General features: G+C 36.1%; 1 protein-coding gene across 2 annotated transcripts; it reads left to right on the plus strand.

The window, feature by feature from the left end:
• Positions 1 to 268: 268 nt before the first annotated feature.
• On the plus strand, positions 269 to 37,911 carry FAM174A (family with sequence similarity 174 member A). 2 transcript variants are annotated; one of them, XM_047089616.1, is made up of 3 exons: positions 272 to 906; positions 23,402 to 23,536; positions 37,341 to 37,911. In XM_047089616.1, the coding sequence occupies exons 1-3, from the start codon at positions 467 to 469 to the stop codon at positions 37,342 to 37,344; spliced, it is 579 nt and encodes a 192-aa protein (XP_046945572.1). In that variant the 5' UTR covers positions 272 to 466; the 3' UTR covers positions 37,345 to 37,911. The 2 variants fall into 2 exon arrangements, with proteins under 2 accessions (XP_046945576.1, XP_046945572.1); XM_047089620.1 differs by lacking the exon at positions 37,341 to 37,911 and having other exon boundaries at positions 269 to 906; positions 23,402 to 23,540.
• The last annotated feature ends 34,178 nt before the right edge of the window (positions 37,912 to 72,089 follow it).

Here is a 72,089-nt window from a genome sequence, read left to right on the forward strand (position 1 = left end):
CGCTTGATCAATGATTAGCTGTGTTTCTGCAGTTTTGCACCAAGGACCTCAATTATGAGCTTCCAATTTCTCATGGTTTTCCCAAGCAGAGTTGCTGCACACTTTACACCATCCTTTCGTGTTTACTTTCTTACCTGTGACGAAACCGAAAGATTTGCCCTTGTCCTGGCAAAGCGCGTGCGCAGACTACCAGGCGCGCCTGACGTCATTGGACGCGCCTGCCCCTACTTGTTAGCAACCTAAAGCGTCCGTAGTATCACTGGCTGCTGAGATGTACGAACTTCCGGTTTTCCTGGCCGCGGCCGCTGCCGCTGCCGCTGTTGCTGCCACTACCACCTGCCACGGCTGGGCCTCAGTTCCCGATTTGGTCACCTCTTCTTCGTTCTCCACTGCGCCCATGGTTCCTCTTGGAGCCAGGGCGGCGAGCCTGGCGGCTCCCGCGTGGTGAGAGGACGGTCCGGGGACGATGAAGGCCCCGCACTGCAACTGCTGCCTCAGTCCCCTCTTGATCTCCGCTTTCCTGCTTCTGCTACTGCTGCCAGGTTTGGGAGGGCCTTTGGCTGTGCTGCTGCAGGCGGCCGAGGCCGCGCCGGACCCCGGGCCTCCGGACCGCGGGCCGCGGACCCTGTCGTCCGTGCCTCCGGGTCCCGCCGTTGCCCAGTCCACGGGCCGCGCTCCCGCAGAAGCTAAAGGGCCGCGGGGCTCTGAGGGCGGCAATGGCAGCAGCCCCCGGGCAGGACTTGCGTCAGAAGACTCAGGAGGGAAGGCCGGGGAAGAAGACTCATTGGGTGGCAGCCTTGCTGTGAGCCCCAACCCCGGCGACAAGCCAATGACCCAGCGGGCCCTGACCGTGTTGATGGTGGTGAGCGGCGCGGTGCTGGTGTACTTCGTCGTCAGGACGGTCAGGTGAGGCAAAGCCTCAGTGAGCTTTCCCTGCAGGCCTAAGATGGGCTGCCTGGTGACCTAGCAAGGCAGATTTCTTTGACCTGGTGTTACTCCTCCCTGCCCCCATTATCAAGGGTGCCTGCCTGAGATCATGACGGTTGTCTTTAAAAGCCTATTTACTATAAGAAGTTAAACAACCAAATAGTTACTCGCTTTCATTTATAAATTATAAATTAATACCTCACCTCCAAATCTCTTTACCTTGTTCAAAGGGCATGCTTTCCTCTTAGGAACTAATCTTGTATTTGACCACACTATCTTGTAATACTTCTGTCTTTCTGCTTTATATATTGTTGCGTACTTTCATTTTGCCTATCAGAATGCAGACCTCTTAAGGGCAGGATTCCTATTTAGTAGCGTCTGTGAGTCCTAGAGTTCTTTGTACGGTACTGTTACTTACTAGAAAATCATTATTATTTGGAATAATAGTAGTAGTGCAGAAAAACCTTATGAATATTTTATCTCATAGAATTTAAGAGAAGAAAAGTTATTCCTTACCAGCATTTTCTTGTTATTGGTCTTTAATCTTCCCTTAAGTAATTTGCTTATACTATATGAAGTTTCCTGCATTCCACTGTTTTCGACCTGGAAAAGTAACAATTTTGTATGCTTCAATCTATGTCATATACCCCATTAGTCAGAAACAGCATTCATTTTGCATGGCACAAAGTATTTAAATGCACAATGTTATCAGTTGCATGGTAACATTTCCTTTCCTATGTGGCAAAGGAAAAAAAAAGGCAAATATAGTCACTTTTAATATTGGAGCAATTATTTAATACCTAACAAAACTAAACATATCTGAATTTAAATATACCAAATTTTGAATTAGTAAGTGGATAAATTTGATATTTCACCCTCTGAAAAATCCTTTCTAAAATGAATTCATCTATAAATAATAGTTCTAAGTCATTCAAAAGTTTAAATTTACAAAATAAATTTTTTGAGCCTATTCTTACTATAGAATGCTAGATTGTGGAGTTCTTTAAATATTAGATTTGGAACAGAAATGATGACTTAAATAACACCTTAAATATGACAAAGATGACTCAGGAGAGTAAAGTGATTTATCTAGTGTCCCACGGGGTCTAAGGATAATCCAGGATTGTAAATTCCACTCTTTGTTTGAATTTTTTTCCCTCTTTTTTTTCCCCTTTAACAAGATGTCTAGGTCTGGCATATGATCAGACTTTTGATTAAGTAGACCAGGTCATTATGTTGTAAATACCAGGTTATGAATAAAAGTAGATGATTGATTGCCACTTATTATTCTACTTAATGCCTTATAAAGTTGAAAAGGAATGATATCCAATTGGTGACATTTATTATGATAATAACCTTCATTTGATACATTCTTTTATTACTGATGTAAATTGTTTTATGGCATCAATCATAATATTTAAATATTCCATGTAATAAGATTGAGTTAGAACAAATCTGTAATAAGACTTACAACGCTGAAAATCTATAAGATGATTAAAGTGGCTTCATTGGTTACTCCCTCTCTGAAGAGTTGACTTACAGAGCCAAGGCTTCACTATTTGAAGGATCCATCCAAGAAAAGTGCTGAGGAAGCACTAAGTAGTTTTTACCTCTTGTGGAGTTTTGGTGTAGTATTAAAAAACAAACTACGCACTAGTATCTAAGAAGGCTATTAAAATGCTCTTCCTTTTTCCAAGTTCATATCTATGTGAACAGCAATTTTCTTCATATATTTCAACCAAACGCTTTGGAAATGATTGCAGGAGAAAATATGAAAACCTGGCAGTTTATCTTTTTCTATGTAGTTCTGTTTGTTTAAGCCAGACATTGAAGGGATTTGGAAAAGTCTGTCAGTGTGACTTTTTCACTTTTTTGGTTTTCTTTTTGACAATATACTTTTCATAAAAAAGTTAACATGTAATGGATTTATTTTAAATGATATTTTAAAAGTTTCTTACATTTAATTAACATTAAATATTGATATGCATAGTTCACATAAATATAAATTCTTTGGAATCCTGAATAATTTTTAACAATGTAAAAGACCAAAACATTTGAGAACCACTGGTGTAAATCGCATTATCTGAGGTGGGTACTATTGGTTCACAAACCAGTGAATCCAGGTCCACTTTCTGTTAAAGTGGAAGTAAGTAAATATTCGTGAGGTGTTAAAGACATTACCACCAAACTGAGACTTTGTTTTTGATATAAAGATTAGAAGACTTTGATATAAAGATTGAAGCAGAAATTATTTTTCTCACTATCTGTTATTTAGTGCTATCTGTATAGTCCTATGAAAGTCCAGAGTACCCTGAGTATTATATTTCTTATACTTGTAAATTATGGGCCTGATGATAACTTTGGGATGATCCTTATGTTTTTATTTTGCTTCTATAATTTGCTTTTATAAATCTTATATATAATGTTTATTGCCATTGATTTTCTGTCTTCATTTCTATAATGCTCAGAAGAGTACAGACTTTTCGGTATGATTCTATCGGATAACTCACTAACATAGTGTATGTTAAAAGCCAAATTCTGAACTATAGCTTACGAAAACTGTGCTCTTTAACCAGCATCTAATATATTCATTCAGTTCAAGTCCTAAAATTAGCTGGCTACCTGATGTCCAAAGCTTGATTGTTGCTGACAGTGTTTGGGCAATGTTCAGAACTCATATATTTGCTTCCAGATTATGGGATGAAATTATTTATTTTGGTGAATTATTTATTTTGGTGAATGCTCATTTTGCCTCCCCACTTTAAAAGTATTTGTCACAGCACACCAGTGCTAGTTTATTTGTGTCACGGGAAAGAATGGGTGAAAATCATTTCCCTAACTCTTATGTGGTAACATTTATGAGGAGAATATTTTATTTGTAAAATACTTGAACTCCATGAAATTTCCAAATTTTTTTGTTTTAATCTAACTCAGTTACAATGAATATGTAACTAGAAATAACATTAACTTGGAACCTGAAAATATTCCAAAGAACAATTAGATTATCTCAGTAGAAATTGGAAAATGTATACAAAGGAAAGAGTAGGCTTCCTAATATTAAAAATACCCAGTTTCTATGATAAGAGGCTCCTTATCTGTCTTATCTTCTGCTATATCCTAAGTGCTAAATATTATGTACAACATATGATAGGCTTTGTATAAGTAGTTGTCTAATGGTTGAGCATTCTTATTTTTTTTATATTGTTATAGATGGTGAAGATTTAGCAATTTAATGGTATTTGCTTCTTATTGATAGAATAAGGAGGAATGAACATCTCCATTAATACTTAGATTTCCTTTCTCTCTGTAGGACATTCTTGTCACAGTAAAATCTATAAAGCAAGAAAAAAAATTGTAGGGTCATTATTTTTTAGCATGTAGGTTGATTATTATAAACAATTATTATAAGCAATTTTGGTATAACTTTGTGAAGAATAGTCCTTGCCTTAAAAGCAGGAAATTATTTCTTTTTTCATGCCATGGCACTGATGCTTTTTCATTTTGTATTCAATATGGTATATTAGGAGACCAAGGCTTAGATTCCAATCCTGACCCTTTTTTCCTTTCTGATCTTTAGCAAGTCACTTAACCTTTCCAGTGTAACATCTCCTCATTAAAAATGGGGAAAGAAAGGTACTTTATATAGTGGAGATGAGCATGAAATTTAGTATGCTGGCCTTTATTTAGGCAGTCAGTATTTATTCAGCTGCTCATAACTAGGCACTGGGGATCTGTTGTGAGCGAAATAGACATTTCTTCCTCCATGGCACTTATAGACTAGAGGAGCAGAGAGACACTCATCAAACAATTGTTATAATGAAGAACACACAGGATGCTATGAAAAAGTAATAAAAGGCAAGTACTATTAATACCTAGTGTCTAGTAATTACACAATATTAATTTAATTTTAATTGTTCCTATACCAATAAGCTAAGACACAAAATTAGTTTTCTTTAACCTTACTTTCTAACTGAAACATTATTTTTTTAATTTTATTTTATTTTAATTTAATAATTATTTTATTTTATTTTATTTTTTAACATTATTTTAAATAATTTGTCCAAGGACACATGGTTGGGCCATGGCAAAACTGCATTGAAACCTAGCTCTGTCTGAACTTTTCCAACATGCCTAGTTACCATCCTGCTTCCTGTGATTACTTAAAGTAACCAATTTAAAGTGATACTGTACATAAGGATGGCTAGCTTATTTTCGAACAAAAAACAAGTGAATGTTATATGCACAGTATCTTTCTGTTAAAACATAGTGAGTTTTGTGAATATTAAAAGTCTAATTTTATTTTTAAAAAGTGAGTTAACCTTGGCATTTATTGATTATTAATAAATAATTTAATATCCTATATTAAATAATTTAATATCCTACCTCAAATAATTTAATATCCTACCTCAATTCCCTGCTTCCCGTCCCTCCTCCAAAGGTTTTCTTGATTTGCTAGACACAGTCTGGGAGTAGTGTTATTTTACAGCAACTTCTATTAATCTAATCATACATACTTCTACCTCAATTCCTCCTGGAGCAATTCATTATTGAATTATGGATGTGGGATTGGTAATATCTTTTCCATCTGGTTACTTACAAGAAGCTTGTAAACTCATAAGACATCAATAGGAATCACTCATTTTAGGCAAAAATAGGGAATACTTTCACTAGTTAACATTTATATATTTTCTCACTGCCATTTATTTGGTAAATACTCTTGAGCACTTAAATTGTGTCCGTGGTGGGCCCTGTGGTGAGAATTAGCAGGGCTCAAGATGCAAGAAGTCTCTGCCTTTTTGGGACTCCATTCTATGTGTTTATGCATCCTTGGAAAGTGGAATTTTCTCAACATGTACAAATTGTCCTGGTTTGGCATCATTTGTTCAGCTAGGTAGTATATATTGAATGTTTTATACAAAGACTCAGAGCTTCGGAATATATTTAACAAGTATACATTCTTAAAGAATTGATATTCTTTGCACAGATGAAACTTAACCTTCCCAAAATGTTTAGCCGTACACTTAAAATACTGTAAAATGTTAATTTGGCTTTGAGGTCAAATGCCAAAATGTCAAGGTGATTATGTATCAGTGATATACCAATCTCCTATGTCCAGGATCATTGAGAAATGAAATTGATGGAGAACTTAGAGAAACTCTATGAGAGCAGAGGCAATTTACTTATTTTTCATCCAGGACTAAGCATAGTATTTGCACCCAGATATTTAATAAATGGAATAGGTTTGACTAGACTAAGAAAATAAATATTTAGTTAGGGAAAATAGTCATTAGGTTTCTCAAAAGAAATAACATCCCTCCCTCCCTCGAAGAAATAAAGAAATGACATCTCTCATCTATCTCCTTATATATACTTTTCCTTTCCTGCTTCCTTCTAATATTAAAGAATTAGGTTACTGCTTGTATCACTTACTATTTTGGTTGAAATAGTAACCATAAAACATGGTTTCATGAAACAGCCCTGGCTAACTTAAACTAGAAGGGATTTATTTATTTATTTATTTATTTATTTATATCTCAAAAAGTCAAAGAGTAACTAAAGAATCAGGTTTTGGTAATAGGTAGGAACTAAAAGCAGCTTAGGAGATAAGAACCCAAAACAGAAGTTTATTTCCACCCTACTGTATAGATATGCAGTGGTTTTCACTTTTTTTGTCCCTCAGCTCAGGGATTGAATTCCTCGGATGGAGAAAAAAATTTGGCCTATCTTTTAGCAGAGATGGTAGCAATCCTATTATCTCACCAGACTATTATGGTAGAGATACTACCAATAAAGGAATATGAGTGCAAACAGGAAAAGGATGCAGTCACCAAAAACAACAGATGTTTACCTCCCTGATCCATCTTTGCTCTAGGTTTCAAGGAGGAATATAAATTATTCATACCCATCTTGCTAGATGTTTTTTAATCCAGCGGTTTAAATTTTTTTTTAACAGTTATTTATTTTTGAGAGAGAGACAGAGTGTGAGTGGGGGTGGGGCAGAGAGAGGGAGATACAGAATCTGAAGCAGGCTCCAGGCTCTGAGCTGTCAGCACAGAGCCCAATGCAGGGCTCAAATTCACGAGCTGCAAGATCATGACCCGAGCAGAAGTCAGATGCTTAACCAACTGAACCACCCAGGCGCCCCTAATCCGTCAGTTTAAAGTGCCAGTTCTAATGCCTGGCTCAAAAAGTAAACTGCAATTTTACCACCAGTCTGTAAAGTCACTACCTTCAAATTACTAAGTATTCTTTTTTTTCTTTTTTTTTTTAATGTTTATTAACTTTTTGAGAGAGAGATACACAGAGCATGAGCAGGGGAGGAGCAGACAGAGAGACAGAGACAGAGACAGAGACAGAGACAGAGACAGAGACAGAATATGAAACAGGCTCCAGGCTCTGAGCTGTCAGCACAGAACCCGACAAGGGGTTTGAACTCACGAACTGAACGGTGAGATCATGACCTAAGCCGAAGTCGGACCCCCAACTGACTGAACCACCCAGTGCTCCCCAAGTGTTCTTTATTCTACAAGGAGAGTCTTTATTCTGAACAGTTTGGCTGTATTTGTTATCATTTAGTTCTTGAGTAATTTTTCCTCTCCTGACTTCTGTTCCATTATGCTATCATGATCCCATTTCAGTGTAGCCTGATGGGAAGTCAGATTCCCTGAATTCTTATAGTAGCTTTTTATGAGAATACACTTGGTGTATATCCTTGGGTGAGTTAAATGGCAACCCTAAGGTTTAGCTTAGGTGTTGCAAAATAGAGAAAATGATAGTATTTACCAGAAAGGATTGTGTGAAGAATCTCTACAAAACACTTAGCACAGTTCCTGGGGCATAATAACTGCTTAATGAATTTTAATAGCAATAACTATTATTTTTCTTCTTTCATTACTCTTTTCTGATCTCTTCCACTTGTCTTTTCTGTTTTCACCTGTAATAATCTTGGCTTTAGGGAATGATTTTAAAACTATTTCTTTCCTCTGTTTTTGTTTTTTACATGTGATAACAGGATTTTCTGTATTTAAGCAGTGTTCATCAGGTATGCAGTTCTGGGAGGCAAAAGCAATGAGGTTAATTTGTTGGGGGTATCTGGGCCAGGGCAATGCTTCCCAACCTTTTCCATGTCATGCCATACTTAGAAATTAATATCCATGTGGGGTAAATGCTTGAGACTATTTACTCTGATCTCTGTCCACCTTGAACCCTGATAGCAACCCAAGGGCTGAGGGTATTTTTGTTTTGGCACATCAGTAAACCATTTTCATATGTGGCACAGTGGTTGGGGAGTGTTTGTAAAACAGTGATGTATGTGACTATGCGAAGACGTGGTTGGACGAGTTATTGTATGGGCCACGTTTAATTCCAGTCAAATCATTTCATGATTAAGTTTGAGTGACTATTATGTCACTTCATAAACTGTTCTGGGCATTGGATCTTAAAGGATAAGTAAGATGATATTGTTTCTCAAGGAGCTTAACATCTAGGGTAAAGTAGATGCTTTTTGTGATAACACATTGAACTTTTAGGAATATGTTGCAAGAGATCAAGCTAATTGGTGGGGGCTGCTTGGAAATCTCATTCCCATAGACAAAACTATTTGGACAGTCACTTAATACAGCAAAAAATATTAAATTTGAATAGAAGGCTTGTTATTCCTAATCAACATGAATGATCTAAAAACTTTCCCTATAACTGAATCTACTTTTCAGTCGGCCTTTTCTCCTGGGATATGTTTTGGTCACTCTTAACAATCTCAGCTATGCTGTCAGGGAGAAGTATTGAATAGAAGAGAGAGAGGAGTATTCATTTAAGAATGTAGTGTTGAAATATATTTAGATATTAGTAATACGAAAAGAGCTAGTAGAAAAAGAATTATTGAAGTTAAAGGTAAGGAAGGTCCTTCAGAAATCATGGAGAGAAAGAATCTGAATAAAACCAATGTGTAGGAATAGCGTGGGTGAGAAGGGAGACATAACCTCCATTGAAATGTCCCTATTTTCACACCTTTCATTTCCTCCTCTGGTTGTTGAAGTCTGGTTTTACTTCTACCATTCTAAAAGTGCCCTTGCAGGGGATAATTAATAACCTTTTCACATCAGTTCATGGACACTTTTCCTGTCTTTCCTGTAGCACTCAATATTTTATCTCTTACTTCATCTTCTGATTTTCTTAACTCTTTCAATATTTGTTGTCCATGTTATCCATGAACTTATTTCTCCAAGGACTCTTCTTCCTGCTCTTAGAATTCTTTTACACCTCTAATCTGAAGAACAGTCCATATCTTATTCATATTTATTCCCTGAAGACCCCACCCAGTTCCTGGAAGACAAAGACTTTATTAAATGTTTGTGGAAGAGAATGACTTTCACCTCTTTTATATTTGGGAATTTTCTAGGTCCTTTCCGTAACTCTGCAGTTTGACTGCCCATGTGTTCTGAGTGATCCATCAAAAATTCACTTCTTTAAATACCACCTCTAAGTTATTAACTGCCTCTGAGTTTTCATCATGTATAACCACCTAACTTTTACTGGATGTATGATTCAAACTCATAAAGTTGAAACTTGTAACCATCATTTTTGTCCCCAAACTTTTCCCTCACTGTTCTCTAAAGGTAAATGGTATCACCATATACATAGTTTCTTGAACTAGAAACCTGAGCCATGCCAAGTCTCCCTTTTGTTTACCTTCTACATCCACTCATAGAGTTTCATTTTCTAAATAGCTCTTGACTACATTACCACTTGGCCAGCTTCACTAATATCACGTTCCTTTAGGCTCATATCATTTGACTACTGGTGGTACTATTCTAACTTGTCTCTTCACTCCCAAGTATATCTGTCTTTCAACCTACATTCTAAACAGCTAGCATTCCTTTTGAAGTGTAGATCCTTATAATTAATATATAATATAATATATTACATTATATAATATATAATAAACTTATATAATATAAAAGTGTAGTGCTTATAATTTGTGCTTTATGGCTGTGCAATATGGTAGCCAACTACATGTGGCTTTAAAAACTTGAGTATATTAGAATTAAATTCTATTTGTTAGATGCAGTAGCCACATTTCACAGATCAATAATCACATGAGTGTATTGGCTACCATATTGGACTGCACAGTATAGGATATTTCCATCATTGCAGAAAGTTCTGTTGGGCATTGTTATTCTATGGCATCTGATGGGATAAGGTTCATATTCCTTAGCTTAGCATGTAAGGTCCTCCCCAATCTTTTTTTCATCATTTTCCATGTATATCTTGTGTTCTAGTCTCAAATGGGCCATATTTTTATGGAAATGTATTTTTCAAACAAAGAGATTGCATGCATTCTTTGTTTTATCTAACATTTCTTTTAAGATGGAAATAAAACATCAGCTGTATCAAAAACCCTTTGTGGTGCCAGACCCCTTTGTTGTCTTAGCTCATTCAGGGTGCTATCACAAAGGTACTACAGACCATGTGGCTTATAAACAACAGACATTTATTTCTCACAATTCTTGGTGCTGGGAGTCCAGCATCATGGTACTGACATTTTTGGTATCTGGCTAAAGCTTAGTTTTTGATTCATAAACAGTGTCTCCTAGCTGATTTTATTCTTTTAATTTTTTTAAATGTTTATTTGTTTTTGAGAGACAAAGAGAGACAGAGCATGAGTGGGGGAGTGGCAGAGAGAGAAGGAGACACGGAATCCGAAGCAGGCTCCAGACTCTGAGCTGTCAACACAGAACCCAACACAGGGCTCGAACTCACAAACTGTAAGATCATGACCTGAGCCAAAGTCAGATGCTTAACTGACTCAGCCACCCAGGTGCCCCACTTCACATATTTTCTGTACTTGAAGAGCTGTGGACTCAGCATCTGTGGCTGTGCAGAAAAGTCAATTGGGGCCCTTTAAAATACATAAATATTTATATATATTTATTCAAGATAATATTCATTACATATATCTAAGATAAATGCAGTAATCAGGATGAGTTGTATAAGTGTAACTGGGAGATGCATTTTCTGGTAACTAAGAAAGTTTGGATTTGGGACAAACAGGAGAAACTGAATTGAGAAGCATCTTGTTAGTTACAATGGAATTTTTCTGAAAATAAAATAATCAACAAATAGAATTATGAAACTTTAGTGCTAATATTCAGATGGTATATTCCAGTATACTCCTCCAGTATATTTGGACCAATTGTTACAGCCATTGTCTGTCTTGATTAGTTGATTCTACGTCTTGCAGTTGTTAAATAGCTGAATATCTAGAATACAACCTCTGCTTTTCCTTCTCTTCAGAGTTTGAGTTGTTTTGTCCATTGCCCTTGTTGGTATTTATCTTCTATATTACAGCATTTGCCTTTAACTTTATTTTTGATACTGTCAAATGTATGTTTTTAATTTACTTTAATTTGTCTTTTCTCAAATATGAGAAAGACAATAAAAAGTTAAAGTTGGGTTGCAAGGTATGTCTTGATAAGTTGCATTGCTCAGTATGATGTAAAACATAGCATGAAAAATACCTCAATCATAAATTTGGAATCTTATAGTAATTAAAATCATTTTCCTAAGAAATCATTTAGGTTTTTCCAGGGCGCCTGGGTGGCTCAGTCAGTTAAATGACTGACTCTTGATTTTGGCTCAGGTCACGATCTCATGGTTCGTGAATTTGAGTCCCATGTTCGGCTCTGTACTGGCAGCGTGGAGCCTGCTTGGGATTCTCTCTCTCTCTGTCTCTCTCTCTCTCTCTCTCCTACTCTACCCCTCCCCTGCTTGTGTTCCTCTCTCTCTCAAAATAAATAAAATATTTTAAAATAAATCATTTAGGTTTTTCCTAGTTATTTTCCAGAGATATTTACTGTTAATTTCTTTCATATTATTTTTTTTTCTATACCAATAAATAGGCATAGACTTGGCAATTCTCAGAATAACATGAAGATACTGAGTCTACTTAAGAGATAATGTTATTCCTTTGAGGTGACCAAACCGTGTTATGTTTTTCTAAAGTAAAAATGCACTGTGGCTTGTCTCTAGTTTATATTATAATTTTATTTATTCACTGATTTTCTCCATAATAAGACAAAAGGTGAAAAATAAACTTTTGTACTGGCTAACGTACATACATACAAATGTGTACATGTGTACTATTCCATGTAGGCTCCTACTCCTCTTTTATACTCAAGCCTGTAAATATCAATTCATGTTAGCAATACTATATTTTGAATAATTATAATCCTATGTTATCAATTATATCCTTTTTCTTTTCATTAGGCATATTAGACATATAGTTCATATTAGTTCATGTATGTTTATGCAGAACTTTCATAGAAATTTTTTTAACTTTTTTTTTTTTTTTAATTTGAGAGAGTGCACGAGCACATATGAGCTGTGGGAAGGGGCAGAAAGGGGGGAGAGAGAGAATCCCAAGCAGGCTTCATGCTGTCAATGCAAAGCCCCACATGGGGCTCCATCTCATGAACCATGGGATCATGACTTGAGCTGAAATCAAGAGCTGGATTCTTAACCGACTGAGCCACCCAGACACCACTATAAAGTTTTTTTTTTAAATCAACATTATGTTACTTTATCCTCACCTCTTATGTAGATGATTTTACAGATACTGGAATGCATTTGAGAGTCTGAATATTTTAATCAGGGTACCATAGCTTATGCTGAGATAATAAACAGTCTCAGTTCCAATGACTTAATGCAATAAAAGTTTATTTCTCACTTATGAAAATGCAGCTGCAGGCCTGGGCTCTCCTCCAGGACAGTTGTCCTCTGCATAGCAACTCAGCAGTTTGGCTGACTTTGATCTTAGGGTTTTGCCCTTTCAACCTAAGCCCGCTACAGTGTCAGACCTTGGTAAAAGAGACTAAAGAATGCCCAGGGGCTTTGATTGCCTCTGCCTGGAAAGTAGCCTAACTGAATGATGAGCTGGGAAGTGACAAAGTGAGAGAGACTGTGTGTGTGTGTTCCAGATTTGGTGAGCCCTAGTATTGTCTGCCATATAAAGTGATATATCAAAGGTCATTGAGCTGCAAAGTATCCAAGTTCCTGCAGAATCCAGAGTTTGAATTCTGTTTTTGGTGTTCCTTCTATATTGCACAGCAGTTTTTGAAGTGATTGATTGATCACTTTTTCATTGGGATGAATTTGTATTTTACAGAACAGGAAAACAAATTCTTAATGATACTGAAAATAATAAACAATTAAATAACGCTTTTGCAGTTAGCTTAGTGTGTACTATTTCCCGATGTTTTCTTACCCATAGGATACATTATAATGGATGCACATTGATCCCCACTGGAAAATTATCCTTTTTTTTTTTTTTAACTATACTAACTCTTGAGAAAGAGTTAATCTCCATCGCAGCTTCAAATTGCCTCATGTTCATTTTTGCCCGTAGTTGCATGTGTTTTCTTCTACATTGACTCCCTAAAGAGTATTCTGATTGGCTTATCTTTATGGGCTAGGCCACATCATGGGCCACAATCCCTTCTAGAGATTGACTGATAGCCCTTGAAAAAAAGTATCTATCCCAGGATGGTTTTAGTTATGGCTGAGAGTAGGGGACTTTTGCACAGTAGAATATACCATTAACTGTTGTTACTCATTCAAAAAAGCTTGTAGGCAAAGTAATTTTTCTTAGGATAGGGACAGCAGACATGACAGGTCTCATGATAGCAGGCCTTGTTCTAATATTAGAGCTCCATCTTTTTTAGTGGTAGAGACTGGCTATACTTCCACTGAAACCTAGCACTCTGAGGAGTCCAATTTAAGAACTGTTGTGTTCATGAATTTGGGCTGCTCAGTCTCTGAGGAGAGAAAAAACTGAAAAGGTTTGGATGATCTAGATGGAGCTGAGACTACTGAATTACTGGAAAAACAAGGGTAGAATGAAAGTGAAAAGTTTTAGTGGGCTTATTATGTGGCACTGATTTTTTATCGAACTCTGCTAAGAAAAAAAGGTGAGTAATATATTCAGAAGGTAGGGATTGGTAATAGAACCTGCCTAAAAGATTCTTAAAAAAGAATAACATCAGAAGGAAATACACATCTGAGTTATGGAAGATTGTCAGCCCATCTCAGAGAAGCTAAGATGCTAGGTGCCCTGATCAGTTAGGAGGTTTTTACCTGTAGGTAATAAAATGCCAGTTAAAAGTGACTTTAAAATAAGGACATATTTTGGTGGTGGCGTTATTTGCTTGTCATGAATATGAACAAGGCTCAGACATGGTTCTGTGATTTTGTGATAGCATCAAGAATTCTGGGTTTTTCCATCCTTGTCTCTTCATAAGATGGCTACCTCAGCTTTAAGCATTCTGTTCTCACACAGTAGTGTTTCAAACACAAAAAACAAGGGGGCCTTTCCCAGAAACCACACTGCTAGAGTCATCCCCTTCTATCTCATTTGTCTGAACTGCTTTATCTGCTCAGCCCTAAACAATGACTGGCAAAAGGAAAATTATATTTCCATGATAGGTTTACACCAATTATTATGATCATTATGTATCTCTTAGGGCTGGGCCCAATTGCTCTGTAAACAAAATCATGATTCTGTTAAAGCAAAGTAGGGTTTCCTTTTGGATAAACAAAAAGCAGATTCTGTTTCTGTGATCAGAACTAAGAGATGGCCTTACCAAAACATAAATGTACTTGTTAATGCAAGTAGCTACTGGGTTATTAGTTTTACTGCAAAAGGATGAACCAGAAAATGCAGTTCACTAAAATAATATGTTCATTTTGGTATAGTGTGAGATAATTATATTAGGGATCAGAAGACTGTTTTGGTAACTGATTTTGTGACCTTGTTTAAAATTACTTTGATTCATTAGGAAGACAGTCTTGCTTAATGTTTTAAGATCCCAGACTCAGGAGCCAAATTGCCTGTGTTTGAATCCTAGCTCTACCATTTACTATCTCAAGTTTAATTTTTTCCAAGCCCTGCTTTTCTATGTATAAAATGAAGGTACTTATAGGATTGTTGTGAGGATTATATCAGGTAATTCTTGTAAGCTGCGTAGCTCACTGCCTGTCATATGTGCAGACCGGGTAAATGTTAACCTTATTAGTGATTTTGTATGTCTAGAGTTGTAATTGTAATATATTTTGGGGTTTTTACTCTGTTTTTTGATACCTCTTCACACCATTCTTTATACATGTAGTATTTGACCTCCTAAAATACCTATGATCAGCAAGACGTTAGGACTGGCAAGATTATTAGAGACAGGGGGGAGCTGAGGAGATTGTAAGAGAAACCCACTAGAGGGGTTGGTCTTAGAGTGGGAGGTGAAATAGGATGAACTTTGGAAATGCTGAGTTGTAAATAGTACTTTAAAGTTAGTTGGGGAATAATTCCATGCTGAATTCTTAGAAGTGGAGGTCAGAAGAATTTATCAAGCCTCACATCCCAAGTTTTAGTGCCAGGAAAAGAACACTAGGATATCCATGTAAAGACCAAGGCAAGAAATGAACAAGGGAGCTATGTGCTATGCACTTACTACATGACATGTCCTAGCTAAGCTATATGATACTTATTTAGGATTTACTTCACCTGGGGCTATCTACCATTATAACAAAAATAGGAGACAAGTCTAAACACAGGAACTGATTGTATGTGCTAAATTACAGGGAGCTGGGTGAGAAGAGATCTATCAGAGAAAATAGTGCAGTATCCTCAACATAGATGAACATGCATTTGATCTTTTTTAACTTTTAGGTGTTAGCAGTGAACATTTTACTGGAGATAAAGAATGGCAGGATACTTTGTTGAGGGAATCTTCTATTTAGTGCTGCACTTGGTCAAGGTCATGATAGTGACAGAGCTTGGTAGCTGATAGGCCAGTAGAGAGGACCCAATTATAATTATGAAAGGAAGCCAAAAGAATTTTTAAAAAGCACCATAGTCTGAGAACTTCAACATGGGGTCAATTGCTCCTGAGAGCATTATTGTTTTACAGAAAAATGGAATAATCATAATAATATTGAGACATCTAAAATAGTAGAATTAGCTCATTTTATCCTGTATAATAGGGTAGAGATATTGTTAGCATTGGATATATCTCCATGTAGAATGCTGAGAATTTAAAAGAAAATAAGGAAAAAGTCAGTTTGGCTTTGAATGGATAAACTTCAATTATTTAGAATCTAAATGAAGTATAACTACACATTACAACATGGTAATTTTACATACCCAAAAGATGAAAATGAAACTACTCAGTACAGGTTGCAAGCTGAATACTAGTGGTTCTTGTTTGGATAGCGTATGAGAATCACCCGGGCTCAACTTAAAACATCCTAAATGAGTATCTAAGAAGTCCTAGAGTGAGTGCATGTTTGATATGTTTAATTATTCTAGTCCTTTCCCCCCCCCCCGCCCCCCCCCGCCGAGCCAGAAGGCTGTTATGTGTGTTCTGATTTAACAATTGGCTAACTCCTATAGGTTTTGGTATAATTTTGGAGATGATGTTCTTTTCAGGCTTCTCTTACCCCAGAGGTGATGATTAACATATAAAATTATAGGTTTTGTTGGTACACATAGAAAATGCAATATATATGTGAATCCATATATTTTAGTTTGATGGATAGTAGGCATCTGCTTTATGCCATTCCCTGTGTGCTGTGGTTATCACGGTGAGCAAAAACAAATTTACTTCCTGCTCCCCTGAAATTAAATCTAGTAGGGAACACAAATAGTTTACACAAAAGAGTATACAAGTATATCATGAATAAATACTTCAAAGGACATGTACCAGGGGTGCTATGGAAGCCAGTACTAGGTGTTTATGTATGACCTAGTTAGGTAGATTAAGGAAGACTTCTCTAAGGAAGTGATAACTGAGCTGGAGCTGAAACATGAATAGGCATTAACTCAGCAACAGTGTGGTGTGTGGGGAAGAGTATGAGGCCAATGACAGAGCACGTATGGCCATTATATGGGAATGAGTTAGAAGGCTTTGTGGATGGGGTGCAGAAGGTGAAGCAGAATGTAGAGTAAACAGCAAGGTGAGGCTAGCAAGGTAAGTTAGGAGCCATGCTGTGTTGGACTTTATAGGCCGTATTACACAATCATCACTGCTAAGCTAAAGGAAATTGTTGGAGATTTTAGAAAATGGAGGGAAGGTTAGTGGGTGGCCAGGTAGATAGTGCTATGGTTATTAAACTATATTAATAGTCAAGGCAATTGGTGATAGCAGTGGTGAAGACCGTAAGTGGATTTCAGTAATTCTCAGGAAGTACAATCAATAGGACTTTGTGATTGTGACAGCCATGAAGCCACACTGAATAGACTTCCCTTTAAGAGACCCTGCTGTAGGAAGCATAGTTGACCAACAACTTCCAGCTGCCACAGCTTTGGATCCATCATTGCATCCATGCCAGAACCATAATTCTTAGGCCTTTTCCAGCCAGTGACTGACTCTGGCTAAATCTGGCCATCCTGATTAACAGAGGACTCCCTCCTCTAATGGGCAGCCTTTGTGTGAGGACATCCCATTGCCCTGGTCAAAGCTTTCTCATAATTGCATTATTGTCTACTGCTCTTCCTAACCAATTATGCTTCTTTTCCACTCTCTTGCACAGGTCTAAGGCCTGCATTAGCCTTTGTAGGATCTCCTATTCTCTCCATCTGTCCTTCAGAGGCCTTCCCCCTAATAAATCTCCTCTAGTCTATTAATTAACAGACTTGGATCCTTCTGAAGGCTATGAGGGAATATTCTGAACTGAATGTTTATTTACCCCCCAAATTCATATGTGACTGTATTTGAAGATGGGATAAAAGTAAAATGAGGTCGTAAGGACAGTGCCCTCATCCAATAGGGCAGGTGCATCTTATAAGAAAAGGAAGAGATACAAGAGCTCTCTCCCTGTACACACAAAGAAGAGATCATGTGGGCACACAGTGAAATAGAAGCTGCCCACAAGCCAAGAGAAGAAGCCTCAGAATGAAACCTACCTTGCTCATACCTTGATGACTCTAAAATAGTAACAAATAAATTTCCATTGTTTAAGCAATTAATTTTATGGTATTTCATTATGGCAGCCTGAGCAGATTAATATATGGAAGGTTGTTCCAGATTTCTCTCCTTGACTCTTCATCTTCACTTGGAAGTCTATCTCCAAATTTCATCTTCTTTGTTCTCTTTTCTCTTTCTTTCTTTCTTTCTTTCTTTTCTTTTTCTTTTTCTTTTTTTTTTTTTTTTTGACAATAGTCACACTGGATTAGGGCCCATTCTAAATGACTTTAACTTAATTGACTAGTTAAGACTCTATCTTCAAATAAAGTCACATTCTCAGGATCTAGGAGTTAGGATTTCAACATATGAATTTGGAGACACAGTTCAAGCCGTAACATAGTCTTATCTCTTGTTGGTGTCTACTTCTTGAAGAACTTGAAGTGATAACTGATGGATTCGGTTTTGGCAATGGGATATGGAAATGAGAGACAGGTCAGATAAAAGTATTTTTATAATATGTTATATATCCAATTGAGTTGGATTTCTTGATAAATCATAGGTGGCTAAAATTGTGGCTCACTAATTTTTATTTGCATTATGTTACAATGGCAAAGTAATCAGTTTCAAAATCATTCTTGGTCACTGATTTACTTTTTTGCCAAAAATAGTCAAGTCAAAAATTTTGTAGTAGTTGTACATTTACTTATTAGGAATTACTCTGCTTGCTGGTGTGCCTAAGTGGCTCACTCGGTTAAGTATCTGACTTTGGCTCAGGTCATGATCTCATGGTCCATGAGTTAGAGCCCGGCGTCGGGCTCTGTGCTGACAGCTCACAGCCTGGAGCCTGCTTCGGATTCTGTGTTTCCCTTTCTCTCTGCCCCTCCCCGGCTCATGCTCTGTCTCCCTCTGTCTCTCAAAAATAAATAAACGTATAAAAAAACTAAAAAAAAAAAAAAAAAATTACTCTGCTTGGGCACCTGGGTGGCTCATTTGGTTAAGCATCTGACTTGGGCTCAGGTCATCATCTTGCGGTTTGTGAGTTTGAGCCCTGCATTGGCTCTGGTTGACAACTCAGAACTTGGGGTCTGCTTCAGATCCTGTGTCTCCCTCTGTCTTTGCCCCTCCCTCCCTCCCTCTCTCTCTCAAAAATAAACATTAAATTAAAAAAAATTTTTTTTTAATGTTTATTTCTGAGACAGAGAGCATGAGTGGGGGAGGGGCAGAGAGAGAGAGGGAGACACAGAATCTGAAGCAGGCTCCAGGCTCCGAGCTGTCAGCACAGACCCCAACATGGGGCTCAAACCCACAAACCATAAGATCATGACCTGAGCTGAACTCGGTTGCATAACCGAGTGAGTCACCCAGGCGCCCCAGAAAAAATTTTTAAAAATTACTCAGCTTAATCATTATGTCTCTCATATAGAGAAGTTTCTGTGTATAAAATATCCAGTAGATGATATATTCCTCAGTTTAGTTTTGAATATGCTTTGGAAGAAATTAAGTAATATTACTTACATTATTCCATACTTAATACCTACAGGCTTTCATTTAAAAGAACACAAAAAGAATAAGACCAGATGGGTACTGCAAGTTACATTGATCAGTTTTCTCTCTTTCATAGAGTAGTAAAATGAAATGGAGTTTTATTCTGTTGTGTTTATTTTATGTAGCCTCATACATTTTTACATAAAATTTTATCAAGCTTACTTTAGTAGTTTAGTTTTATTTTTGTACTGTAGCTTTTACATGTTATTTAAATGAAAATAATTCCTACCAACCTTAGTAAAATAAAATTTTGAAGAATTTGCAAACTATATTGGTTAGCTATTAACTTGACTACCTAGAAGGGATCTCAAGATCATTTACTTGTGCATTCCATGTGATGAGTGAATATCATTCAGTATAATCAACCATATAGCTATTTTCTTTGGCCCTTTTAATCTTCTATATTTTCCTCTACACATTTATAAAATCCTCATTTTTTTGTTAATTGAGAGCCAACAATTTTTTTTTCAGGTTGCAATATGCATTTACTATGTTTAATAGAAAAGTGTAACTATAGATTTATGTAATTATCAATACATGTAGACAAGATGGGATGTCATGAGCTTAAAGAAAACATTCAATTGTGACAAAAGAACCATAGCTGTTAAAATTACATGAATTTTAAAGCCGCCTTATACTTTTGTTTAAGACTAAGGTACACTGCATATTAAGATAAAAGTAGCCTTTTTACTTAAAATGTGTGCTTTTATTTTGTGTTTTGTATTTTATGTTCAATATTTATTATTATTTTAAGTAGATGGCTTATTAAATCGGCCCAATAACTTAAAGGTTTACAAGTGTTTTTGACCTTCCCTGAGAAAAATCACTGCATGTGGATGTATTTGGTGTTTTTATACCCATGTTACTATCACAGCCATGTAGCCATCAGTGCCTAGATCTTTAGACTTAGGAAAGACTTTTTTTTTTCCTTTTTGAGAAATTGCATTTCAACTTTGAATTCTATTAAATTAAGTTTCATTGTTTAAATTCTCTCCTGCTGTCAGCACAGAGCCTGACACAGGGCTCGATCTCCTAAACCATAAGATGATGCTCTGAGCCTAAGTCAAGAGCCAGATGCTTTAACTGAATGAGCCACCCAGGCGCCCCAACATGCTAACTTCACTTAAATTGAACAGCATTCCCCTGTTTATTGGGTGCCTAACAATGTAGTTTCTCTGTAGGTTCTTGTTTTTAAAGAGCTTAGATTCATGTTTGGAAGACAGCATTTATATAAATGATAAAAAACAGTGCAAGCTAAAATAAGTAACAGAGTGCTCACTCATACCAATATAGTCAAACATTTACACTATACAAAGTATAGAAAATAGCATGATTAGCCAGATTAGTTCAGCCACTCACTGAAAGATTCATTCAAGAAACAATGAAGACCTTGGGAGTGGAGAGGAGTGTCAGCTGGGATAAAATTTCAAGTCCTTAAGGTCTACGTTTGTATCATTCCCTTTTTTAATACTTGCCAAGGTATCCTGTGACCGACTATGACTAGGTTACTGACGTATTGACTCTTTGATAAATAATATATGACCTGGAAGGATCAAAAATAATTCACATGACATTAATTTCTTCTTTGTTTAGTGAAAATGCCAGAATGTTTGAAAAGCCACATGATTTAGAAAATTGAGTAAAAGACTGGCAAAAGGGAAGAGGAGAAATTCTAACTCTGAATATCCTTAACTTACACTGCCACATCCCTTCACTTACTCTTGTGTATTCACTTTTTGAAACCAAAGGAATGCATGACAAAGGTTATTGAATTATGTAGTTCAAAAGAACCATTAGTTAGGTATATCTCCCTTGTGCTTTTCCTATTTCCGGGATCAGTACTTTTATTTTCTTAGTTTTTCTGTGAATGCCTTTATTAGTCTAAATCACAGGCTGGTAAACTATGGCCCATCAGTCACATGTGGTTTCTTGATCTATTTTTTTAAGACCTATCAGTCAAGATTTTTTTCTTTTTTTACATTTTTAAAGGGTTGTAAAAAACCAAAGTAACAACAGCAAAAAATTAAGGTGAATATGTGACAAGTGACTGTATGTGATTGCTACAGAGTCTGTAATATTTACTATATGATCCTTTGCAGAAAAAGTTTAGATTTCTGATCTCTACATGGGTGTGAGTGTGTATGAATGTGCTTGCACACATATACATACATACAGACATGCACACATGGATGTGCTTACTAATTTAACAACCTAACCATTTAGTTTCTTGCCATATAAAAGACTAGCTTATACTACTTATTTGCTATTTTTACTTTTTGCTATTTTTATTTTATTTTATTTTATTTTATTTTATTTTATTAGTTTTAACATTAGTATTAACTCTTACATTGGTTGCATTTGTAGTTTTAAATACTATACTGAAACTTCTTGTTTCCTGTTCCAACATGTTTGGGTAGGCATATAAATAGATCTATAGGCAGTGACTGGTGGATCTTTTCTTGTTTTTTGTCCAGACTTAGTAGTATTTTCTAAATTTTCATCACTGAGACCGGGTATTTTACCCTCAGAAGCTAGCACAATGCTTGATGCTTCATAAGAGTCAAATATTTCTTGAGTATGTATATGTGTGAGACAGTTTGTCTCTCAGGGGATCCACTGTCATCTTTACAGAGGCTTGTATAGCTTTTCCCAGTTGGCACTGTAGTCATAGTATATCTTTTTACACTTACTACATCATATAAAGTGACCCAGAAGGATAAACATATATGTTGTTACTGAAATATCTTCTGTTTTGTTTTTAACCTCCCATAGAAACTTGTGTAAAACATATTTTCTTGTGTATGGATTTGAGGTTATTGCATTGGAGGTGACTTAGGCATTGATTGTAGGATCAGATTTGGATCACTGAGCTAGAATGTATCATTGAGACCCTCAAGTATTTAAGGAGCGTCCTAATCAATCAGAAACTGTTGTACAAAGCAGTAATATAATGGCAAACAAGGCATCTATAGCTGCCCTCCTGGAACTTAGTGGAAGAGAGAGGCAAATAAACACTCAAATAACCATATCTACGAGTAAATATAAATGCAAACTGAGATAAATAATTTGAAGGAAAAGAACAAGTTATGTGAGAGAAAACCTTAGAGTGCAATCCTAAGTCAGAGACTTCCATATGAATTCAAATAATGATTAATGTTTAGCACCCTAAAATATTTTCTGTCCTCTAAGGCAGTGGTTCTGAAACTTTAGCATGTATCATACTGACAAGAAGTGTTAAAATGTAGGGATCTTGGCCCCAAGTTCAAAGTTTCATATTCAGTAGGTCTGAATGGGCATGAGGATTTACACTTCTAATAAATTCCTAGATGATTATGATTCTGCTAGTCCAGGAAATGACACTTCAGGAACCACTGACTTGAGACAGTGGTTTTCAGCACATTGGAATAACTTGGAGAACTTTAACAAAATACTGATGCTTAGTTCCTCTCCTTGGAAAATCTTGATTTAATTATATGGAGATATGGACTAAGTGTGGACCTTTTTAAAATACCCTAGGTGATTCTAATATGCAGCCAGGTTTGTAAGCTACTTAGTGTAGAATTTGAACATGTATCACATAGAGTTTCTTAGTGGGGCAGAAAATACCTAATCCTGCCCAATGGGAAGAAGGCATAGAGGAAGTAGGGAAAAGGCTGGAATAGAAAGCTTCGGTGAAAACATGGTACCCAAACTAAGGCTTAAAAGTTTATCTGTCTATACCATAAGCTTATTGAGAAGAGAATGTGTCAGACAGAAGAAATGGTACACAACATGTAGGATTAGGATAGATTTTGTTTCATAAATAATCCTAGGTAGTAGATCATTTCCATTTCTGAAACGTAGCCATTCTGATATTGAGTGCCTCGTATGTCAGCAACAGAGGGATAATTTATTTTTCATTTATAATTACATATAAAATAAGGATCATTATGCCATATCCAAATAATTTTTATTTATTAATATGCTCTATTTAATAGGATGAGAAGAAGAAACCGAAAGACTAGGAGATACGGAGTTTTGGATACTAACATAGAAAACATGGAGTTGACACCTTTAGAACAAGATGATGAGGATGATGATAACACTTTGTTTGATGCCAATCATCCTCGAAGGTAAGTAAGTGTTGGACAGTTTCATTCCATGAATTAGGAGGCAAGTTCTTGATAAGTAAAGTGAAAAAATAAAGTAGAAAAAATACAGTATTTCATTTAGCAGTTTTTATCCTAACAGATTTTATTTAGTTCTATTTAATGAAGTTCTTTGTTTTACCCAACCAATAGATCACATGCACATTGCTTTGCTAAAATAGGTATAAATAGAATATCATCCCCACAAGAAATCTTTATCGTAGGTCTCCTTGTAGAGCTTTGTTCTTTCAGCTGCTACATGTAACATAGTAAGTCTGTGTGCGTATGTGCGTGAGAAAGAGAGAGAAAGAAAGAGAAATATTAACAAACTTGATTTTCTTTTTGCATTCTGAAAATAGTTTGATTTTAGTCTGTTATTCTATTTGTAAATCATGTTTTTGTGCAAATTGTGGTATTAGTGGTCTGATTGGTCTGATATCTATTCTCAGATCTATTCTTGCTGACTGTTAAGATGCTTCCTAAGAAGTTTGGATAAGCAGAGTTAAACGGCTATGGACTTAGTTTCAAAGCAGATGGAATGAAGAAAGGAGGTAGTAAAAAAAATCCCTTCACTAGGGAAAGACATGTTGGAATAGAGAGGAGATTTTTTGGGCAAAAGAAAACTAGAGTCCAGATTTAGTTACAAATACCATGAGTACAGAAATCTTGGATTTTTATACATGTAAGGATGGGAGGATCAGCTCTGGCAGGACATAAGAATGTGCAAGTTTTTTTGTTTTTTGTTTTTTGGTTTTTTTTTTTTTTGAGGGAAATGTGTAGTTTTAAAATCTGCTAAAGAGTTTGGTATCAACCTGCTGTCAATGGGGAACCATTGGTGTTGTGTGGAGTGTATGTAATCAGATAATCAGATTCATGTTGTAGAAGAGTATGTCTTGTAGTAGTGGAGAAGGTGGCCTAGAAGAGCTGAAGGATGGAGAGGGAAAGAACCAAGGAATATAGGAGGCATGTAAAGGAGGGAATGGTTTCCATGAGATGTGATTAGCTGTAGTTATCTTTTATTTTGTATCCTGCCTCACTACAGACCTTTCTCTAATACTTACACCACTCTTGTTGCCCACTTTTCATGAATTTTGTGTTCTATTAGGGAGCTAGACATTAGAGTTACATAAACAGTAAATACAGGGTGGTATGAGAACTTGTACTAGGGACATAGAACACTTAAGCAAAAACTAATGGTTCAGAAAAGCCTCTTAGACGTGATATGTTAATGGATACTGAAAAATGAGCAAAAATTAGCAACATTAAAGGTGGATGTAGAGGTGGGAGTTGGAGAGAGAACAGCAGGCACACAACACAAGAGGCAAAAGAGAATATAGAGTATTCAAGAATCTAAAAGAAGTTAAATAGATGCTGGGGTGCCTGGGTGGTTCAGTCAGTTAAGCATCCAACTCTTGATTTCAGCTCAATTGTGAGATTGAGCCCCATGTCAGGCTCCATGTTGAGCGCTGAGCCTGCTTAAGATCCTCTCTCCCTCTCTCTCTCTCTCTCTCTCTTTCTCTCTCTCTCTCTCTTCCTCTCTTCCCCCTTCCCCATCCCCCTCTGCCCTGATTGCTCACTCCCTCTCTCTAAAAAATAAAGTTTAAAAAGTAATAAAATATAACTAAAAGAAGTTAAATAGATGCTATGTTAATCTATGTGAGAATAAATGAATGAGTGAATAATTTTTGAGGTTTGAATGCAAAAGTAAGAGTGATGAGCAAGGAAGAACAAAGAATCAAAAGGCAGATCATGATCCATGACAATCAGTGAGAAATTATTCTACAGGTTATGAAAAGCCACTTAGAAAATTTTAAGATAGGAAACATAATCAAAGTTGTGTTTTGAAGATTACATAGATTGGAGGAAAGTAAGATAAGGAGTAAGGCAACCAGGAAGACCAGTTAGATGGTGCAAGTACATGGGGTGGCCAGTAGTAGAGTGATAGCAAGAGAAATGGAAAGGAGTTAATTATTCAAGAGCCTTTGAAAGGTATTAGGAACCAGATTTAGAAACTGTGTTTGGAGAGTTAAGGTGGGAGAAATGGTTATAATAATAGGAAAGCATGTTTCAGGGGTAATTCTAATTATCAGTGATAATCTTTTATTTATTTTTTTTATTATTATTTTTTAATGTTTTTATTTTTACTTTTGAGACAGAGACAAAGCATGAGCAGGGGAGGGGCAGAAAGAGGGGGAGACACAGAATCTGAAGCAGGCTCCAGGCTCTGAGCTGTCAGCACAAAGCCCGATGCGGGGCTTGAACTCATGGAGTGTGAGATCATGACCTGAGCTGAAGTCGGATACTTAACCGACTGAGCCACCCAGGCACCCCAGTGATAATCTTTTACTACTATGTATGACTCCACTTATTTAAAAAAAGACATAGAAAAAACTTTAATGTAGATATGTTTGATTAAAGTAGGGAGAACAGTAAATAAACAGTGCTTACATATTCATTCATTCATTCATTCATTTATTAATCCAAGAAATAAATGATTGAGAAGCAATTTACACAGCAACTGTTTAGTGCCTAGCGCTGACCTGGGATACAATAGAGCAACAAAAACAGAACAGAAAAAGAAAAAAAAATTCTAACTTTGTGAAGGTTAACTTCTAGTGACGAAAGGTTGAGATTGGGAGGTTGACAGTTCATTTTCATTTTTGTTTCTATATCTTTCTCTGTTGATTTTTTTTCCCCCAAGAACATATATTTATGCACTACTTTCGGAAAAAAAAAAAAAAAAACAACTCTTTGTTTGGGAATAATTTCAGAAAAGTCCTAAAATAAAAATAGTACAAAGAATATCCTATTATTTTTTTTCAATGGTTTTTAATGTTTATTCTTGAGAGAAGGAGACAGAGCAAGATTGGGGGAAGGGCAGAGAGAGAGGGAGGCGCAGAATCTGAAGCAGGCTCCAGGCTCTGAGCTGTCAGCACAGAGCCCGACGCGGGGCTCAAACTCACAAACTGTGAGATCATGACCTGAGCTGAAGTCAGATGCTTAACTGACTGAGCCACCCAGGCATCCCAGAATATCCTATTATTTTTAAATCTAGATTTACCTATTGTTAACATTTTACTTAAGAGACTCTTAACTAACTGTAGAGAACAAACTGAGGGTTGCTGGAGGGAAGGTAGGCAGAGGATAGGCTAAGTGAGTGATGGGTATTAAGGAGGGCACTTGCTGTGATGAGCATCGGGTGTTGTACCTAAGTGATTAATCACTAATTTCCACTGCTGAAACCAATATTACATTATATGTTAACTAACTAGAATTTAAATAAAAACAACACATTTTACTACATTTCTTCTTTTGTGTTCTACCTCATAGTGTAGCTACAGAAAAATGCATCTCCCTCATTTTATGTTTACCTAATGTTCTGATGTTTCCTTGTAATTAGATCCAGGTTATACATTCTTACCTGAAGTACTTTCTCAGGCTATCATATCTGGAGACACACATTGTCCTTCTTTCCTTCATTAGCAGTAGTAATTTTGATGCACCTATCTAAAGTTTTGCCCAGTTTCTCTAGTATGTTACAATTTTTTCCTCACTGCAACTAAGAAGATATTTTAAAATCCTGAAAATATTTTCTTTTTTAATTTTTTTTTTGCATTTATTTATTTTTGATAGGCAGAGAGAGACAGAGCACAAGTTGGGGGGGGTGGGCAGAGAGAGAAGGAGACACAGAATCCGAAGCAGGCTCCAGGCTCCGAGCTGTCAGCCCAGGGCCCAACGTGGCCCAAACTCACAAACTGCAAGATCACGACCTGAGCCGAAGTCGGACGCTCAACCGACTGAGCCACCCAGGCGCCCCAGAAAATATTCTTATCAAAATTTTCCCCTAGGTCTAGCAGTCATTCGTCTTAATTCTTGCCGGATCTGATCTTCACTGTGATAGTTGCAAAGTAATGATTTTACAACTTCAACATTTCCTTCATATTTACCAATTAGCATTGATACTATAGTGTAAGCAAGAGCTTTTCCTCGTTCCTTCTGCATTCATTTATCTAACTATTGACAGTATAGAATCATGATTCTTCTCTTGTTTCAGTGGTGTATAATTCATTGTTGTACTTGCCAGTGGGAGCCTCTTCGAGCTGGCTTCTGTATCCTTGTGATTTGCTCCCATTGTTTTTAAAGCACTTCCTTACTTTCTGGCCTAATAAGCTATTCCAGGCTCATTTTGTATCTATCCTGCCCTAGTAATGGAATCAGCCATTTGTCCAAAGAGCTTTGGTTTCTGTTAGTGGCCCCTAAATGAGCTCTTTGTTACTAAAGTGTGTCCTAACTTCTTGGTCCTTTCAGCCAATAGGGCTATGAAATGTGTGGGCACACACACGCATGCCCATATAAACATGCGTATTCACATATATACATAAACTTTACATAGTATTACTTCATACCTCCCATTCTATCATGCTGGTCTATCAGCACTGGGTTCTTTCTTGCCTTCTTCCTTTTCCATAGCTGCATTCTCTTTGTTCTGTCACGAGAATGACTTCCAACAATGTTCTGGATCCCAACAACATCAGCACATTTACTCAGTTGCTTATTCCTAAAATAATATTAATACAGTTTCAGAATTGCTTTACCTATGGCACTATGATAAACAAGCCAGCTAAGGTTTAGAGTTTGTTAGTTCTCTCTTTACAACCTCATCTTGCCCAAGACAGAATATATAGTTAGATATGTACGTGATTTGGCTTGGTTCTCTTTTCCTCCCCTCTTTAGTGTGATTATCATAATCACTTGAAATATAATTTAAGTCATTTGAGTTTGCTTTTTGTTTCAGATTTTTCCTCCCCTTCCCATTTTCATTGGCATTTTTAATATGAAAAGTACTAACATGCTTCCAAAAGTAAAAACTATACACATTTTTTTTTTGAAAAATATACACACACATACACTCAGAAATAGCATTCCCTCTTATATTCTTTACATGTCATTTTCCCCACCTCACCCCTTTAGGTAATCGGTTTCATTATTTTATGGTTTATCTACCCTGTGTTTTTTTTTTATAGACGTTGGCAGAAATATGTATTTCTTATGCTTTCCTCTTTTTTACACAAAAGGTATAATATATGTTATTTTTCAATGTTTATTTATTTTGACAGAGAGAGACAGAGCATGAACGGGGGAGGGGCAGAGAGAGAGGGAGACACAGAATCGGAAACAGGCTCCAGGCTCTGAGCCATCAGCCCAGAGCCCGACGCGGGGCTCGAACCCACGGACCGCGAGATCGTGACCTGGCTGAAGTCGGACGCTTAACCGACTGCGCCACCCAGGCGCCCCAATATATGTTATTTTATACCTTTTTGCTGCTTTGTAATATCTCCTGTGAGTCATGCTTTATAAGTTCATAAAGATATTTTTCATTTTTAACACCTTCATAGTACCCCATGGTGTGTAGGTACCATGGTTTATTCAATCCATTGCCTATGCTTTGACATTTAGATAGTTTTAATTACTTTGCAATTACAAGTTATACTACGATGAATAACCTTGTGCATGTGCATTTTCAGAGTAAATTTCTAGTACTGAGATTATGGGTCAAAGAGTGTGAAAATCAGTTTTAACCATGAAAATATAAGACATCCCAGTGGGCATAGCAAATTTCATGAATTTATTTTTTCATTAAGAGCAGTGATAAACTGCCTGTCATTTGTCCCCAAATACTCTACTAAGATATATGGTGGTGAACAAAATTAGACAAAAAAAAAAAAAAAAAGCCATCTTTATATAGTTAATAATGTAGTAGGCCAGGAATACAGAACAAAGAAATCTTGACTAGACTTGAGATTCCCCTAATTGGTTTTTTTTTTGATAAATTTTTAATGTTTATTTGTTTTTTTTTGAGAGAGAGACAGAGTGTGAATGGGGAGAGGGGCAGAGAGAGGGAGGCACAGAATCAGAAGCAGGCTCCAGGTACTGAGCTATCAGCACAGAGCCCGATGTGGGGCTCGAACTCACAAACCACAAGATCATGACCTGAGCCGAAATCGGAGGCTTAACCCACTGAGCCACCCAGGCCCCCCCACCCTTTTTTTTTTAATGTTTTAATTTAATGTTTTAATGTTTTAATTTACTATTGAGAGACAGAGAGAGAGAGAGAGAGCATGAGCATGGGAGGGGCAGAGACAGGAGGAGACACAGAATCCAAAGCAGGCTCCAGGCTCTGAGCTGTCAGCACAGAGCCCAACACAGGGCTCGAACTCGCAAACTGTGAGATCATGACCTGAGCTGAAGTCGGACACTTAACGACTGAGCTACCCAGGGACCCCTCACCTAATTGGTTTTTGACCTTGGCACAATCAGGGGTAATGTTCTTCACTAGGCCAGAGCTACTTTTGCAAAATGAGCAATGAGATGGATATTTCCATACACCAAGAAGCAAACATCAAACCATTATTCTATTCTCCCTTTTTATTCCTTTTCAAACAATATTAAGCATCATTTAAATAACACCTACACTGATTCTAGACCTCTGCTTTGAATTTTTTCATAGTCTGTACAGTTACAGACCCTTTTTTTGAAATGTCTTTCACTTTGGGGAAGGTGGACACATTTCTTTTCTACTTTGTGACTAGCTATGTGTTTATATTCCTGTTACCTTCTGTAGTTCAGAGATTATTGTCTGTAATGAGATACACAGTCCAAACTCTGCTACTTCATTTGAAGCTGATTCAATGAGCAAAGCTCTGATCTTCTAATGTTGATGTTAGAAATTAAACATGCATAAACATGAATAATTCCATCAATTTAGTCAACATTTCATATTTATCTTGTGGGAAAGATACATACAGATCTCATTGTGACTGACTTTAGTAACAGATAATCAGGGTTGATACCATTTGCTTCTCCCATTAAAAAGAGGGGAGGGGCACCAATGTGGCTCAAAGATCCAACTCTTGATTTGGGCTCAGGTCATGATCTCATGGGATTCCTGAGATCTCTCTCTCTCTCTCTCTCTCTCTCTCTCTCTCTGCCCCTCCCCCGCCCACGCACTCTTGCTCTCTCAAAACAAACAAATACACTTTTAAAAAGTTAATATAGAGGGAAAATTAGTACTTCTGTGGAGAGTGTATTATAAGGTCATTTTAGGCCCTAAAAGAGGACGTTCACCAAAGACTTACCTGAAGTCCTACTGTATAAATGATAGAAGAAATCAAGGGAATGGATGATATTGGTAGAAATGTCTTTAGAGTGATAAGATAAGGGACATTATCAATGATCCCAGTGGGGAGCCTGGACTGAGTGGGGTCAGAGAACTACAATAGGAGCAATTACAATAGTCATTTGTTAGTAGGTACCTACTTTACCTACTTTAGTGGAGGATATAGCAGACACTGTACTGGGTTCCTTACATGTACTATGAAATCATCAAGACAGTCTTGCAAAGTAGTTGCTGTTGGTCTTTTTTTTTTTTAATGTTTATTTATTTTTTGAGAAAGAGAGCACAAGCGGGGGAGGGACAGGGAGAGAGGGAGACTCAGAATCCGAAGCAGGCTCCAAGCTTTGAGCTGATAGTGCAGAGCCTGATGTGGGGCTCAAACCCATAAACCATGAGATCATGACCTGAGCTGAAGTCCAAGGCTTAATAGACTGAGCCACCCAGGCACTGCCACCCCCCACTCCCACATTGGTCTTATTTTAAAGATTAGGATGTTTGAGTCTCAGAGAGTTTAAATAATAGGTTTCTCTTCCTACTGTAACCTAATTCCATTTTTTAAATATTTACTTGATTTATACCTTTATAATAAAGAGAATAATTCTAAATTCTCTTCATTCTGTCTTTTATATCAGCACTTGCTATTACTCTTTATTTTGCAAACGAGGACCCTAAAAATAAGGAATGTAAATATTATGATATGCCTACTTTGCCAACTGCAGTGCAGAATCATATTAGTCTTAGAGTATAACTGCTAGTAATTCTTGTGGGATCAGCTCTTACTGATGCTGCCTTCATTGTTTAAGTTCTTTCTAAAATTAGTTCCTCTTTATTTTCCAGATTCTATCCACAAAATAACAGGAAGCAAGTTATTTCCAGAGAGGCAAATGAATTTCCTTGCTTAGAATTTTATCACAGCCTCAAACTATCTTTTTGTAGTCAGCTCTTTCTGAGAGGAGTGTTTTTACTTTGGTTTTTAATACATCAGAATTTTAATGTTTGTTGTTGGTAGGATTTGGGGTAGTTATTTTCACTGTTTCTTTGTATTAGATGGAACCATATGAAACTGCCAATATATGGTTTCATCTAAGTTTATTCAAGGAAATTTATTATTTCACATAATAGTATGTCACAGGGTTAACTCTGGACACAGTACATTAAGACTGTGGCTTCTTTTCTTTGCAGTCCCCTTGGTTCTGCATATCTTCATGTGTTGGCTTTATTTTCAGGCTGATAATAGGACGGTGCCAGCAGTTTCTACAATCATATCTAGAATGGCACTTTCAGTGGAAGTTAGCGACTTGCTCTCTTGTATCCCTTTCTTAGGAATGAGAAAAGTTTCCCCAGAAATTCTAAATAAGGTTGTTTTTGTTTTTGCTTTCCATATCACTGGTCATGTGGCCATTTCTAAACTAAACTCCTGGGAAGGAAAATGGAAGTACCATAATTAGGTAAGAATTATCATTTGTGTTCCAGTGGATATTGCGGAGTTATCCAGCAGTGTCCTCATATGTAGTACTTTAAACATTAATATTAATATGGTGAAATTGGGAAAATATATGAATGGGAAAAAAAGTAACTTGAGCAACTTGTTTAATATAACTTCTCTTGAATTTACTATTGATATCCTAATTTTGTAAATGAGAGGTGATTTCTTATGTTTGGTTACTAAAATTTTTTGCACAAAGAAATCACAAAACTAAAAAGCAAATGTCGGTTTTTAAGTGTTGTGTAGGATGTTTCAGCCCTCTTGCATAGAAAAACTGTTGAGGAATCAGCATATACTGACTAAAAAGTCCCTTTTTCCTCAAAGAAAAATATTGGAAACAAATACTCATAACCAGTCCCCAAAACAGTTTAAAACAATGTACAACAAATGGGAACAATACTTTCTTGCTATTCTGTTTGATTTCCACCAAACATTAAAATAACCAGTAGTATTTTATAATGATGTACACCACAGGACAGTTTAACAGGCTTGGTAGCAGCTTCTAAAAGCTGGCACTTACATCACTTCAAGGCTGTTTTAGTCATTTTTATCAAGTATGTAATTTTTTTTTAATGTATGTCATTTATTGTCAAATTGGTTTCCATACAACACCCAGTGCTCATCCCAAAAGATGCCTTCTTCAATGCCCATCACCTACCCTTCCCTCCCTCCCACCCCCCCCCCCCCCAGTCAACCCTTAGTTTGTTCTCAGTTTTTAAGAGTCTTATGCTTTGGCTCTCTCCCACTCTAACCTCTATTTTTTCAAGTATGTAATTTTTAAAACCCTAAATTTGCTTCTTAGCTACTTCTATTCTGCTTCATTAAATTTAATATATATGTCTTCATTACATTTGTGCTCAATGTTACTTGACCACAAAATATTTTTTTCATATTAACATCACTATATCAGAATTAGAAAGCAGATTTGATATATAAGTATTTAACCAGAAACACTCATTAAGAAGGTCTTATTCAGTTACCAATCTGAAAATAGTTCTAATTCCTAAAACACTACTTTCACTGTGAAACATATTATCAGAATAAACACTAAGAGTATTCAAAGTAAATAGAATATAAGAGTATGTCAAAGTACTAATGTTTATTTTAGATCAAAATTGGTAATGTTACGTTTAGTCTGTACTTTATCCATTTAAAGGGTACTATGCAACTTTGTCATTATTTAAATGATAAAAGTAATAATTAATAAAAGGTAATAAAAGAGAGCCTTAATGTTTTTTGGTTTTTTTTTTAATGTTTATTTATTTTTGAGAGAGACAGACACAGAGTGTGAGCAGGGGAGGGGTAGAGATGGGGAGACACAGAATCTGAAGCAGGCTCCAGGCTCTGAGCTGTCAGCACAGAGCCTGATGTGGGGCTCAAACTCACGATTAGTGGGATCATGACCTGAACTGAAGTCGGATGCTCAACCAACTGAGCCATCCAGATGACCCTGTTGTTTTTGTTGTTGTTGTTGTATGTTTTTTCTGTGGACATTGAGCCTTAGAAGAAAATTTGCCTTGCTCCATTAATTAGACATCACAATGTGCATAAGAACATGAGTTATTTTTATTTATTTTTTAATGTTTATTTTTTTTTAAAGAGAGAGTGTGAGCAGGGGAGGGGCAGAGAGAGAGAGAGACACAGAATCCAAAGCAGGCTCTAGGCTCTGAGCTGTCAGCACAGAGCCCGACATAGCACTTGAACCCACAAACCGTGAGATCATGACCTGAGCCAAAGTCAGACACTCAACCGACTGAGCCACCCAGGTGCCCCAAGAACATGAATTATTTGTATGTTATTTTAACAAATGTTATGTAACATCAGATTTTTTGGTAATGCCCTTTCTCATCTCGTTGCATGATCTGGAGTTATCCTATTTAATTTGATAGCTACTAACCACATGTGACTTGTACATTTGAATTTGACTAGTGTGACTAAGAAACTGAAGTTTTAATTTTACTGGATTTTAACTAATTGAAATTACAGTTAAATTGCCAGATGTGACTAGTGGCTGTTGGACAGAACAGACCTAGAGCAAAAATGTTTGCTTGATCTGGTTTAAATTAATTCTATTAAATGAACACTTCTACAACAGTTAAATCACAAATTTCTGTCCATATAGCAGTTGATCCATTTAATGAAATGCTTGCTGCTTTTGTTCAGGATTTATACCCCGCTGTGACTGTTTGGATTGTAGTCCCTCTAAGTTGAGATAGACAGATATGGGAGGCAGAGCATAGCTACCCCATGAGGCTGATGTGCCTGAATGGGGTTAAAGACAATATAGGGACAAAGACCTCAACTTTATGGACAGAAAAGTTATAAACACAATTATTAAGTCATTAACCTTTCCTAGTGTTCTCAGATATTATTCATTCTTCCAGATCCATAGATACTGTATCTTCTTTAAAAGAATTTGGGAGGAGAAACAAAAAAAAAAAAAAACAAAAAAAAACAGGCATCTAATATTTGCAAATTTATTTAAATGAATAAAGAGTAACAATACTCTTGACTGCACTAAGACATTTTTTTTAACTTGATTTGGATTTGTAGCTGTTTTGATAGTTTAAGATTTTCTGAGGTAGCTTTTAAGTTGTCCTTGAAAATAATGACTTTTTTTTTATTATTGCAGCATTTTGTAATATGAAGAGAGAAAACATTCTTGAGGTTTGAAAAGTACTCAAACTGGGGTTTCCATAAAAATTATTAAAAACTGCACAGTTGCTTTACCTCATAGAAGAGCATGGTGATTTTTTTTTATTGTGTTAAGAATACATGAGCTCTACTTTCTTAAATTTTTAGGTACACAATACAATATTATTAACTATAGGTGCAACGCTGTATGACAAATATCTAGAACTTACTCATCTTGCATAACTGAAATTTTATACCCATAGAATAGCAATTCTGCGTTTCATTCTCCCTCAGCCCCCAACAACCACCATTCTACTCTCTGCTTCTCTATGATTGACTATTTCCTACAACTTTTTTACTTTTCCCTATTTTAATAAAGAACATAAAATAGCAGAAGTTTTTCTGAATTCAAGAGTTTCTGTCATGTCATTAGAAATCTGTAGTAGTTGGCTCCTGACATTGACTCAATGGCTGTTTGATCAGAGTCTAAATTTATGCACTTTTCTCCAGCCTTTCCTCATGCTTGTCTTATCCTGGTTATATGACTGCTGTAATTTCAGCCACCACATCTGTGTTTCGGGTAACAAGAGGGTGGTAGGCAAGAACCCACCCCACCTCAGTCTCTTTATCAGAAAGTCAAAATTTCTCAGAACTATATTCTTCCCAATACACCTCCACCCCCTTTTACTAGCAAAAACAAAGACAAAAATGAGTCCATATTTTTATCAGCAAACAAAAAGTAGATTAGTGTTAAATACACAGCTTATAATATGTCACTCTAACTATTCAAGATGTTTTCTGAAGGTTAAATTCGGCAGCTAGTAAGAGAAATATTTGGGTTTGGAGGTCACAGAATGAATGTATGTGTTTTAAGGAATTAGCGTTCACGAGTAGCTGTTTTGCAGAGCAGTATGAGTAGGAATCCAATGTAAACAGAGTAGCTTTTTGTGTATGTGTGTGCAGTGGGAATTCTGTCAATAGAACGATAGAGCAGCTAATCTAATCTGATATAATCTTTAAACTTCTGTGACTAAATCCTCATGACTGAGGAGTGCTGTGGTAAAATAAGGAGCAACAGAATATGATTATGTAGACTGAAATGCTTCTTGAGCTTCTGTCATTGATAACTGAATCTCCTTAATTCTGTTTCTTGAATCTTGGCTTTTCTTCCTTACCATGTCACCTGACAAATAGTGTGATTGGTCTGCATCTCTCAACTCTTTCCCAGCTCTTGGACTCTTATTATAATAGTTTTCTGTTTTCATCCTGAAGGTTTCCATAAAAAGACATCCTTAAATTCTTGGAAACTGTTTTATCTCATTCTTTTTTAAAAAGCTTTAATAAGCAGATTTTTTTTTGTTTGTTTATTTATTTTTGAGGAGAGAGAGCATGAACAGGGGAGGGGCAGAGAGAGACAGAGGGAGAAAGAGAATCTCAAGCAGGCTCCACAGTGTCAATGCAGAGGCTAATGCAGGGCTCGAATTCACAACTATGAGATCATGACCTGAGCCGAAACCAAGAGTCAGATGTTTAACCGACTGAGCCACCAAGGTGCCCCTGTTTTATCCCATTTTCTTTACTTTTTTTTTATTTTTAAAAAATTTTTTAAATTAAGTTTATGTCTTTATTTTGAGAGAGAGAGAGTGAGCAAGTGGGGATGGGGCAGGGGGAGCAAGAGAGAGAGGGGGAGAGGGTGGGAGAAAGAGAGAGAGAGAGAGAGAGAGAAAGAGAGAGAGAGAACCCCAAGCAGGCTCCTCACTACTAGTGCAGAGCCCACTGTGGGGCTTGAACTCATGAACCAGATCATGACCTGACCTGAAGTTGGATGCTTAACTGACTGAGCTACCCAGGCATCCCTGTTTTATGCCATTCTTAAGAAGAACTTATCCAGTAAATAATTGACCAAGATGGTATTAGAATTCAGACTTCCTTTCTAGGCCAGGTTTTTTGTCCTCTGAGTGATTTCTGCCCTTTATTTGTTGTTCTATAACAAGAGCAGGGAATAATGTTTATTATTTTTCTCTTTTTTTTCTTTTTTGTCATCACCATCTTCCCCAGTATCAAGCATTCTTTCTGGCAGATAATAGCTCGGTATATGTTTGGTGATGTATTTAAGTACTAAACTTAGCACACATAGCTGAATAGGTTGCAGGCCCTGTTTTAAATAAATCAAAGCATTAAGTATTATGGTCACTCCTGTTTTCACATGAGACTATATATTTGAAATAGATTTGCCTGTACTTCTTCTACATGTCACTACCATATAAAATCTCTTTGGAAATGTTAGAATTATAATTCAAAAGATAGGGTCTGATTTAATTAATATAGGCAAAATAATCGTTTGTTTTATTCAGTGCCATTCATTGTAATTCCCTTACATTAAATACTTTCATTACCTTCCTGCCAGGCCAAATCTTTGGGGATATTTTAAAATGTGTTTAAGTTTATTCTGGGATGAACATTTATAGTTTTTGTTTTTGTTTTGTTTTTTGCAGATAAGAATGTGCCTTTTGATGAAAGGACTTCATCTTTCTACAATGAAGAGCAGAATTTCTATGTTTAAGGAATAAGAAGCCACTTTATCACTAGGGGCGGGGTATTTAAGTTATATATATTATAACAACCTTTAATTTGTTGTTGCAATAAATACTGTATCATTTTGTTATGTCTTTGAATGTACAGGAGTGCTCTTAATGGGCTCACAGTTGTTGGGAGTGAACTGCACTATAGTAGAAATCTGTGTGAAAATTACTTTAAAGCAGGGTGTTTTCTGATCAGTTATTGTTTCTTGCTTACCATATTGTTGTAAACAGTTTTATATATTAATCAGTTAATGTTTTGTTTTTTTGTGGGTTTTGGGGGGACTTTTTGTTTTGGGGAGGATTTTTGCCTTTTTTTTTTTCTTGATAAAACTATAAATCCCAACAACCAACTGGTGTGTAAAAATAATTTAAAATTTCTTTACCAAGATGTATTTCCCATTTTTTTGGGAAAAAGAAGCCAAATTTATTACTTTGCATTTGTGTTTTTTTGTAAATTAATAAATGTCTGAGTTGTTTGCAAAACAAGAAATGATGTAAAAATTCTTTTAACATGGTACAGACAGAATATGTTTACAGAATAAATCCAAAGACTATAGAATTATATATTAATATATACATATTATATGGTTTCTAGAAAAATCTTTCAAAAAAGATTATTTTATTGAGCAACTTGTTAAGATACCTTCTTTGATTAGATATTTTAGAAAAATGTGAATTTCAAGGCCATTTTATTTATTTACAGTATTGTGAAAGATAGAAGTAATGACAAAACATTCCAGTCATATATTTTGGTGCAGGAGAAAAAGGAATTAAAGTAAGTGCATAAACTTTGGAGTCAGACAGACCTGAATACAGAGACTGACTTTATTAACTCTAAGCTATTTAACCCTGTTGGGCTTCAGTTTTCCACATTCTAAAACTTAGAAAGGAACTTACAGGAAAAGCATCGGTCACAAATTTAGTTGCTGATAGAGGCCAGGGAGGTAATTTAAATATGTGTCTGTCTATCAGGATAGTCTAAGTTGTTTAGTAGTAACAGATGGTCCCCAGATCACAGTGGGATACAACAAAGATTGCTGCCCGTTTGTTATGGACTGTGATTCTACTCTTTCGTTGTCTTTTCTTCAGGGTCAATGCTGATGGAGAAACCTCTGCCTGGAATAATGCCTCGTAGCTAAATGTCCAGATGTGGTGAACTACATGCTAGTTCATAAGCTTCTGCCCTAAAGTGATATATTTCATTTCCATCTACATTTTATTGGCCAAAACACACCCTAAGGCTACCACCCTAAGGCTACTGCAGAGTTCAACAAGGCAAGGATAGGTAATCCTCTAGCAATGAGGTAAGTTGGAGTATTTGGCCACCTGAAATGCCAACTTAGTTTTATCAAGTATGTTAACTGGCTTAAATTAACTACAATAAGTCTAGTCCCCCTGATGTCACTGTATTTTTATATGTTGTCTAAGTAGGATCTTAAAAGTGAAAATACATTTCCTCTTCTGAAGGGAGCAGCCTCAGTTTAGCTCCCACCAATAGTTACCATGAGGAAACACTTGCCCAGTACTACGAACTCATAGTTTTCTAAGAGAAGCCAAGGATCCAGATTTCTTATATAAACTTTCTTCATTTTTAAATGTAATTAAAACAACATAATATTGGATTTAATTTTAGCCCCCTACCTACCATTTTGTGATATTTGAAAATCATATACTATAGTATCTTAGAAATAGTAATAATTAATTTACTAACTGCTGTTATTTATAAACTGACTTTTGAATTAAAACTAAATGGAGGTAAAAGTCAAATCTGCCTGAAGATAAGAATAATGTTTAAGATGAAGTAAAGATAATTTTAACAAATGATCTCCAAGTTAGGTTTAGAATTTTTTTTTTAATGTTTATTTATTTTTGAGAGAGAGGGAGAGAAGGAGAGAGAGACAGAACACAAGAAGGGGAGGGGCAGAGAGAGAGAGAGGGGGAGACATAGAATCTGAAGTAGGCTCCAGGCTCCGAGCTGTCAGCACAGAGTCTGACTCCGGTCTTGATCTCACAAACCACGAGATCATGACTTGAGCTGAAGTCAGACGTTTAACTGACTGAGCCACCCAAGCACCCCTCTAAGTTAGGTTTAAAAAAGGTGTTACTGGGGCGCCTGGGTGGCTCAGTCGGTTGAATGTCCAACTTCAGCTCAGGTCATGATCTCACACTCCATGAGTTCGAGCCCCGCGTCAGGCTCTGTGCTGACGGCTCAGAGCCTGGAGCCCACTTCAGATTCTGTCTCTCCCCTGTCTCTGCCCCTCCCCTGCTCATGCTCTGTCTCTCTGTGTCTCAAAAATAAATAAAAACATTAAAAAATAATTAAAAACAAATTAAAAAAGGTGTTACTGAAATGTTTGGGCAGCAGCAACTTTATTAGAAATGCACAAATTCTCTAAGTGACTACTTTAAGAGAATATCCTTCAACTGAATATGGGAATTCTGGCATGTTTGTTAGAAATGCTCTTATTTCATTATATTTATATAATCATTACTGAACTGCAAATCTGTTAAATAGTAATCATAATAAGCCACACTTTGATTAAAGTGCCAGATAGTATGCCAGATTTTAGCTTCATTGGATATGTAACAAGCATGCTGATAAAATGGTTAGGATTTTCATCTATAAAGTTATGTGTACATTATAAAATACCTGGTGATATCTTAGATGTTGTGAAAACCTGTTACTATTCTCCTTTCTCATTTTTTACTTACTTGTGGCTATAATTTGTTGGTAAGAACCTACCCTAGGAATTAGAGATCAATGGAAAGTAGTATAATTGTGGTCATAGTTTGGGACTAGAGTAAATTAGAGAAAAGATGGGTTTGGAGTAATTTATAGATGTCATACACTTCAACTGATCATTCACCGCATGGGGCTAGAAAGTTAAGTAGCTTCTCTCTGCCTAATTTCTTATAATTATTAGGTAGACAGTCACTACAATACAGTGAAGACAAGCTGTTGGGCTTGGTACTCAAACCACACCGAGTCAGCTCACAGGTGGTTACTGGGTTTAGTTGCCTCAGTGAAGGTATAGTCTGTGACCCTGTATCACCTATCCTTTTTTTTTTTTTTTTTTTTTTTTGGTCCTTTGTTTTTTTTTTCTTTTGGTCCTTTTTAACTTTATTCCTTTTTACTTATGTAGTATAGTTTTACCTAATTTGCCTCTCTAAGTGAAACAATAAAGGAAAGATAGTTTGTTTTTTTTCTTATGTTGGAATGTAAAAAGAACTTAGAAAAAAAGGATTGAAGGGATGAATGTAGTGAAAGAAGCCATTCCATAAATATTTAAAATACTTATTTCCCTGAATATTTCTCTGGCTACCCCACCAAAGCTATCCCAGTCAGTAATGACTTTTATGAACAGTTTCAGTGACTTGTAAGAATCAAGCAAAAATTATTCTCAATATAGATGCTATGCTTGATTTAGTAAGATAGATGTTTGATATTTTCTCATTTTACACTATCAGTTCCTATATCAGAAGTTGAACATTTTAAATCCACAGACTCCAATATATTTTACCTGCCCATGGGAATAGCCTGTTACAAAGCAAGAGATAAAGATAGAGGGAAGAAATTAGGGGAGGAATCCTCCCCAAAGCTTTCATGACTAGCTCATTGAGAAACCTTGAATGCTGTGTGTTCCATTAAAAGATCCTATTATAAAGCCACAGTATAGGATGTATTGGCAGGTGTCTGGCTCTGATTTTTTTTTTCATCTCACTCTAAATATGTTTTTATTTGTATTTCTCTCCATTCTTACTCTACAGGTTCTTTCAGTACCCATGCTATGTCATCCAAGAATAAAACAAAATCACTCAGATTGCTTTTGTTAAATAGGCATTTGAAGTAAAGTAAGCCGAACATCTCTGATAGTTATTGTTCTTAATCTGCCAGTGTCCTTTTTGAAGCAGCCTTAGTCTCCACCTATTGTTAGTACCTAAGAAGGATTAGGTGTTCACTTCATCCTTTGACTCTGCTCACCTCCTTGCCTGAAGAAAGTTCTTGACATAGAGTGCGGCTTGTGTTTTGTTTTGTTTTTGTTTTGTTTTTAAATTCTTTTTCTCCAAATCAGGAAGGGTAGCAGTCTTTAAGCTTCAGACTTTAGTTCTTATCCCCTTGTTTTATGTATTTTTCCCACTCAGTCTGTTGCAACTCTTCATCTGTTCAGGGTCTAATCTCCTAAAATTTGAACTGCATTTTACTCAGTAAGCTGATAAACTATTATGAGCTAATAGCTTCTCATGGGTTAATTAGCTAAATTTTAAATAGACTAGTACCAGTGTGGTCAGGGAAGTCCAGGAAGCCTATAGATTTACTTGTTTCCAAGCAACAGGCATGTGACCATTGTCAGAGGGTTTATCAGATTTGCAATACAGCATACCCATGCTATGGGTTAAACAAACCCTAAAATCTAAGGTAAAATCAATAGGTGCAGTCTTTCACAAAAGATAAATTCTGCATTTTTTTTTCCTTGAAATATGACAAGCTAGGCTCCAAAAGTAGGCATCCCAATTCTTTGGCTTAACCTTTTAATAATGGATGCGCGAATTTTATTTCATAATATTCCGTAATTTTGTTTTCTCTCTGTGGTAAAATAGACTTTGATAGATAGGGGTTGATTAATCAAGCTTGTTTCTGGCATCCATAGGAACCCACTGGTTATTGCTCCTGAATTAGTATGCTGTCAAGCAAACACACCTACTCTGGGTATCTGTTCACAGTTTAGTTTACTTTTAATTTGTTTATGATGTACATGGTTTTAAAAAAACAATTGTACCTTGGGATCTGAAGGCCAGAACTGTTAGCAGGACCAAAGGGGGTCTCTTCCTAGAAGTATTCAAGAGCAAGAAGATTTCTTTTCTGCAGGAAGTGTGATGGTTCCTGGCCTATGGAAAAAAAAAAATTATTTTAAGTATACATTTGCTGGTTCCACACTGAAGAATTCATGTTATATTGGCACTGGGAGTGGCTTAAGCATCTGTACAGTTAGAAAGCTAAAGGGTGCCTGGGTGGCTCAGTCAGTTAAGCAGCTGACTTCGGCTCAGGTCATGATCTGGTGGTTCATGAGTTAGAGCCCTGTGACAGGCTCTGCGCTGTCCCTGCTCATGCTCTCTGCCCCGTCCCTGCTCTCTGCCCCGTCCCTGCTCTCGCTCTGTCTCTGCCTCTCTCCCTCTCTCAAAAATAAATAAACATTAAAAAAAAAATTAAAATAAAGCTACATGAGCCGGGGCTCCTGGGTGGCTCAATGTATTAAGTGCCCAATTCTGGATTTCCACTCAGATTATGATCTGGCGGTTCATGAGATCGAGCCCCGCCTCATTCTCTGCACTGACAGTGTGGAGCCTGCTTGAGATTCTCTCTCTCTCTCCCTCTCTCTGCTCCTCCCCTGCTCACACTCTCTCTCAAAATAAAGAAACTAAAAAGAAAAAAGAAAAAAAAAATAAAGAAAGCTACATGAGCAATTCTTTTGTAAACTCAGATTGAGATCCTTTTCCAGTCTAACGATGAATCACATTGTGATTGAGAACAGAGCTTCAGAGTCTAACAGATCTTGTACTGAATTCTGGTTCCATCATTTTCCTCTTAGTAACTCCAGTATTTCTTTTTTCACTGTCTCCTATTTTCCACATAAAACTAATAGTTCATACTAACTGAACGACTAGTGTGCTAAATGCTTTAGGTTTGTTAATACATTCAATTCTCATACTAACTCTTTGAGAGAGAGATTATTATCCTCATTTTGCAGATAAGGATACTAAGGCTTAGAAAGATTGGAAAATTTGTTTCAAATCCAAGAGCTAGAAAGTAGCAGAACGGTCTACTGAATATAAGTTCAAGAAATTTGTTTTTACTAATGTAAATCTCACTTTGTTTCCAAAGAAAGGATTAGGTTGTTTGTAAATGTACATACAACAAAAAGATAAAATCAATTTGCAGAGGTGAGAAAATTGAGATACAGGGAAGGAATAGGTAGGAAAATAAGGTCATGCTATGATTTTATTATCTCATGTCTATGCTATGAAATTCCATACCTTGCTATAAGTGTGCCATTAATGTCACTGAAGAGGATGGTAAAGCTATTCAGTTACTGCTAGTACAGGGACTAGAAGGAAATTTCTTTTCCTGGGTTCTCAAGTAGTAATATAATGAAGGTCCTCTGATAACTCTTTCTTCAACATGTTTATGATAAACTCACAAAATATGCCATGCACATCTTTTAAAATGTCTTTTAATATAGACTGTAGGCATCACACTCCAATATAATTCAGTAAAATTAATTTCACAGGAAATCAAAATAATCCTGTTTTTATGCAACTATCTCCTGATTTATACTAACGGGAAGGTAAGTCTTAATGTTATCTAAGTCAGCCTTTACCAAAATATTCTTTAAAAAAACCTATAAAAGGAATCACTTCTTCAACATGTGTTTGATTTTCTTCCTCTCTTTCTCCTTTTGTTTGTAGTTCTCTTTACTTTTAGGTTTCTCTTAGATCTTCTCCTCTTCATACTTTGATCTGTCCTTAGGCTATAAGCATAAGTTTGGCATAACTACTCATGACTTCACTTATCATACAGACAGTGTCAAATCAAAAATTGCACCAGGCAAGGAAGACTTCATTCAAGGCTGTTACAATAGTGGACAGAATATTAGGGCGCCTGGGTGGTTCAGTCAGTTGAGCATTCAGCTCTTAGTTTCGGCTCAAATCATGATCCCAGGGTCATGGGAATGAGGCCCATGTTGGGCTCCACACTGCATGTGGAGCCTGCTTGAGATTCTCTCTCTCTCTCTCTCTCTCTCTCTCTCTCTCTCTCTCTGTCTCTTCCCCCCACTATCCCTCCTTCTCCCTGTCTTCCTCTCTCCCCCTCTGTCCCTGCCCTCCCCAAATAATAAATAATTATTTAAAAAGAGAAGAATAGAGGCCAGAACAAAATGTAAAGTCCACTGAAACAAAGATCAGAAGGGTTCTTAAGCCCTAAAGTACTAGAGGATGTTGGTAAAGTTACAGGCCATATACTTTTACTAATTGACTTTATCCAAATGGAAAATAAACTTGTCATATCGTTATGATGATAGTTTTGCAACTTGACCCCAGAAAAGTTGGGCTCCTGCTCTCCCACAAGAACTGGGAGATAAGGGTACTATCTCCCTTGATGTTTACTTATGCTTCCAACAGATTGTTCCCAAGTCCCTAAGAAAGACATTCTGGGTTGTAAAACTGTCAGGAGGTTACAAGAAAAAAAAAAAAAAAAAAAAGATTTACATCTCAAAGGGGCAGAGAGAGAATTTACAATTATGTTTTCTCAAATAAATAAATAAACAAACAAAAAGGTAGGTAAGGAATCATGAGTTAGGAAGAAGTTTTCATTTTAGTCAAGTTAAGGGGAATAGAATGTTAAGGCCATTTTGGTCAGCATGTTATTCACAGATGTGTATTTCCTTAAATTTCTCTGATATTTAAGACCTATATATTTAAACTCCTGTATATACTTCCCACCCCATGTGGATGGCCCATAGAGGCATCAAATTCATGATCGTCCTCACACAAACTAGGCCTTATTCTGTGTTCCAATTCTCAGTGAAGGACATCAGCATTCACTTAAGTATGCAAACCAGAAGTCACAGAATCTTCCTTAGCATCTTCCTCACCTGCCATATTTAGTCAATACCATGTTCACATATACATATAATCAAAGAGAGCATTTGGCAGTACAAAATTTAATTTTTCCAAGTTAAAATTATGGGGCATAAAAAATTATGGGGCCTATACTCTGTGGGCTAGATTATTAGCATCTCAGTTTTCCATTTTTGTTGTAAAATGAACAGAAATGTTCTGCAAGAAAGTCCTTATTCTGTTACTGACTACTATCTTGGCCAATCTGCGGACTGAATTACAGTCTTCCACCTAGGCACATATCCTAATTAGGCTCTTCAGTTTCCATAAGAGAATGTTAACTCTGTCTCCATATCAGCATTTGAATCTATCTTGAATAATAAAGTATTTACAGCACTAGATATTATCATATTGATTCATCAAAATCTTACTAGCAAGAAGTTTTTTTGAAGACTGGAAGTAGAAACCACTGGCCACCAATTCCTCTACACTTTGAATTCAATTCTTGGATTAATTCAGACTGCCAATAGCCTGTAAAGCTGTACCTCATTGCTTTTGTTTTTCATTTTGTAGAATCACTTTGGACTATCTGGGATTATGCCTTTGCTGAAGAGAGAGATTATGAAATTTTTAGCTGTGAAAGATAAGGTTACATTTAACTTGTTAACAATGAGTAAGTTGTATATGACATCACATCACATCAGTTTTTATACAAGGAAATGATAAATATTTCCTTCAGTTGAGTACCAGAAATATTTGTGTTACCATTGAGCAGCTAGTTGGATATTTATTTTATGTACTCTGGCAATTTTGTAATTTGTGTGACTGACTTTTTTTCTTTGCCCGTAAAACTTGAAGCTGAACCAGCAACCCCTGTTTAGCAAAGTACAACACCTTATGGTATATCATTTTGTGTATTCATCTCATTCCTGGAGTATCAGTTTATTAGCATGGCTACATGTAACTGAAAATCCAAATAGATTATTTTTTTCATTATCTTGAAGTCAAGAGGTTTGTGGTTGCTAGTGTTTCTTTTATAGATCAAGAAATTCAGGGTCAAAGTCTCTAAAAATGTCTTGGTGTTTCCTTCATGGTCTCAAGATGACTGTTATAGCTGTAGGAATCATGCCTTTGATTGCAAAAGGAAGGAAGAAAGTACCAGAAAAAAATAGTTGGTCTTGGTAACAGGTGTTCTTGCCTTTTATTATTTCATATCAAATGTTCCCAAAACTTAGTAGCTTAAAATAATTTAGTATCATCACCTATGGTTCTATGTAATGATTTAGGCTCAATTGGCCATTTTTACTTGGTATTTCTCATGTTTACAGTCAGATTGTGGCTGGGACTGGAGGCATCTTAGGCTTAACAGATCTGAATATCCAAGGTGACACACTCATGGTTGAGTTGATGCTGGCTGTTGTCTGGGAGCTCAGCTGAAATGCCTACACGTGCTTTGGCTTCTCATAGCATGGCAGCTGTATTCTGAGAAAGCATCTCAAGAGTAAGTGTTAAAAATCAAAGCAGTAAGACTTTTTATGACCTGGTCTCTGATGTTTGAGAATATTGCTTCTAGTGACATTGTTTGTTTGTTTATTAATTTTTTGAGAGAGAGAAAGAGCAGGAGAGGGTTAGAAAAGGAGAGAAAGAATTCCAAGCAGGCTCCATGCTGTCAGCGCATAGCCTGATGCGGGGCTCAAACTCACAAACTGTGAGATCATGATCTGAACCCAAATCAGGAGTGGGATGCTTAACCAATTGAACCACCCACGTGCCCCACTTCTAGTCACATTATTTTGGTTAGAAAAGAAGGTGTACTCATATGCATGAGAAGGAAAGCTCGTCATGAGAGCCTAGGTTATCATGTGAGAAGCAACAGGGGGATGGAGACAAGGAATCAGTGGTGGCCAATTTTGGAGAGTATCTACTACAGTCTGCTCTCTGGCTACTAATATTCATGTCCCTTCCACATGCAGAGTAGACTAATGCCCTTCACTGTCTCCCAAGTTGTGGCAGGCATTATGACATTGGTTTAAAGTCCAGGATTTATCATTTAAGTCAGGATCAAGGGTTGATGAGGGTCTCACTTCACAAATGCAGTTTCTCAAGCATGATTTCTCTCTAATGAAACCTTTTGCCTAAAAAGACAAGTTGTCTGCCCAATAAACTCAATAAATTATCTAACACATTCAATAGTACAGTGGTGATGCATGTGTATGAATTTGCAATAAAAAAACAAAAACAAAAAACCTCCCAATTTGAAAAAGAAATCCGGTCTGACAGACATAGCAGTTGCTCATGCACAGGAAGTCTGAAGTCTGCCTGAGCACACAGGAATCAAAAGTTCCTTGAGTGGGGGCGAGTCCTGCTCCCTGAGAATGAGGCTGTGTGCCAGTTGTCTGCCCTCTGGGTTTCTGGTGCTGCACTCTTAAGACTTCCCTTCTTTTCCTTTACAACTGGCCTGTGTTTGCTGCTGAGTAGTCTTCTCAGCCTGCTTTCTGCCTTCAGAAGGCTGGAGCCTCCAAGGGCTCTTTTAAGTTTTGAACTGTTTTGTTTAGTCCAGTTTTATTAGGGTTCACTCCATTAGAAAAAAAAATCAACATTCCCACTCCCCCTCCCCACCCCCCCAAAAGGCTCCTCTCTACTTTGGTCTGAGAGTCTTGATAGTGTGGGTTCATATCTTTAGGATTCTTAGGAACTCTATTTTTTAGTTAGGAAAGTCTATAAGACATTCAGTGATATTCATAGAAGCCTGTTCATCTGGTTGAAGGCTTGTCATAAATGCTTCTTATGTATCAGGGAAGGATGCTCCAAATGCACCACTAAAATGAACTTTACCCTCCTGTTACATGTTACCGGAAATATTCTGGGTTTGAGTCTTACCCTGATGTGGTTTCTTATTTTGAGAAACTTTTTGCAGGTTGCAAAGACTAGACATGATAAACAGTTCTATTTTTGAGCCCAATAAGTCCTAACTCTTTTATTTATCCTCTAAATTCCTCTATAAAATGTTGAATATTGTCTTTTTTAGCTCATTCTTTCTTTATCTAGATCTTATCTTCTGCATCTAACAGAAACTAATTGGCATGTTCAGCTTTCTGCCTGGCATTTTTCTTAGCCTGATAGATCTATTCATTAGGACAATTTTCTATTTTCTACATTACTGTGGCATGCTATCACTAAACTTTGTGCCGCTAACAGGTTTCCATATGCCCTACTTTCAGAAATTCTGAATATCCCTTCTATATCCTGTCAGTCAAGTCAATCACTAAGGCCATCTCAGATTCAAGAAAACAGGAACTAAACCTCCACCTCTTGGGGGTGAGGGAACATGCCTGTAAAGCAAAAGAAGGAATTTTCATGGCCATCCTTAGAGATTATCTATCTATGACCTGAGGAAAATGAAATTTTCCAGAAATCCTTAGTATATTTCTCTCACTGACCAGAACTGTTTCATAGTTGGGTAAAGAAACAGTGCAGACTAGGAAATGTGGGTCCTTTTTTTTTTTTTTTTTTCCTGTTATTAAAACCTCCATTTGGGAATAGAGGATTAAGAAAAAAACCCAGAGAATTAACATTCATAGCAATCTTCAGGTCCTGTTGACCGCAGGGACCCTGTATAGCAGGGACCTCCTGAACTGGGGTAGAGGAAGCTCTGGATCAGCCAACTCTGTACTCTCTCATTGCATTGTTGTGGTCTCTAGCTCTGCCCTCTGAGGGGCTACACAGATGTGATAGTTCAGCCTCTTGTACAGTTTCTAAAAATAATTACATGCAGTTGTGTGTTGGGGGATCCTGGGAATAGTTTCGTACCTTTTTAGTGGAGCAATGACAATTGCACGAGTTTACAGTCCAGACTAGATGTTTGGCCACCGTACAATTCTGTCACACACTAGCAGGTTATACAGGTCCAGTCACTATCTTGTAGGTATAACTATAGCTAAAGATATGATCTAGTCAATGTTTTTAACAGTGGATATTGTCTTTATTGCCTGGCCATTACATTCTGCCCACTCTTCTTGCTTTGACTTAATGGTCATTGCCATGGTGTAATTTAAAATCATATGTTTGGGGGAAGGCTAAACCCTTTATTTCATTTTTGCATTCATACTGGCTGCATTTGCCTGGCAGCCTACCAGTCCTATCTCTGATTAAGTTTGCTGCTTTACAATGCCTTCTATTTAGGATACGAATTGTGTGGTTTTTGTTTTGTTTTGTTTTGGCCTTCTAAGAGTTCAAATTATAGGATTCTCTGGCAATACAGATGTCAGACTGTGAGAAGAGAGCCCTTCTCTTGCCGAAGTGGCATTTCCTCTCATCCATGCCTCCAAGCTATCTACCTTTCACCTGGGTTCATCTAGCTCTTCATTTTCCTAAATGTGGTAATAGAATCAGCACTAGCCAACATTCTGATGAGTCCCACTCTTTCCAACAGGACTCAGTCAGTATATAGTTTGCTTTGCAAAGTTCCTCCAATGACAGTCCAACCAAATATTTTCCATTGTGTATAAAGTGTGACCTATTTTCTAGTGTCAAGTATCTAAGACCTGAATTTTCATCTCTATCCATTAAGTCAATTCCACATTTTGGTTCCTGTTACTTATAGCAACCTATTTCTAGTAACAATTACTGAACCAATCACAGTACTTAGGTGCACGAACAATGCATTCTAAATAATTTAATTAGTAACAGTTAGTTCATAAAATCCCCAGAAGGGCCAGAGAAAAACTGTACAAAGGGAAACATCTCCTAACACTTATGACACCAGGAGCTAGATAACAAACTGCTACAGCTGCCCCAGAAAAACATACCTCTGCGATTATACACGCCAGATCAGATGTCCCTGCCCAAAGGCTGACTGATTGTGTTCCAGTTTATTGCCAGACTTCTGCTTGATACTGCAAAGCAGTCTGGAGATTACAGTTTTCAGCTCTACAGTCTGTTTTACAGAAAGGCAAGCTAAAAAACATGTAAGAATGGGTAATCAATAAGCAGATATGTACAATCTGTCACGCTTGGTTTTTATTGCATTTTTCCTTCCTTGTTGAGAAGCAACAATATCATAGTGGCAAATACAACATGTAGGTTCAGCACTCGGGCTTAGTGGCATTCACACTCCACTGGCTGTGTGGTCATAGGCATTACTTAATTTTCATAAACCTCAGTATTCCTATTTTGAAACACTGGGATAATATAAGCTCAGTATGATGACTGTTTTAGGATAGTGCAAATAGTTAGCATAGTGTCTATGTGAAACCATTTCTCACTAAGTAATAGTTACTGCTGTTATACATTAGTTCCACTTTGAAGCAATTCCCTACCTTATTTTTTTTTCCTCAATTTGGAATTTTTACTATATTTTCGAAAGGTACTTTAGGATTTTGAAGTTTAATTTTAGAATGAGACTTGGCTTAAATAAATGTACATAATTCTGAATATTAAAGTATTGAAAAGGTTGCATGAAAATTTAAGATTTAGTATCTCAGGATTTTTCAGGGAGAGTTCTAAAGGACTTCTGTAAAAAGTTTATCATACCCCACATTTCTCTTTGAATTATGGATAATATTATTGAGTCTTAATATTTAGTCACTAATTCCAGAAAAATTTTTAAGCACACACTATGTGTTAGTCGCTCTGCCTAAAAGTGAAAAGACTGGAGATACACACACACACACACACACACACACACACACACACACACACACACTAGGTGGTGGAGTAAACTAAACATATAGTTTATATTCCAGTAAAGGAGACAGACAGTAAACCAGTACACAAACATAGATAAAATGATTACTGACTATGATAAGCACTATGAAGGAAACATGTAGTTGCTATATTAAAAAAGTATTGGTAGGGGCAGGGTAAGCCCCTTAACATAGGATTCAAGAAATTCTTCCCCAAGAAGGTACATTTAAATTGAGACCTGGAGGAATGAAAAGAGATCTACGTGTGAAAAACCAGTGGGAAAGCATTCCAGGGAATTACATTCTGAAAGCTTCCTAAACAGAAACTAATTTGAGCCATTAGAGAAACTGAGAGAACACCAGAATGCCTGGGGTTGAGTGAGCTAGTGGGAGAGACTAGTATACTGTTAGAAAGCCAACGTGGGCCAGATTGCACAGTTACAAAGGCCTGGCAAGAAATTTGGGTTTTATTATAACTGAAATGCAAATGGGAAGCTACAGAAAGGATTAAAATAGAGAGTGATTTAATCTAATTTGTGTTAAAAAGATCCCTCTGGCTGTTATATGGAGACTACATTGGAGTGAGTTCAGAGAAAATTAGAGAAACTAGTTAGAAGGCTTTTGAAATAAATAGGTGGTGTGCGGGAGTAAGGTGGTAAGAGGTGAAATGGATCTAAGTGTATGAAATGTAATACAATTTAGACACACAACAAACCAGTTGGAGCTATTGATGGATTGGGTTGGGGAGATAAAGAAAAAGAAGTCAAAATGACTCCCCATTTCCTTTCTTCAGTAATTGGGTTAGTTGTAGTATTCTGAGATAGGGCAGATTGACAAAAGATTATGTTTGAGATAAGCATTTTCTGGGGATGACCAATATATCAAGATTTCCATTGTAAGATTTCAGTGAGATGAGCAAGTAAGGATATCAAGTAGATAGTTGGGTATGGGTCAGGAAGGCAAAGGAGGTGAAATATACATTTGAGTATTGCCACACAGCGTTGGTATCTAAGTCTATGGCTCTTGAACGGAGGTAAAGATACTGTGCATTATCAACATAAGACAGTATTTATCATGGGTAAAAATGAAATTACCTGGGTAGATTATATAGATTTAGGGAGGAGAAGTCATAAGCTCATCATCTGAGAAACCTCAATGTCCAGAGTTTTGTGAAGAATTCTCCTGTCTGTTCTTGACTTATTATAGATTACGGAAAATGTATATGGATGTGTCTGTGTGCGTAATATTTGATTTGGGGGAAAAAGTTATGAGAATGAAGGGGGGTCCCCAGTCACATAGGAGAGCATGTCCATTCAGCAGAGAAGAGGACCCCAGACTGAGCTCTAAGAAACTTGAACTTTTAAAGGTTTAGTGGAGACAGATGTGCAAAGAATTAAAAGAAGAAGAAGAAGGAGAATTACCATGGAAATAGAAGAAAATTATAGGCTGACACCATGGCTGAGAAAGGGAAATGGAAAATGTTTGGGAAAGATGGAGTGGTCAACTCTATCAGATACTGTTGAAAGTTTTTAATAACATGATATAAAAGTATATATTGAGTTGAGAAACATGAAATTTATTGAATGCTTTGCTAAATTGGTCTTAATTAAATGGTGGAGACTTAACCCAGAAAAAATAAGTTTCAGACTGAATTTGAGATCAAGTAGGAGCAATATAGAAAACAATTTTTTTCTTACAGAAAACAGGAGTGAAGAAACAAGACTTAGGGAATCCAAGTCCTTTAGAGACCAAGGGTGATGGAGATTTAGAATTCAATGGAGGGCTTGGTACTTTATAGAAGCATAAAGTTTTCTTCAAATGTAAGAAGAGGGAAGGAGAAATAGGATGCAGACACTAAGATTGAAACATTAGGAATGAAAAAATTGTGATTTTGATAAGATGATCAGTAAGAATGGAATTAAAGTGATAAGGAAATCTTAAAAAAAAAGGAGATGGTATAAAATAGCATTTTCAATCAGTAGAAAAGTAAAATTACTAGGAAGGATATGGTATTGCTCGGTGCTCAGTGGTATACAGTGTCTATGCAGAGTAATTGATCATAATTTAAAAGGGAAACCAGGTATGTGATTAACTTGCTAATTAGTATCATTTCTCAGAATACTTTTGCTTACAAGTAAGACAAAATCCCAAATCAACTTAACCAGTAAGGGTGAATTATTTTATCAAGTAAGATGTCTCAAGTTTCATTATTCCAGTTATGTCAGTGGGTCACAGTAACCAAAGTTCTTGCAACTTTCCTTGGCTATTCTCCAAGTGTTTGGCCTTTTCTTAGACCAGCCTCCCTTATGGATATAAAATGGTTGCCAAAGTTTTAGAGCCATATGCAGACATCTAGCCAAAGAAGGTAGACTATAACACCATTATCTCTTTGTAACTGTTGATAATAATAAAACTGTTTCTAGAAGCCACTTAGAAAACTTCTTTCATTGCCCCAAATTCTGTCATAATTACATGCTTCAACCACTCCCCAACAAGTAGAATGAGAAAACATGGTCCCCAATGTTTATAGCACCACTATCAACAATAGCCAAATTATGGGAAGAGCCCAAATGCCCATCAACTGATGAATGGATAAAGAAGATGTGGTGTGTATACACACACACACACACACACACACACACATACACACATACATACATACATTCATACATACATACATACAATGGAATACTTCTTGGCAATGAAAAGGAATGAAATCTTGCCATTTGCAACAACATGGTTGGAACTAGAGGGTATTATCCTAAGTGAAATAAGTCAGAAAAAGATATCGTATGATTTCACTTATATGTGGAATTTGAGAAACTTAACAGAAGACCATAGGGAAAGGGAAGGAAAAATAAGTTACAAAGAGAGGGAGGCAAACCATAAGAGACTCTTAAATACAGAGAACAAACTGAGGGTTGATGAGGGTGGGGGGTTGGGTGTGGTGGAGAAGGTGGGTCATGGGCACTGAGGAAGGTACTTGTTGGGATGAGCACTGGGTGTTATATGTAAGTAATGAATCACAGGAATCTACTGAAACCAAGACTAACTACACTGCATGTTAGCTAACTTGACCATACACACACACTCACACACACACATACACACACACACACATATATATATATATATAGTCGGCTTAGTCTAATCAGAATTTACATCTGGGGTTGAGTCAGCCTTTCCTAAATTACCTGGTCATGATGAGTAGTATGGGCATAAGGAAAAAATGTAACGGACTTCTGTTTGAAAGAGAATAGGGAATAATTATTTTAGGTATTCAGCTATTTATATGATAGTTAGATAGAACTGGGTTTAGATTTTGCCAAGTGATTGCAAAAGAAAAAATAGAAGGCAAGGCATTTGAGAATATTTGCAAGTGAATATTAAAATGATTAGGAATGGAATCTAAACTAGACAATGAGAGATCTGAAAACATGACAGCCTTGATGGATTGTAAACAACTGAAAAGATCAATGGGTTAGTGATCTTGAAGAAATAAAAGTATTCCAGAAGTGATGGGAATGTTATTAAGAGTAAGCTTTCCAGATGGAAAATAGTTTGGGAATATAAAATATTTGAAATTATGATTATGAGGATGGTAGGCTTTCTGGCATTTATTCTGGTTAATCATTCAAAATTTATCTTATTATGATAGAATGTGGATTCAAAACATGAGTCATAGGAGCCAAGACTATTTTTTTCTATAGGTTACAAAAAGTGGGCTTAAAGACAAGTTTTAACTATTAAAGAGTTGGTATCACTACTAAAATGCAATTGGTTAAGGTTTCAGAGGTATCTCAGTTAATAATGGTGAGGAATAAATATATGTTTCATGGGAGAATACTAAAATAAAAAGATATGAAATACAGGGTGTGTGCAAAATGTTTATCTTTTGCAGACATAAAAATGGTATATAAAGAAATTACCTTGGACTTCTTGGATCTATTTTGTAGTTTATTGCCAATACGTTGCATGTAACAAATGAATACCTTAGCCAAAATTTTTGATTAATTAAAGAGAATTTAAAATAGTGAAGGATGATATATGATTGCCCAGATATCACGAAGGAACCTTTAAGAAGTTGGTAATAAGTTGGGTTCCTTAGTGGATATCTAAATTTTATTTTGTATTTGTTTCTTTTGTCTGTACCCTAGCAGCATGTTTTTGTTTTGTTTTGTTTTGTTTTGTTTTGTTTTGTTTTGTTTTGTTGTTGTTGTTTGCATGCTCCCTTGCAGAGTGAATACCTATGTATATTAGCTGAAGCAACATGAAAACCTACCAAGGTTGTTTTTACAGTCAGATTCTCCATTACAGCTGTGTCTCACAATCAGAGCTGACTAACATGATTTAGGTTTATGTTTCCATGGTTAGCAAGCCTTGTTTTATGCAAAAATATGTTAGCCAGGCATCAGGGTTCATAAACATAGCTGCCTCCTACTTGGAGGCATGCTTTTCCTTTCTTTTTTTCTCTTCATCTAAGAAGGTTAAAGCTATTATTACCTTCAAAGCTTAGGGGAAAGTCAGCCTCATCGGGTAGGCTAGCTTTTGTGTGCATCAGTTAAATTCTAGGCCAAGATACATTCATTATTTATGAACTTTGGGTTTTTTAAATGTTTCACCTTGAAAAAACATCTATTTCTACTCCCACCGTTCTTAGTCTTAAAAGACTTAAAAAGGAAAGAGTAAATAAGTGGCACAGGAATACTTAAAACAAGGATGAATTTTCTAAAACCTAAAAATTTTTAAAAGGTACTTTCTATACAGAAATATTAATTAGAGAGCAAAATATTTATATCAAATAAAGGATAGGTTTTCTGAATTTGGCCTTGTCATTTTTCAGATTTATATAATTGTATATATCACTTTTCACTTTTTTCCCCCACTTTTTTACTTTTGGAAACTCCAATCATTTCTGTTCAATTCAGCAATGATTTCATGATCACTTAGTACATGGAGATCACTAGGCAGATACATTGGAAAATAAAAATTACAGTTACTTGCCCACCCCTCAAAAAAATTAGTTTGTATCGAATGCTTTAAAAGCAGTCAAGTCCAGTAATTTTTTTCGATGCATAAGCCCTCTAGATTTTGTTTCAACTACGTTTTTAAGACATAATTCACAACAGAAATTTATATTTTTTTTTCTAAGCATATATAGTCAAAAAAGCATCTTCAACAATAGCCAAATTATGGAAAGAGCCTAAATGTCCATCAACTGATGAATGGATAAAGAAATTGTGGTATATATACACAATGGAATACTATGTGGCAATGAGAAAAAATGAAATATGGCCTTTTGTAGCAACGTGGATGGAACTGGAGAGTGTGATGCTAAGTGAAATAAGCCATACAGAGAAAGACAGATACCATATGGTTTCACTCTTATGTGGATCCTGAGAAACTTAACAGGAACCCATGGGGGAGGGGAAGGAAAAAAAAAAAAAAAAAAGAGGTTAGAGTGGGAGAGAGCCAAAGCATAAGAGACTGTTAAAAACTGAGAACAAACTGAGGGTTGATGGGGGGTTGGAGGGAGGGGAGGGTGGGTGATGGGTATTGAGGAGGGCACCTTTTGGGATGAGCACTGGGTGTTGTATGGAAACCAATTTGTCAATAAATTTCATATATATAAAAAAATAAAAAATAAAAAAAAATAAAATAAAATAAAAAAAAAATAAAAAAAATAAAAAAAGCATCTTCCAAGGTTCTAAACTCATTGTTTCCTAATGCTTCTCTACATTGTTCTAGTTTACCTCATTATTTCCCTTAAGGTTTTGTGAGGAATGTATGTTGGCAAATTTTCTTCTCACTTATTTTTTGATTAATCTGTTTCTTCCTTTTGTATTCAATGAATTTTTCATACCACCATCAATTTAGTATACTTTACACATTTCATTGATGTGCTGATCTATCAGGTCATTAATGGAACCATGAGGAAGTTACTAAATAATTTACTGCTTTGCTTGAAAGAGCCCAAGTTTTCTGACCCTTGGGGTATAATGGAAGATCCATCTGTTTGTTAAACATATGCCAGATGAAGCAGCAGGCTCAGGATCCCAGATTTGAGTCCCAGAGTGTTGTAAATAAGCATAAGTATTATTTTGGTGCCAGAAACAACAGAATAAAAAATCACAAGCTAAATAATATCTTTTTATCAAATTATTTTCTAAGCACATTACTAATTAATACCAACTCTTTTCACAATGAAAGTCTAGCATTACCTTTAGAAATTGAACTTTTTAATCCTGGTTTTTGAAATAAGAAAATGTTCATCATAAAAATTTTGGAAAATGCACATTTAGAGCCCACAAATTTAAAATAATCTGATAGCCTATCACTGTAACATGTTGTATATGCACACACATATTCAAACATGAAAATGCCTAACTACATATATAAAATGTTTTATAATTGGCTATTTTTTAATTTGGAAAATTAATATATGTTCAACTTAGTAGCTTTTAACATAATTATTTTTACTGACTGTACACATTCTATTCTGCAGAATAGTGTGATATATTTAATCAAACCCTTTTGTCAATCATTTTCATTTTTTATTTGTATTAACAATGCTAAAATATCTTTGTATATATATCTGTACATACACCTCACTGTTTAGAATGAATTAGAGAACTCATGAAATTAGTTTAAGTACACAAGCATAACTGTTCTTCCACAAATACATAGAAACAGTTTATGAGATGATAAAAAGTATCACAGTGCTAAAAATAAAATACAAAAAAAGAAAGATTTTACAAGTTACAATCAGAAATGAAGCCCTATAGCCCTGAGCTCAGAAGCAGGAGTTGAGTCTAAAATTTCAACCTTTGCGTATGAAAACAGCATAGCTCATGCCTGAGTCCCAAAGCCAGGCTAGCTACATGAATGAAGCTGGTAAAATTTTGCCCACTTGTAGAACAAACAGACTGCTTGTATGTGGTGGAGGGAGTAAAAAGAAGTAGCAGTACAAGTTCAACACTGGCCAACTTAATGCTGGTTTTAAGAAAGAAATGCTGTCCTTTAGTGTTACAAACATTTGGTTGACTTATTTAAGAACTGTGGAACCCTTGGGCTGGGCTGAGATAACCTCAGAAAATACTGCACAGGGAGGAGTGGTCTTGTGGAAAAGAGAAATATTCCAATGCAAGATGAGTTTTCAAGGTAAGAGTTACTGACTTAAAAGATAAGGTATTTCTCACATTAAACAGTCCAGAGTGGGAATTTTACTGATTTGACACATACAGTTGTTCAATGACCTGGACTTGTAGGTGGTTGTTCCATCTTTGTACTTGGCTTCAGGATTGCTCCTATTACCATCTTGAAGATGACAGGAAAATGGGAAGAGCATGGGAAAACATGGGTGAGAGATTTATGAGCCACATGTGGAAGTGGCACATGCTGCTTTTACTGAGAATCTGCTCCCAAGACATCTAGGAGTCTCAGACTCCAATGAATTGTGGGATAAAAGCATGTAGTTCTTAATAACAGACTAATATAAAAATTAACCAGTTAAAATGTTGGAATTAAAATTTAATAGTTGGTATTGTAAATTTTAATAGAAAAGCTCTATAGTAAACTAGGCACATAGAAATATATAATCAGAAATATAAAACTGAGAAAATCTTGTAGAATTTTAGAACAGAAAGGAGAGAAGAAAACAAGTATGCTATTGAATTTCTAGGAGCAGCACAGAGAACTAATTGGAGAGATACAATTCAGACTTATAATGGCTAAAATTTTTGAGACTCAAAGAAACCTGAGAGTACTCAACAAATAATAAGGCAAGTGGAACAGAAAATGAAATATACACTTCATACATTCTAATAAAGCTACTTAATATCAAGGACATATTGAAAAACTCAAAACTACCCAAGAAAAAAGAATGATAACTAACAACAACAAAAATAACAAAACAAAATGCTGAATTGTAGCAGACATCATCTATAATAAAAAAATTTCAGAAGACAATAGAAATTTATTTTAAAACTTCTAAAGGGCAATTGTTATACACCTCAAATTTTCCATCAATCTTTTACCCACAAGTGAAAATCACGTAAAGATGTGTATAAGCAACACATGACTAAGAGTTTGAAAGCTGTGGGAAGTCTAGGGAAGAAATACTTAATAAGCTTGTTTAATATTTAAGACTAATCACCGAGTTTAGAAATGGAATGTATAACATAATGTGTAATGGGGGAAAAGGAGGAACTTATGAATTTAAAAAAGGTAAAAGAAAAAGAAAGCAAAAGCAGCATGGCATATATCACAGACTGCAAAAGTTAGACCAAATGCATATTAGTATTAATATCCACAATAAAGATAAATGACATAAACTTACTGTTTCTGAGAAACACAAGATTAGAATTATATAACTATTTCTCATTAAAAGCTGAACACCTGTTGCAAAAGAATATAAATAAAAGGGTGGAAAAGAATTCACTAGATAAAGACTAGCGAAAGCAAATTTATATGAAAAATAGAATTTAAGGGAAATTAAGATATAAATAAAGGACGTTACTTCATGTTAAAAGGAAAATAATATCAATCATAAAATTGTATTTAAAGCACAGCCTAGAAAAATTCAAAGTAAAGACTGCAGATTAGAGGAGAAAAAATTAATAATCATATTGCATTTTCTATATCCATTTATAAATATAAAAGGTAAATAAAATATACCACTTTTTCCCATATTTAACCAGTATTCCAGTGGAGTGGTGTGACATGAAAAGATCCTTTAACTTCCAAACAACTATATCGTAGCTGTGACACACGCAGGCATTGCTCTCTCACATAAGGTAGTGGCAGTCTCTGAGGATAACCTCTCCCAAGCAAATAAGCAAATAAGACATGAACTGGTGCTAGAGATGCAGACAGTAAGTAGAGGCACGGCAGATATCAGTAGCATAAAAACAGTCTAAATACTGAGCGTGGAGCCGGAATCAAGGTGGAAACTGAGGCTAGGACTTCTTAGTGAAATCGTTCACCTGAAAGTGGTTAGAGAGCCACCCATGTAGCCTCCCAGCTACTCAAAGAAGCAGAAGCATAGCTTCTGCACTGTGAAGAAAACAATCAACAAAACTAAGAAACAGTCAACAAAACTAAAAGGCAACCGAGGGAATGGGAAAAGATATTTGCAAATGACATATCAGACAAAGGACTAGTATCCAAAATCTATAAAGAACTCACCAAACTCCGCACCCGAAAAACAAATAGTCCAGTGAAGAAATGGGCAGAAAACATGAATAGACACTTCTCTAAAGAAGACATCCAGATGGCCAACAGGCACATGAAAAGATGCTCCACATCACTCCTCATCAGGGAAATACAAATCAAAACCACACTCAGATATCACCTCCTGCCAGTCAGAGTGGCTAAAATGAACAAATCAGGAGACTATAGATGCTGGAGAGGACGTGGAGAAACGGGAACCTTCTTGCACTGTTGGTGGGAATGCAAACTGGTGCAGCTACTCTGGAAAACAGTGTGGAGGTTCCTCAAAAATTAAAAATCTATCTACCCTATGACCCAGCAATAGCACTGCTCAGAATTTACCCAAGGGATACAGGAGTGCTGATGCATAGGGGCACTTGCAACCCAATGTTTATAGCAGCACTTTCAACAGTAGCCAAATTATGGAAAGCCTAAATGTCCATCGACTGATGAATGGATAAAAAAATTGTGGTTTATATACACAATGGAGTACTACGTGGCAATGAGAAAGAATGAAATATGGCCCTTTGTAGCAACGTGGATGGAACTGGAGAGTGTTATGCTAAGTGAAATAAGTCATACAGAGAAAGACAGATAACCATATGTTTTCACTCTTGTGTGGATCCTGAGAAATTTAACAGAAGACCGTGGGAGAGGGGAAGGAAAAAAAAAGTTAGGGAGAGAGCCAAACCATAAGAGACTCTTAAAAACTGAGAATAAACTGAGGGTTGATGGGGAGTGGGAGGGAGGAGAGGGTGGGTGATTTGCATTGAGGGCACCTGTTGGATGAGCACTGGGTGTTGTATGGAAACCAATTTGACAATAAATTTAATATTAAAAAAAAAACAAGCAAATCTCTTGAGGAAAGCTTTCCCTGTTTAACCCACAGGACTCCCATAGATTACAATAAAGCCATGAGCTCACGGTCAAAGATAATAAAATATAGGAGTTGTGAAGGCAACATATGTAACAGAAATAAAGTATGTTTACTAGAGGCTGAACAAAAAGCAAGAGAATTTAGGAGGTTTTGCACTAAATAGTAGGACAATCACAAAGAACAAGAAACAAATGATTAATAGAAATGTAGAGGCAAATTGGAAAGAAAAATGAAACTCATATAAATGGAAAACAATATAGTTTTAGAACTAGAATATCAGTATATTAAGCAGTAGAATACGCATAGCTAAAACTAGAAAATATATCCAAAGAAATTACCTGGTTGTGAAGTTCTGGACATTTTTTGAAAGTATAACTAGCAGGATATGCTGATGAATTGGAGACAGTTTTTCAAAGAAAGTAAGGAGCCTAGAATAAATCATTTTACTTTAGCAAATGGAAGGATAGAATGGCATTTAACTGAATTGGTTTGGAGGAGACAACCAATATTTCACTTCAAGATGTGTTACATGATAGGTCTGTTAGACATTGCTGTTATTGAGAAGGTAGTCAGAAATACAAGTCTGGAGATCAGAAAGAGGTCCAGACTTCAGAGATATACTTAGGAGGCCTCAGCCTATAGGTGGTGTTTAAAGCAAGGGATGGAATGTGATTGCAGAAAACATAGATGTAACTTAGGTGGAGAAGATTGAAGTTTCAAAGATCAAATCTTGTAGGACTCCCACACTAAGAGGTGAAGAGAATAGAGGGAGGAAAATGAATCTGAAATTTTTAGATAAGTTGCAGTTATATGGGCAGAAATGTTTTCTGCTGAGAATAATCTAGTGAGAATTTCTGAGTTTGAGTTTAGGTTTCATTCTGACCAGGTGGCTGACCTTAGGCAAGTTACTTAGTCACTATAAGGAACTCATCACTAACTGATTTTTCACATACCTACTCAGGTCCAGCTGTGATTTAGGTTCAACTTAAATATCACTTCCTCACAGAGGTCTCTTCCTGTATGCATATTCCCCATCATTCAGCCAGTTATTCCCTATTACCACATCCTGTTTGTTTCATTTGCTTCATCTGAGTCTAAAATTAGCTTATGTATTTACTTATATGAGTTTTAAGTCTCCTTCCCTCTCACCACCACACAGAAACATATACTACATATAGATAACTTTTTTGCCTCATTCATTATTTTGTTTTCAACTCCTAGCATGGTGTCTGGCACATAGAACAGGAGCAATAAATAACCATGACATAAGTGAATTTACCAAAGATGAGACACACTGAACTGAAAATTTGCTTGTATTCTAACAGATGCTCCACTCACTAAGTCAATTAATTTACATTATCGGGGAGAATTAAATATTTAGTAAGTTGCTTAAAAATGCTCCTCAATTTTCCAAAAGAAAACAGTTTTATATTTTTAGAAGTGTATTTTGTGAATTACTTCTGTATCCCTTATCCTTTCAAGCCATATATACTTATTAGTTCCAGGCATTTTTAAATAGTGGACAAAAACTTCCATACCATCTACATCAGAGAAACAATAGTTCCAGAGAGACTGTAGGGGAATTATCCCTCCCTAAAACACAGGCACTTCATGCCCTTCCTTTTGTATTCTGAAACATGTCATAGATAGGTTTCAGTTGTTTTTCTACTCATGAGGTATTTGCATATGCCTTTAGAAGTGAAATGTTATTACATGCACTATCATGTCTAAATTCCTACAAGAAGTTTTTTGAATTGTCCGTATCCTCTATCCCCTTTTGCCACATATGTTGTTAATTGCCTACAGTTTCTGTCCTTTTACCTAGAAGTATAATAAGGAATCTCTTTCTGTTTCTGCTAATCAGTCTCTATAAATACATTGGAAAGGAACAGTGATAACTTCTGAATGATGGGATTTAATGAAATTACAGATATAAATATGTGCATTTTATTTTTATAAGAACTCATAGAAACAGGAATTTTATCAAGGTGTCATAATTAGAAAACACTCAGCTTTTTTCTTAAAAAGGCAGTTCCTACAGGCAATCAAAACATTCTCACAGAGAAACTGCAGTTTCTTAGCAAAGATTATAAATGCTGTATTTGCAGCTTCCTAAGTGACCACCCAGTCACATAAGTTATTTAAAGACCACCATCTTGACTTTTATAGCTAAATAAACTCTGAACACTGTGTTCTCTTCCATGTCAGTGCCATAGATTTACGATCTCCTCATCTCAGCATAGAAGAGCTTTTTAATTTGCCCATGAATTTAAGGATCTCTGGTTGTATTGTTTATTAGAAATAAATTCAGCAAGAATGAAGAACCTTTGAGGGTTTCCTTCTGGAGTTTTCTTTGAACAGATGTATGGCACATTCATTTTTTAAAAATATATTTCTGGCATGATACAGATATTGATTTTCTTATTTTTACATTAATTTGTTAAAGAGACTGTAATTATTTTAAAAGTGATATTATTAAGCTATTATGATTTTATTAAGGAGTTTATAATTTCCATTGAAAATCAAATTATATCACCAAGTTATATACATTTATTTCATCTTCCTTTATGGTAATGAGTTTTATGAGCCAGTATTTATACCATAGGAAATATATAAATAACTTTGAATTTCTCCTAAAATACATGTTAAACATAGTATAATTTAGGCAGCAGTATTTCTGACCTTTCATTTTTGGCAAAGTAAAAATTATAACAAGTGAGTAAAACCCCTCATATTTATCACAAAACTTAATTGATATGTTTAAGAAAGCACTTCTGAATGTAGTCAATAAAATAATTTCATATGTATTCAACATTTAGATAGTAACATAACTATTTTGTGATATATCCTGATATGTAAATGGATATTTTTCTTGTCTTTCCTCTTTTGTTTGTGTCATGATGGATTCATGTATTTTTATTTATTCAGTGTTTCACCTTCAAGAGTAGTCACTTGTGATGCTTTAATTGGCCAGTGAGGAGGCCCTTTCAATTGGACTTTTATGTCCTTTTGACAACTTTTCCCTTCAGGCTTCTTTTTCTTCTTCCACAACAGAAGTCCCAAGGACATGTTGTGTTTTCTCTTCTAATCCTAGAATATGTCCAAGAGACCTGGTTTATTTAAGTAGGTATACGGAAACCAAGATCCAGGTTTCTGGGTTTTAGGGCTAATTAGTGCTACTTCAGTGGCTTAAAAACCATATGTTCAGGGTCACCTGGGTGACTTAGTTATTTAAGCGTCCACCTCTTGATTTCGGCTCATGTCATGATCTTATGGTTTGTGAGACTGAGCCCTGCATCAGGCTCTGTGCTGACAGCATAGAGCCTGCTTGGTATTCTTTCTTTCCCTCTCTCAGAGCTCCTCTTCCACTCTTTCTCTCTCTCTCAAATAAATAAACATTTTTTTAAAAAAGCATGTTCTTATTGACATGTCTAACTTAAATTTAACATAGCAGAATATTTCTTAACTTCTTTAATTTTATAATTTAGGCTCTTTTCTATTTAATGAAAAACCTCAGTCACCAATATCACTAATGCACTTATTTGATTTAGCCTGCAATTTGATTATAATTGTTGCCAAATTATAATACCACTATGTATGCTTTTTACTAACCATTATTTTTACTAACAATAAAGCTACTGAGAGAAGTTTAACATTTCTTTTTATTCTTAAAGACATTTCACTAATCATGTACAGTTAGAGTTGTGCTCAAAGCTGCATGTCCCCACCTCTCCCCACAGTAGTTATGTTACTAATTTGATATATAGTTAAGTTTCACTCAAGTAATTCCAGCTCCACTCTTCCTGCTTCCCACATTAGGGTTTCTCCTCCAGTCTCACCTTGCCAATATCTAGCTTGGGTAATCTTGATCATTTGTTTTCTCTCCTTGTGTGACACAGCTGACTTATTGAGCAGACAACAACCATCCTTATTAAGTTCAATATATGTTGATGTTTTGGACCTGAACAGACCCCTTACTTAGTTTTATGATGATTTTTATTCATCTATGGCTGAATTCCATTCATGTTTTCTAATATTCCCTTCTAGGTGTTTCCCTATTTATGGTTTCAATGAAATTCTTGTGTATAACAATGACTTTGTTTTGGTTTATCAAAATGAAGCCAAAAGTGTGACCAATATTTAGAATCTTTACGTTTGGGAATTTGAAATGATCTCTGAATTAATCTTCCTTTCTTGTATGTTTAGAGATTTTAATGTGTTCTATCACTTCAAGTCAAGTCTATAGGGCTACTTGGAATCTCCCGTGTCATACAGTGAGTAACAAATGGGCTGAGTCAACATGTATAAGTGTGGTATGCATTGCTTCCAAAACTGTAAAGTGACCAATGAAGCACTGTAATTCTTTCCTAGTGATAGGATGGATATAGTACAATGACTTTCTTTATACTTTGGTGGATGCTGTACTGGCATTCCCAAACCACTGAATAACTAAAATCTTCACCAATGGCAGCTTCTTGAATTTTTAGATTTTATTTTTCACATTCTGACATGTGTCTTTCCAAGCCATCAATAATACTTACTACTTTCTTCTTCCCATTAATACAGAGCTATGGTTATATTCTGTGCAATATCCAGACAATGAATACCTTTCGAATTGTATTACATTAGCAGGATAGTTAGTAAAACTTAGCAGCGAGACCATGAATGTATATTATTGTATGTTCTAAGTGGATTACATTTCTGAATCTCCTTCCTTATAGGATTGAAAATAAAGCATTTGGCAATTTCTGGCTGTATACTAAGTATAAGAGGTTGTGCTGATCTATTCACATAAAGATACTACATTTATCCCAGTAGCTAAGATTGAGTGACCACCCAGTTAAGTTTATGGTAGTCCCTCATGATCTGCCAAATTCATCCCAATTTTTTGTAGAGGCCAGATTGATGAATAAAAAAAAGGGGGGGATATGATGGGAACCACCAACAATCTTGGCACTGATCTGTACCCTTTTACTTGGAATGCAGAATTGCTTCTGGTTTTTAATCTTGGTAGAGGAGAGGACAATTTCATGGTCTTTCTCTTGGCTTTTCATACCCAAAAGTCAAGGACTATCATAAGGATTCAGCCAGCTGCTAACCATATGCACTTCAGTTCTGGTTTCAGAGTTTGGGAAAATGATTACAGGATAGATTCATAGGCATTTGAACCTAATATGAGTAGAACTTGGGTCATGATTCCATCTACCATATAGCATCTCTATGCTGCCATGCTAATAGGAGAACTCTAATGCTAGTTTGGACACGAGTATTAGTTTTAGCTCAAATTCTGAATCCAACTGCCTTCAAAAACTCTTGCTATTCCTCTTGCCTCAGTATACTAGTACTTGAGTACTCTTACTTATGTAAATTAACTTAGTGTGATTTGGGGAAGTCTTGAAATCATTATCACATGCACTTGTCATGATGTTGTAAGAGTTCTCCCCTGCATGATATCTAGGCAAAAGGAAACTACTATCTTCTAGAAAGGGTACAGGCCACATTTGCATGCTTAGAGGATATAATGTAACAGAGGGTTCAAGGTTAGAATTCACTTTCAGATATTTTTTCCCAAGTCTCAGTGTCTCACTAATTCCATGTTAGGGCCCTGATTTTAGCCTAGGAGACTTGTTAAGTCTGTGAATTAAAACCTCTTTGTAATTCTTTTACTGCAACAATTGGTCTTGGGCTTGATGGTCTGCCCAGTTTACCCTCCTGGTGCAAATTATGTTTCCTTTATTAAACATTCTGGCTTTTACATCATGGCCTATGTTGACTGTTGGCTGGGTTGACCCTGCCTCTTTGTTCTTTTAGTAACCATTCAATTCTGCAGTCTTTCAAGTTATTATCATTTCTCCCAGATAGTAGAGACATTGCATAAATCAGCGCTTCCTTTTTTAACTGTATCATATTCACTTCACCACAGTAATAATGCTACTTGTAGACAGCCTGCCGATTTATATCACCCAATTTACAAACGGCTATGGGGTTTTAATCATCATCTGAGTGGTGTTATTTTTCCAATTTTAGAATTCTATCCTGAAGATCTGATGTTTAGGAAAATTTCTGATACCAACTATCTTAAAATGAGTTTCCCCAGAAGCTGATTGTAATACAAGAGTTTCAGTATAATAGTTTATTTGGGAAGTTCAAAAACCACTATTAGGGATTGAAGAAGTGGTTCAAAGAAAGAAAAGCAGCTAAGGTGCATTTCAAAGTGAAGCTACTTAAGCTTAATCTCACAAGGAAATTGTGGAGAAAAAAAATCAAGATGAGTGGCTCCCAGGCCTTCCTGTAAGTAGAATTATAGTATCCTCAACAGTTTCCCTATCATACTCAGATACAGTCTGGATGTAAGACAGGATCCATGTTTCAGTATTAACTAGTATATTCACATGTTCAAATTTTTTAAATATTTATTTTTGAGAGAGAGAGAGAGAGAGAGAGAGAGAGAGAGAGAGAGAGAGAGACAGTTGTGGGTGGTGGAGGGACAGAAGATCCAAAGTAGGCACTGTGCCAGCAGCAGAGAGACCACTCTGGGTCTTGAACTCATGAACTGTGAGATCATGACCTGAGCCAAAGTCAGACACTTAACTGACTGAGCCACCCAAACGCCCCTCAATGCATATTTCTTTTTTTTTTTAATGTTTTTATTTATATTTGAAGGAGAGAGAGAGACAGACAGAGCATGAGTGGGGAAGGAGCAGAGAGAGAGGGAGACACAGAATCAGAAGCAGGCTCCAGGCTGTAATCTGTCAGCACAGATCCCGATGCGGGGCTCGAACCCACAAACTGTGAGATCATGACCTGGGCCAAAGCCAGACGCTCAACCGACTGAGCCACCCAGGTGCCCCAATGCATATTTCTGAATAGATACATAATACAAAGCATCTCCCCTTAGGATTGCTTGTTTTGTGACACATTTTTTTTTTTTTTTTGCTAAATTTACTTTCAGCATGTTTTATTTTTTTTAATGTTTATTTATTATTTTTGAGAGAGAGAGAGAGACAGAGAGAGAGGGAGACAGGGTAAGGGGCAGAGAGAGGGGAAAGGGACAGAGAGAGAGAGAGGGAGACACAGAATCCAAAGCAGTCTTCAGGCTCTGAGGGGTCAGCAAAGAGCCTGATGTGGGGTTCAAACCCATGAACCATGAGATCACAACCTGAGCCAAAGTTGGACGCTCAACCAACTGAGCCACCCAGATGCCCCAGAATATTTTAAATTATGTTGACAAAGTACTTACAAGCAATAATTTTTGTAAATCTGTTATATAAATTTAATCATTGATTTTCAGATATTTATAGATATCTTATGTTTGCTTATTCAACATTGTGTGGGTTTGTAGTCACCTAATATCTGTGTTAAAACAAAATGTGTGTGTATGTGGGTATCTGTACTTTATCTTAAATATAAGGTCTCTTACTTCATAATATGTCTTTCTTTAGAGTTAATTCTCTCACTGTTCATACATGATAGATCAGTGAAATTGGATTATGTGTGATAAAGAGCTCAAGGGATAACATTGAACAGATCTGCAGAGATCTCACGACATTTGACATGGTTAATGAAAGAGCTTTTTAAGCCACTCACATATTGTTTTAAATCCCATTGACATTACTTAAACTCTGTACCTCCATTTATTAAGCTGCAAAATTGAAAAGCTTTTGTCTACAATACTAAGTTGCTGTAGGATGAAGTGAGCTTATATGTACTTTTATATTTAACTACATCTTTACTGACCTTCACCTCTTTTCAACATGTGCACTTGAAACCAGTTTTTCCTTTCCTTTATTGAGTGAGCAATTTCCAAATGAATTAATTAGTGAATGAACAAAGGAACTTTAAAGCATTTAGAGGGAAAACTCGCAGTAGTAATATCCAAAGATAACTTTTAGATTGGGAAAAATATTATAATACATGTGATATTATAAAGAGTACTTTCCTTAGTATTCAAAATGCTCATACAAATTAAAAACATAAAAACAGATGACACAGGAAAATGAGGGAAGGCTGTAAAAAGAAAATTCACCCAAGAGAAAATGCATACTATTAATAAACATATGGAAACATATTGAGTGTCTTCAAAGGGAAATTTAAGTAAAGCCTTCTAATTTCTCACCAGTTATTTTCATTATTCCTCCTAAATATCTGTCAAATTGGTCCTGTTAATTCTACTCTCACTTCCCGGAATTGTATTTGTTTTCCCTTCGTCTCTTTCCTGTGTTAGTATAATAACAGCTTACTCGTGTTCTTTTTTCTAGCCTTCTGACTTGCAATGTAGGTTTGCCCACAAAAGTTTCTATAAAATGTGATCATCTCACCAACCTACTTTAAACTCATTAATGAGTACTTAGTAAACTTGATGTAAAGTTATTTCTCTGGAATTATTTTCCAGTATGTGGTTAAACATACTTCTACCCTGACTTCCTATCCGTTCTATTTTCTTTTTTTTTAATTACTCAAACATACATATGCTGTGCCCCACATGTTGTACTGTACTCCAGGAATATTCTCCCTACTTCTGCCTAGCTAATATAATTCTCATATCACTTCTTTCAAATGGGAAGACCGTTTCCCCCCAACCCCGTTATTTGTTTTTAGTATGTGCTTCCATATCACCTATCAGAATGGTTACTCCATTGTAGTTATTTGTATTATTACTAATCACTTGCTTCCCTGATGTATGAATTTTTCAAGTATAGGGACTATGGAAACAGTGTTTTAATCACCTTTAGTGTTTGTTCCACTGTGTAACATTTCCAACATATTGAATGGCATAATAAATAATCTATTATGATCATCAAATAGATAACTAATGGATGTAATATATATCTGAAGACATCATTTTAACTGATGGATATAAAATATGAATTTTAGTGCCCAGGGAATATTTATATAAATAAGTTATATATCATGTCAAAAAGAAAACCTCAATACATTTCAGTAAGAAAACACTATATGGGCTATATTTCATGACCAAAATATCATAAAACTGTAAATAGAAATTAACCAGAAATAATCTGACAACCAGAAATTGTTAAATGCTATGAAAATCTCTTGAGTTAAAAAGGAAATGACAATTGAAATTACAGATTCTTTGCAAATTAATTGATTTTAATTAAATTTCAAAAATTATGTGCTCAGGGGCGCCTGGGTGGCGCAGTCGGTTAAGCGTCCGACTTCAGCCAGGTCACGATCTCGCGGTCCGTGAGTTCGAGCCCCGCGTCGGGCTCTGGGCTGATGGCTCAGAGCCTGGAGCCTGTTTCCGATTCTGTGTCTCCCTCTCTCTCTGCCCCTCCCCCGTTCATGCTCTGTCTCTCTCTGTCCCAAAAATAAATAAACGTTGAAAAAAAAAAATTAAAAAAAAAATTATGTGCTCTGGTCAAAGCTGTACTCAGAACAAATTTATAGCCTTTACGTTTCTTTATAAAGTTTGCTTATGTATATTGAGAGAGAGAGTGCACACACATGAGCAGGGGAGGTGCAGAGAGAGACAGGGATAGAGAGAATCCCACACAAGCTCCATACGGTCACACCTTTCTTTTCTTTTAGATAAACCGCAGGAGAAAGAAGAGTAATAATTTTTAAAGAAAGCATTTGATTCCAGGATATTTAAAAAGAATATACAAAATAAAAATAAAAAAAAAACTACTAGAGAAGAAGTTCAAAAATAAAATTTTAAGTTAATGGGTTGGAATAACATGATTTATTAATAATCTAACATGGATATTTAAAAAATAAAATTACAAAAAATTTTGGGAATTTTAATTTACTCTAAAGAAAACAAATACTTAAGGATGAAATAGATTATAATCACAGGTAGATTGGAGCTTAGAATTAGGAGAATGGTGTTTTCAATTTCATGAATGCAGTGTTCATTTCTATATTAATAGTTTGAGAATTTAGATTAAGTATATTATTTCATTGGAAACTTGTATTATAAAAACTAATGTAGGCTTTGAAGGAGAGCTGTGAGGTCCAAGATACTGGGAAGGAACTAGAATCAGATAGACATTTATGTTGAATCTCTGGTTTTACCTTTTCTTTCCATGTTGGATATATCAGGGAGAAAAACCAAAAACAACCATTAGTTCTAAATAATCAAATTAACACAAAGAGGATACACTCAAACTGTCCCTATAATACACAACAATTAGACCTCTGTAAATGTAGATTCAAAAAGGTTAGTTGCACACTGGACAGTCTCACATTTTCAATATAAGGTGTATGTGGTCTTACATCTAGAACAATTAAATATATAGCCTGACATTTGTAAAAATAAAAAATTGAGAGTACATCTCCCTCAGAAAGGAAAAACTTAAAACACTAGATACCAACTATAAGGCTTGGCTTCCTATGAAGTATGTCAGCAGGTATAAAGAGAAATTATAAGGTCTTGCTTCCATAAAGACATATGTATATAAAAATTTTCCTAAAGGAAATGTAGAACTAAACAAGTAAATAAAATTTAAAGTGTGGCCACACTGCTAGCATTTGTGTTGTTTTTATGATTATTGAATGCAGAGAGAGGACTGTGGACTCTGGAGAGCTAAAGGGCTGAATTTGTCTTCATCTTTAAGTGATTTCTTTTTTCATTTCTCTGAGAGACACAACAGAAATAGCTGGCTATGGTCATCAAGTCCCCGATTTAAAAAGGGACATCGTGGGCAGACCTGGCCTTCATGTTTCCAGGTCCCAGGGGAAGAGCATAGACGGAAGCTCTTGGACTCCCACCATTATTTGCCCATATCCTAACTCCAGCACCACTCACTGGCTCTGCTAAAGGTCCTGAAAGTAGGCTCAGGGCTGTTGAGCCAGGAAATACCTGGACTCAGATATTCAGAATGTAGTCCAGAAGGGACACAGGAGTGAGGGCTCACTGACTACATAGATTCTATCCCAAGGGCAGATGTGCAGCTGGGGACCAAAGGTAGTCTCTATAAAATTATATTTAAAAAAATTAGGATATTATGGGAGATAATAGCAGAAAAATATAAATCATATGCTAAATGTAAATTTTCACCAATATGTTAGAGAGGGCTTTCCGAGGAAGTAGTTATTACTCTAAAACTGAATGGATATAGATATTAGGCATAACAAGGTGTATTAAAGAGAATTCTAGGAAGATTGAGTTATATGACCGATACTTTAAGATTTATCACTTATACCCCAATAAAGTTGTTCTAAAAATAAATAACATTTTATGATAGATTAGTATAAAATATGGTGAGGGAAAGGAGGTTTAGAGAATAAAGCACTGATCACTGGCTAGAAGAACCT

The sequence above is a fragment of the Lynx rufus genome, unplaced genomic scaffold (genome assembly GCF_022079265.1).
Source record: "Lynx rufus isolate CCGP_SWC_20201006 ecotype Redwood Valley unplaced genomic scaffold, mLynRuf1.p SCAF_1, whole genome shotgun sequence".
NCBI classification, from domain to species: domain Eukaryota; kingdom Metazoa; phylum Chordata; class Mammalia; order Carnivora; family Felidae; genus Lynx; species Lynx rufus.

Bases quoted from the DNA above. Each gene is read 5' to 3' on its own strand.
- FAM174A (XM_047089620.1), top strand. From the start codon at position 467: ATGAAGGCCCCGCACTGCAACTGCTGCCTCAGTCCCCTCTTGATCTCC. The intron at 907-23,401 runs GTGAGGCAAAGC...TCTATTTAATAG, and splicing joins TTCGTCGTCAGGACGGTCAG to GATGAGAAGAAGAAACCGAA.